We start from the raw sequence: 71,549 nt of genomic DNA on the forward strand, positions 1-71,549 counted from the left end.
AATGAGCAACAAGTGGAAATTTGGTTATTTTGCCTTAATCCTGTTTTTATCAAGGAAGAAATTTCATGCTAAGCAAATTATTGTGCTTAGCAGCTCGATGAAACTGGGCCTTGTTCCTTGCTCTATGCACCATGTCACAACTGAATGATGCTCGTCTTTCGAAATGTAAAATCAATTTTTGAGGGGTTTGCCACCGAGGTGTTGAACTAATCTTTGTAAAAAAAGATTGCGTTGTTTCGAAACCTTTAGAGCTTTCTCCCTAGATATAATCCCCTCCCAGTTCCAAAGTTTCCAACGCCCCGCCCCTTTCTTTGATCTTCTAGACATGACCAACTGACTTTATCGATCTGGGGAATTTTGGAAGTTATTGCGTAATGGTCGGCAGATAATGGTCCCGAAATTCCTGAGCTCTTAGGAGAGGTCTGTTTTCAAGCGTTCATAATCTTTCTGGAATTCTAAGCCTTTTGAATGACATGCTTGTTTTGTCTTCAAGGCAGTGGACACTATTGGTAGTTACTCAAAATAATTATTGTCATAAAATGTCTTGGTAACGAGCAATGAGGAGCTATTGTTAGAAACGGCTCCCTCTGAAGTAACATAGTTTTTGAGAAAGAGGTAATTTCTCACTCAAATATTTTGAATTAAGCTCAAATTTTTAATTAAGCTCAAATTTTCACAGGTTTGTTATTTTATGCATATATTGAGATACACCAAATGCGAATAATATTCTTTGATAATTCTTTGACAAAAATAGTATAATTCAAACAACCGACGCAGATCCAACACATTTATTTCCTGACACAACAAACTGCAGAGCTGGAATCCGTGCCAAAAAGTTATTTTCTCCCACGGACTCTGCAAAAAAGCGATAACGGCACAAGATAGGATAAAAATAAAACCGCACACCGCAAAGACAAAGCGACTTGGCAATTATTTTTTTATTATAACCAAACATAACGAAAGCCGCAAAAAACTATTTTTAATTGTGTTTATTGCCCAAGCGTAGAGGCGATTATTTGTAAAGCACGTTTTTGTTTTCATAGAAAACAGTAAGTCTCGAAGTCAAGCATCGGAAAGCACAAAACTTGTGCGACAAGGGATTTTGTTTTTGTTCCATTATTCTCTCGCACTTTTTGACGACCAATTGAGCTCAAATTTGTACAGGGTTGCTATTTGATGCACATTTTGAGGTACACCAGGTGCATGGGACGACTGATCTTTGACAATTACCAATAGTGTCCAGTGTCTTTAAAAGTTTATTAAAAAGCAAGTCCGCGCTACACCTGGTAAAGTCAGTGGCTAATGCGCATGAGCAAAAGACGAACAAAGAATACCGTAAACTAACCTCAAAGAATAGAAACCGGGGGGAAGTTTGGGGAATCCCCTTTTTAAAATCAATCATGCGCATTCTATTGAGTCCCTTTATATATGTACGCAGGAAGTTTGAACTTTTGAATCTAGTGCACAACTGAAAACTGTATACGTATTGAATTTCAAAAGGTTATTGTTGTATATAATAGATGTTAAATTTGCATCGGGGATAAAGAATATTCAGGTTTTTTTTTACCCATACACCGATATGTGTTAGCATTGTATACTCTTTCCCGAGTCATGTAAAGAAAAAAAATCACAAGCATTATTGTGTACGTCTGTGGTATGTTATTTATTTTAAAAATGTATTTTTTCCTTTCAGTGCTTTCGCGGCCAATTTTAACCAAACTATCGACTCGTTGTTGACACCGGGTCATTCCACCCGTTTGAAAATGACTGCTTTGAATCAGCATACAACAGTCAAAGGGAGTTATTCGTTCTTACAAGTTTAGGTAACACGTTGCCTTGGATCGGACGAGTTGGTCTCTGAAAAGCGTATGTAACCGTTTGTTATAAAATGCATATGTTGGAAAGATGTTTTAAAAGTAAAATACAATGATCCACACAAATTTGCCTCGAAATTGCGTAGTTTTCCTTTATTTTGCGAACTTATAACCCGGTCGGCCATTTATGGGAGTCAAAAACTTGACTACCATAATGACCGACCGTGTTAGTCGACGAGGTAAAAGGGAACCCGTGCAATTTCGAGGCATGTTTGTGTGGCTCATTATATTCTACTTTTACAACATCCTTCTACCCATATGCATTTTTCTTTTCAGATGCCGTTTTCACTAGACTCTAGTTTCTGTAATAGATCATTGGTCCATTTCCTTAACGTTTTAGTGGCAATAAAGAGCGCCACCACAGGCCCAAAATAAGTTAGTCTATACGGCTGAATAATGAAAGATAAAACACCCTTGTTGCACAAGTTTTCAGTGTGCTGTCAGCGGCCTACAGATGCTTTAGGTCTGAGTTTCAAATAATTTGAGTGAGAGATAACCTCTCTCGCAAAATTTGTGGACAAAGACTTCTTTCTCAAAAACTACCTTACTTCATAGGGAGTCGTATGTTTTATACTACCAACCCATTGTTCGTACCAAGTAAAGTGACTGGTAGGGCTTATATTTTTTTTGAGTAACTACCAGTAATGTCCAATGCCTCCACGGGCTACGAACGATGTTTATCTTTAGTAGTAGTGGACTACGCCCCAAGTCAGTGTCTTCCGTTTTGAAGAAACGAAACAGACAAAACTGCAAGATGTCTTTTTCCGATAACAGCTAAATATTGGTCGACAAATATCTTGAGATTTCCCCCTTTTTCCACCATTTTTTTACAAAGGAAATTCAGTTTCCGTAATGGTATAATCAGAGATCCAAGTGGTTTAACAGTATAATATGCAAGTTTATGTATTAAATCGATAACATATCAAATACCCAATATTTGTTTAACCGTGCTTAAAGACAGTGGACACTATTGGTAATATTGTCAAAGACTAGCCTTCACAGTTGGTGTATCTCAACATAAGCATAAAATAACAAACTTGTGAAAATTTGAGCTCAATCGGTCATCGAACTTGCGAGATAATAATGAAAGAAAAAAACACCCTTGTCACACGAAGTTGTGTGCGTTTAGATGGTTGATTTCGAGACCTCAAGTTCTAAATCTGAGGTCTCGAAATCAAATTCGTGGAAAAATACTTCTTTCTCAAAAACTATGGCACTTCAGAGGGAGCCGCTTCTCACAATGTTTTATACCATCAACCTCTCCCCATTACTTGTCACCAACAAAGGTTTTATGCTATTAATTATTTTGAGTAATTACCAATAGTGTCCACTGCCTTTATCAGATGTATAATATGCAAGTTTATGTATTAAATCGATAACATATCAAATACCCAATATTTGTTTAACTATTTTGCCTAAGGTTATTCGGAACTATCATCAACATCTCTGTTCCCCCAATAATTACAGATTCAAGAGATATGCAAATCCAGTTTTCCCCGTGCCTTAATCTCAATGGTCACAATTTTGGGGCAGGAGGTGTGTAGCAGCAGGGAGTTTAAAAATGTAAAAGACTGCTGGTCAAAACTTGAACTTTCTGTTTCATTTATTTATTTATATTTATTTTTCCACATCAAAGAGCGCAAGCGCCAATAACATGACGGTGAATAGGAAACGAGAAGATATTATCAGTTGTAGATGCGGGAGGAAAACCCCAATAATGGGGAAGCCCCTATGTAAATGCAATCGGGTCCCAATTTCAAAGAGCTGCTAAGCACAACAAATTTGCTTAGCATAAAATGTATGATAAAAACAGGATTACCAATCAAATTCATTTGTTGCATATTGCTAGTTACTGGTATTCGGCTGTTGTTTTGCTTATCCTGAAAATCACGTGGAATTTAGGTTGTTAATCCTGTTTTATAAAGGCAAAAATGTCATGCTAAGCAAAAATGTGTACTTAGCAGCTCTATGAAATTGGGCCCTCTAGTACTTTGGGACAACCCAATCAACATTCAAGGCTCCGATGTTATGGCTCTGCTTACCGTAAGCAAAGAATCGGTGCTTACGGAAGCAGTGAATTCCTTGCTTCAGAGGGTGAAGTGAATTCCGAGGTTCAGAGGGGTGAAAAACAGGTAAGAAACCACTGAGAGAACTTTGATGCACATCAACTTAATTACTAAACAGAGAATCAAACGCAGGTACAAGACTAACAAAACAGGGGTGGATTTCACGAAGAGTATACGACTAGCCTTATCTCGAGTTAGGACGAGTAACTCCCTAACTTTAAGGACTAGCCTTGAGGCAGTGGACACTATTGGTTATTACTCAAAAATAATTATTATAGCATTAAACCTTTCTTGGTAACGAGTAATGGGGAGAGGTTGGTAATATAAAACATTGTGAGAAACGGCTCCCTCTGAAGTGGAGTAGTTTTCGAGAAAGAAGTAATTTTCCACGAATTTGATTTCGAGACCTCAGATTTAGAATTTGAGGTCCCGAAATCAACCATCTAAACGCACACAACTTCGTGTGACAAGGGCGTTTATTTTCTTTCATTATTATCTTGCAACTCCGTCGACCAATCGAGCTCAAATTTTCACAGGTTTGTTATTTTGTGCATTAATTGAAATAACCAGGTGAGAAGACTTGTCTTTGACAATTACCAATAGTGTCCACTGTCTTTAAGTTGGTATCAACCGGCCTCGGACAAGTCCTAAGTTTGGACCCACCTTTGTGAAATCGACCCCATGTGACTTGTATACAATGTGACAAAAAGAGGGGGTGACGAAGGGTCAGAATTCGGTGACTGATGGCACGCCCTCCCCAATAATTATTGCTTTTCTGTGAGATTATTAGAGCCCGATACAAAAACCAGTTAACGTTTAAGTTGTATACCGCCCTCTGTTGGTACAACAAAACTTTAACAAAACAGGGGAAAAATATTGAGGTAGATTGTACAGCGCCCTCGTATAGACTTTTCACGCCTCGCATTACGTAATCTTTGAACGTCAAAGTGGGTGATTTCGTTTTCTTTTTAAAAGTTAAAAGAACACGTTGCCTTGGATCGGTCGAGTTGGTCTTTGAAAAGCGTTTGTAACCGTTTGTTATAAAATGCATATGGTTAGAAAGATGTTGTAAAAGTAGAATACAATGATCCACACAAACATGCCTCGAAGTTGCACGGTTTTCTTTTTACCTCTTGCAAAGTATAAGGAAAACCACGCAATTTCGAGGCAAACTTGTGTGGATCATTATATTATTCTACTTTTGAAACATCTTTCCAGCCATATGCATTTTATAACAAACGGTTATAAACGCTTTTTATAGACCAACTCGTCCGATCCAAGGCAACGTGTTCCTTTAAGGTGATTTATGTGGGAATGTTTGATTACGGTCTATAGATCTACGCCGGATTCCCGAATGCACATGACGTTATTTTGTGGGGGCGCCCTCAGCTACAGGCCATAACAAGGTTGCGTATTGGCCGATGCTGTGCGTTTTACATGTTTTCAAGATAGCGGCGCAATGACGTCACTGCACATGCTCCATAGCACCTCATTTGTTCAGATAAATCACTCTTCCTATTTCTTCCCTTTCACCAGCAAAGAGTAAACTCTTTCAGTTACTGTGTGAACAGACATTCACTAGAATAAACTTTCAAATAATCGTCAAGTTTTCAGCCTTGTCTCTTCAAAACGACCAGACAGAAAATAATGTTGTGGTGTGTTGTGGCTGCGAGCGGTCAAGCACACTGGACTCAAGCTCTGGTGTTTCTGATCAGCAGAGTGTGGGTTCGAGTCCTGGTCTTGACATGGTGTGTTGTGGCCGAGCGGTTTAGCACACTGGACTCAAGCTCTAAAGTTTCTGATCAGCAGAGTGTGGGTTCGAGTCCTGGTCTTGACATGGTGTGTTGTGGCTAAGCGGTTCAGAGCACCGGACTCAAGCTTTGGTGTGTCTGATCAGCAGAGTGTGATCCAGAATATTTCTCCCCCACCCCCCCCCCCCCCCCCTGGATGAAAAACTAAGCTGTATGTCCCATGTATACTATGACTGGTAGTAGGGGGAGGCCTACACGTAAAATGGACCCATAACACGTATGTGGAAGAGAGGGTCCACACTGCAAGCACCCTTGCGAAGTTTCCTCAGGCTTGCAAACTATACAGTAAAAATTTCATTTATGAGGTATCCTTGTCCATTATTTCATAAGGCTGTACACAGAAAATACTGCTTGACTAAGGAAAACTAAGGAAAACATGAGTGGGGCACCGCAGCCACAACAATGCAAACTTAAGGTAATTTTGGCTTGTAGCCTGTTTCTGCTAAGCAATACTCGCTTGCGCTTAGCAGATTTTGTGATTACAGGAGTTATGAAAATGGGCCCTGGTTTAACATAACCAGTAGCTGTATTGCAATAATATTAATATAAAACTCCTTTTTTGGACTTGTGTGTGTATATACTGAACACTCCGCTTCAATAAACTGCTAGGCCTACAATTGAATTGTCAACATGTTACATGATTTATCGGCACCAACTTCCGTAATGTAGGCGTTACGTGCACAATCAGCACTCGCAAAGTTTGTTCCTGCTCTTTTGTGTCCCAAGTCTTTTGTTGTCGATTTTAATTCAAAGCACATTGCGACAAGGTATTTCCTTTTCCATGCCCTTATTTGGCAGTGGGGGCTGAGATGGGAGATATGGCTATGGATCGATGCCAAGGATAAATTCAATGAAGACAAACTTAACAACAAATCATAACAGTTTCTCTCGCTCGGCAAAGTTCATAAAACAGATCAGAAATGGTATGGTTTGCGGAAGTTCGTGAGTATTGGGCAGTGCAACTGTAATTGACTTCCACACCGAGCCCTATTTTTATTATGCTATAACATCAGTGGCTTATTTAAAAAGGTGGCTATACTGGGTGCGTTCGTTTACCTTCCCTGGGTCGACCCCAGTCTGCCCCGGTACGTTCGAATAGCTTTGACGGGGCTCACCCGGGTCAGCCCCCAGTGCCCTGCTTGTGGAGTGGGTCACTTGGGGTGACCTGAGGTGCATGCCGTCACCACGAGAGGGCGAGTGTGATCGTTCGATTAGCTCTTGTCAGGGGCTCACCCGACCGAGTGAGCACCGCAGGGTAGACCCAGGGAAGCTAAACGAACGCACCCATAAGCAAGCACCAAAGGTGAACCAGTGGTTTTTAAAAAGGGATGGGCAAAAAGGGGCACGATTGGCTTGTGCCAAAAGCGCTCTCCTCTCACCCCCGTGACCCTGGTTCGATCCTCGGCTAAGGCCGTGAGTACAGTGTGCGTTTGTTCTTTTCTTATGCCACAAGGGTTTTGCACCGGGTTCCCTCCCTCCAGAAAAATGAAACACGTTCTATTTCAGGCTGTGCTTCGTGTCATGGGTTGGTGTGGCTGGCTACCACAGACCACTGTTTCAGACCAACCTAGACTTGTGGACAAGTCGTTAATGGTCCCACGCGGTGAGATAGTCGAGTTGTCACTGCTCTCACGCGAACTGCTGGTTGCCGACTTCTACTCCTCAAAGTAGTTGGGCAGTGCAGTAGTCGCGCAACCAGCAGTTCGCGCGGAGAGCACCGCTGCAACTCGACTTACTCACCGCGTGGGACCATAAACGACTTGTCCACAAGTCTAGACCAACCTGGTATCCAAGTCAAGTCCAAAACACACGACGAGTACAGGCGACATAACATTTCACCAGGTGTATTGATTTTATTCTCATTTTGACCAGTGTGGTTTCTTGACTGCCCAGAACACCATGAAGTTACAAATTGTCTGTTTTTTTTAACATCTCAAAAAAAGTCAGCAAGTCACACACATAAACCTGTGCTTCCGATATGAAATTCCACGTGTGGTTTCGCACGTGCTTGCTCACCATCATTTTTATAACTAAACTGTGAGGTTAAAGGCAGTGGACACTATTGGTAATTGTCAAAGACTAGCCTTCACAGTTGGTGTATCTCAACATATGCATAAAATAACAAACCTGTGAAAATTTGAGCTCAATCGGTCATCGAACTTGCGAGATAATATTGAAAGAAAAAACACCCTTGTCACACGAAGTTGTGTGCGTTTAGCTTAGATGGTTGATTTCGAGACCTCAAGTTCTAAGTCTGAGGTCTTGAAATCAAATTCATGGAAAATAACTTCTTTTTCTAAAACTATGGCGCTTCAGAGAGAGCCGTTTCTCACAATGTTTTATACCATCAACCTCTCCCCATTACTCGTCACCAAGTAAGGTTTTATGCTAATAATCATTTTGAGTAAATTACCAATAGTGTCCACTGCCTTTAACTTTTACAATAACCATTGTCCTCAGTTTGAATTGGGAAATACCTACAAGGGATTTCCCGTTTTCGCTATGCCACAAAGTCTTGTGTTCACGGTATGTTAGGTCTCACAACAAAAGGCTCACCAAAATAATAATTTGCATTTCTATACAATAGCAGTTTCTAAATACGCTGCCATATTTAGTAATGCTCACATGATATTGGCTGTGTGCTAACCAGTGACCATAAATGGTGTAGTTCGAGTAAGTGGGAAGTTAATTCCAAGTTCGCTGAATTTTGAGTCCGTTTTTTTTTCAAGAAGGTCCGGACCCTGGAGGTCCCTGGATTACTTGAGAATGTCATGGGGCAGAGAAAGCCGAGAGACGGGGGATATTCCTGGGTTGAAGTTGGACGAGAAAGGTGCGTTATTGAGAGTCTCTCGTGTTTGGGCTGCAGAAGTGTTCACCAGATCAACGTGGAATAGCAGGTAATATTAATTTGCAAAGTATATTAAGAGCTCTTTGCATTTTTAAATAGGCGTTAATTTAATGGTTATGAACTTGCAGTAAGTTAAATTACTTTAATTTCACCCATGTTTGACACCCAAACAAAAATTAATTGGAGCTCATGCGGTCATTTCCACCTTATGCAGAAGCATCCATCTATGCACCCGAGGGCCCAATCTCTTAGAGCTGCATGCTCAAGCAGAACTGTTTTAACCATTTTCTGCTAAGCAGGAATGAGCAGGATACCAGTCATAGATTGTACATGTGACATACCAGTTTGGATGGTAACCCTATTCTGGTAAGCAAAAATGTTGTTGTGCTTAGCTACGTGTAGTGCTTTTAAAAACAGCTCTGTGAATATGGGTCCAGGGGAGACTTCAAAAAGCTGCCTCAGCACAAAAAGTTCAGCCAAACTGCTTAGCACCCTGCTTATATTTCCTTAGCAGATTTTTTCCAAGTAATATTTTGTGCCTCATAAGCAGCCTTGTTGGAATTTGGCACAGATGCTGTTCAAGTTTCAATAAAAACTCATTTATAAACAATTTTGTTTAATCGTCTCCAATTATTTTCAAATAACTTGTTAAATTGCTCAGGGAAAAAACCTCAAAAGGTTTCGGTGGTGAAGTAAACCCTTGTGAAATTTTATTACCAGGGCCTAATTAAATAGAGCTGCTTAAGCGACAATGTTTTGCTTAGCAGAAGTGAGCAGAATACCATGCAGTCGCAAATTGTGTACGAGACATGTATAATTTGGCTGGTAAACCTAGTCCAGTGAGCATATTTTGTTGTGCTTAGCTACTTTTTTGTGCTTAAGCAGCACTATGGAATTGTGCCCTACGTGAAGAAGAAGAAATCAAATGATTGCAAAAAGATTCAATGCAAATATAATATGTTGCGAAAGATTAAGTTATTGCGCGAATAATAATGCAAAAGCAAATATATAGGCAACGTAGTTCGCTGACAAGTAGAGCTGTTTTCATATAAAATTATTATTACTGCATATTATCGTCATGCAAAAGATATCATTGTATTAAAAGCCGTGGACACTATTGGTAATTATCAAAGACTAGCCTCCACAGTTGGTATATTTCAACAAATGCATAACATAATGAACCTGTGAAAATTTGAGCTCAATCGGTCATCGAACTTGCGAGATATGAATGAAAGAAAAAACACCCTTGTCACACGAAGGTGTGTGCGTTCAGATGGTTGATTTCGAGACCTCAAGTTCTAAATCTGAGGTCTCGAAATCAAATTCGTGGAAAATTACTTCTTTCTCGAAAACTATGGCACTTCAGAGGGAGCCTTCAGAGGGAGCCGTTTCTCACAATGTTTTATACCATCAACCTCTCCCTATTACTCGTTACCAAGTAACGTTTTATGCTAATAATTATTTTGAGTAATTACCAATAGTGTCCACTGTCTTTAAGATGTACCTTTAAAAAATACATTGAGCTCAGCTCAACCGTCTTGAAATGTACTTTTTTGCAGTTTTGTCAATTTTGAAAATGAAGTTATGCAATATTGTTCAGAATGCCATCAGAAGTAGTTTTCAAATTATTCGGGTATAATTTTCTCTCACTGTGTTTTGTGTATAAGTCGACACAAGTGCAAGGCACCGGTCTAGCACCCAGACGAATTAGCTTGAGTTACCTTGCATAAGCATGCTTATGCTTAGTCTCCCCCTGTCCCAGGGTAGTGTTTCTTGTTTTGGTTTTGTTAAGCGTGTTGGTGGTGTGCACAGTATTACAATAGGCCATTTTCGAAACCACTGCTTCGAATTTGGATTCGGCTTTGTGTACGCGCTCATGGAGAACGGAGCCTGAAGACGAAACCGTGGTTTCGAAAAGGGCCATAGCTGTGCACACAAACTTACTAAGCACAACAAATATTGTCTACACAGAATTGGTTGAGCCCTTATCCTTTAAAGCCATTATTCACTTTCAGAACAGAACACAGAAAAAAAGTTAACAGATTTACAGGGTTTACTTCGGTAATGAGAAAAGACTTCTCTTGAAATATTATTTCAAGAAATGCTTTACTTTTTGAGAAAACATTAAAATAATCATCAATTCTCGACATCGAGAATTACGGATTTATAGTAAACACATGTCATGACACGGCGAAACGTGTGGAAACAAAAGTGGGTTTTCCCATTATTTTCTCCCGACTCCGATGACCGATTAAGCCTAAATTTTCACAGGTTTGATATTTTATATATAAGTTGTGATACACGAAGTGTGGGCCTTGGACAATACTGTTAACCGAAAGTGTCCACTGGCTTACTCATTTTTTTCTTAAAGGCAGTGGACACTATTGGTAATTACTCAAAATATTTATTAGCATAAAACCTTACTTGGTAACGAGTAATGGGGAGAGGTTGATAGTATAAAACACTGTGAGAAACGGCTCCCTCTGAAGTGGAGTAGTTTTCGAGAAAGAAGTAATTTTCCACAAATTTGATTTCGAGACCTCAGAATTAGATGAGGTCTCGAAATCAACTTGCATCTGAAAGCACACAACTTCGTGTGACAAGGTTGTTTTTGCTTTCATTATTATCTCGCAACTTCGATGACCAATTGAGCTCAAATTTTCACAGGTTTGTTATTTTATGTATATGTTGAGATACACCAAGTGAGAAGACTAGTCTTTGACAATTACCAATAGTGTCCACTGCCTTTAACAGTTTTATGAATTTGGACACCGGACGCCACTTCAGAAAGCTCAGATCGATTAGTACGCCTATTGTTCCAGGGATCTGTTACTGACTGTGCAGTTGAAGTACGACCCGCAAAGTGCAGGTGTCAGTTTCTTAAATCCGGCTGAGATAAAAGTACATTCGGTCACCATTTTCCTCGTAAAATGAAATAAATCCGCGTATCTTAAAGGTAGACTTCATCGCAAATATAGGCAGTGAACACTAATGGTAATTGTCAAAAACCAGTCTTCTCACTTGGTGTATCTCAACATATGCATAAAATAACAAACCTGTGAAAATTTGAGCCCAATCGGTCGTCAAAGTTGCGAGATAATAATAAAAGAAAAAACACCCTTGTCCGTAGAAGTTCTGTGGTTTTAGATGGTTGATTTCGAGACCTCAAATTCTAAATCTGGGGTTTCAAAATCAAATTCGTGGAAAATTCCTTCTTTCTCGAAAATTATGTCACTTCAGAGGGAGCCGTTTCTCACAATATCATCAACCTCTCCCCATTACTCGTTACCAAGTAAGTTGTTATATGCTAATAATTATTTTGAGTAATTATCTATTAGTGTCCACTGCCTTTAAAAGTCGACTTCTTCGCAATTAATCCACAAAACAAAATACCCTATACTAATCCTAGGAATTAAAGTTTCAGTATTAATTGCTGCCACAATAATGTGTACCGACCAAAAACATCTCAGACCTTTGTCAGTAAGAAATTGTTTATAAATTCGAGAAGACTGTTTTCGAGCCTTGTCCTGAAGACATCAGAGCAAACTGATCGAAACGTCGTCGATTTGTAACGCCATAACGCTTTTCTTTTCAGAAAGACCACAAATATGTATACTCCTTGCTTTGACACACTTGCTCCGGAATTATTGGCAATCTCAAAAACCCGACAATTTAACTTTCAGATGTTAGTTTTATTGTAAAAAAAAAAAGAGGTAAACTTTGCCTTTAAAGGCAGTGGACACTATTTGTAAATACTCAAAATAATTATTACTTGGTAACGAGTAATGGGGAGAGGTTGATAGTATAACACATTGTGAGAAACGGCTCCCTCTGAAGTGACGTAGTTTTCGAGAAAGAAGTAACTTCACACGAATTTGATTCCAAGACCTCAGATTTTTAGTTCTCGAAATCAAGCATCTAAAAGCACACAACTTCGTGTGGCAAGTGGTGTTTTTTTTCTTCATAGTTTTCTCGCAACTTCGACGACCAATTGAGCTCAAGTTTTCACAGGTTTAATGCATGTTGAGATACACCAAGTGGGAAGACTGGTCTTTGACAATTACCAATTAAGTCCGGTGCCTTTAAACTGTCGGAATCGATCTTGGAAGATGCATTGGTATGCGGAAGTAATCTATAAAATATTGAGACCAAGGAAGATTAAAGTCAGCAAGCAGTGGTTGTTTGCACGCCTGGCATTTCGACCGTGTTCATATAATAAGACAAATAACATGATCCATTGAGGATGTAATTGTTCCCTTGTGGTTATCTTAAATTTTAAAAACATACAATCCAAACCGTCGTTGTTGGATGTGCTTCACTTCACTTTTGCTCTTCTGTCTTGTCAACATATTTTGAGTGGCACCAGAAAGATTTCATGACTTAAAGGCAGTGGCCCTATACAAACTGTATTTTTGATTGTAAACATCCAATTTTAAGAAGTCTTTACTGCACAACGATAATTGCGTCTTCGAGAAGGTTGTTTCTCCATCTTTAGTTTTGTTAAATCAAACAATTGTTTTCATCTTTTTTTTTTAGAAACGCGCTATCGATGTCACCTTGAATCGCAGTTTGTTTTCGTCACAGGAACTTGACGGACATTTCTGAGAAGACTGTCGACCACCAAACCACCGGAGACACCCGTTGACTTCGAGTCGCTGTACACAATGAGGTTTGTTTATAGCTCCAAAGAGTGGTTCGAAAAATGTCAAAATAATAAGCTTTGTGATTCACTTATTTTCCAATTGATAGATTTCTTATGAAAGTGGGGAAATACAATAATACACGTCTCAAAACCGCACGTTAAAATGGTCAAAAAAAATAATGAAAACTTTTACCCCATCGTTTGAATAAAACATATTATATTGACTGGCATAATTTGGTAACTAGTAAACGTCTATTCCCCCTCGGGCCTGTGAGTGACCAGAAGAAGAGCCCATTTCCCCTCGGCCTTCGGCCTCGGGAAATAGGTCCCTCTTCTGGTCACTCAAAGTCCCTCCGGGGAATAGACGTACACTAGTTACCTCATTGCCAGTCAATATGTGTATAATACATCAAGTGAAGATACAGCAGCCGATTTCACGAAACGCTAGGGTTAATCCTATCTCGAGTTTTAGTACGAGTAACCCGTCCTAACTTAGGATGGGTTAAATGTGCCATAACGTCTTAGGATACGGAACTTAACTCGTCCTAAGTCCTAAGATAAATCCTAAGTTATGAAGCGATTGGTGAAATCGACGGCTGGTCTTTGAAAATTACCAAAAGCTTACCCTGGTTTTACAAATAAGACACAAATTTGGTAATGATAAAACCGATTCCCTGAATGGTTTCCCTTGTTCAACTGTCTCCAAACCCACCAATCAGTGAGAATGGCCTACCGAAGCCTAGTGGGAACGGACGGCATTCAGTTCTGCACGAGCACCCTCTGGGGAAAGCTCTGGATCTGAGCACAAACCAACAGAGTCATCGAAGGCAAGCGGCTTTGACTTCTGGAGATGAACTGCAAGGCCCGAGTACAGGTCAGTTTCTAAATCTCTTTTAAAAGACAATGGACACTATTGGTAATTGTCAAAGACAAGTTTTCTTACTTGGTGTATCTCAACATATGCAAAAAATAACAAACCTGTGAAATTTGAGCTCAATTGGTCATCGAAGTTGCGAGATAATAATGAAAGAAAAAACACCCTTGTCACACGAAGTTGTGTGCTTTCAGATGCTTGGTTTCGAGACCTCAAATTCTAAACTTGAGGTCTCGAAATCAAATTCGTGGAAAATTAATTCTTTCTCGTAAACTACGTCACTTCGGAGGGGGCCGTTTCTCACAATATTTTATACTATCAACCTCTCCCCATTACTCATTACCAAGTAAGGTTTTATGCTGATAATTATTTTGCGTAATTACCAATAGTGTCCTCTGCCTTTAAAAATACTGTGACGAGAAGGGGGCGACAAAACAGACACGGGTGCGACAGTGGCAGGAACATTTGTGTTTCTATCAATGTTAGGCCGTATCCGAATTGGCGGCTACGGCTACGGCCGGATTGCCGCGTCATCATGCATTGAAGTATAGAACGCCTTAGCAACACCCCTGGCAACGGTCGTAGCCGCAGCCGTAGCCACCATTTCGGACACGGCCTTAGAACCCTTTTGTCAAGCCGGTCATAATCATAATCGTCATACATGGGGGGGGGGGGGCAGACAACCATGTTTTCCCCGCTCGATGAGAAGTGGCAACATGGCTGCCCATTGGCATCAGTTTAATTAATGTTCTAGAGAAAGAATTGTCTTGTGGTAGCATGTTGCCAGTTCTCAGAGTGACAGTATTATGGCTTCCTCATTGGCTTACACGATAGCTTGAGTATAACTGCTTAAATGCCGAGGCTTGAATTTGGTTTGGGTTTGCGAGCGGGAAGGCAGTTCTTACTCCACTTTGGTAATTGCAAATATGGCTGCCAAAAATGGTTTCAAAATGCAACGACGCATTTACACACCCAAAGTTAAATCATTCACAATGGAGTCGCTATCCTCCTATTCACACTAAATCCACGTCATTTCTCGCAGACCCACGTTTATGGAAACGATCTGACGTCAGCGACTGGTTGCTCTGGGCCGTCATGTTTTATCAAGTGGACCAAGTTGACACGTCCAAGTTCGCCATGAATGGCCGAGGTCTTTGCCTGCTGACCAGGAGTGGGTTTATGAGCAGGGCGCCCTCTTGCGGCGACATCCTGCACAGTGACTTTCAGAGGCGATACGCGGTAGCAGTTGTACGCACGGAGCGGGAGAGACGGACCAATCGGAGACGACTTCTTCAAGTTTGTTCTGAAGTAGACTCCACTGGGGAAACAAAGAGACCAAAGCTTGCCGAAGATAAATGATACATAACTTCAGAGATTAAATTAAGATGTTCACTACAAAATGAGTCTTTAGTGCGGGTTGAAACAATCATTGTTCTTAGAGGTACTTTGGATTGGTAATTGTCAAAGACTAGTCTTCACAGTTGGTTTATCTCAACATATGCATAAAATAACAAACCTGTGAAAATTTGAGCTCAATCGGTCGTCGAAGTTGTGAGATATTCAATTTAAGAAAAAGAAAAAAAAACTTTTCACACCATGGTCACACTAAGTTGTGTGCTTTTAGATGCTTGATTTCGAGACCTCAAGTTTCAAATCTGAGGTCTCGAAATCAAATTCGTTGAAAATTACTTCTTTCTCGAGAACTACGTAACTTCAGAGGGAGCTGTGTCTCACAATGTTTTATACTATCAACCTCTCCACGTTACTCGTAAATCAAGAAAGGTTTTATGATAATAATTATTTTTAGTTATTACCAAAAGTGTCCATTGCCTTTTAACTATAATAAGAAAACTTTACAAAAACTAATTTTCTATTGTTACAACAAAAATTATGGTATTGTGTAAGGCTTAAAAATATGTTCTAGTTTGTTCACTATATTTCTCCTGACACAACAATTTCATATCTGTCAGAAATGCTTGCTTGCTGCTTAGCGAAAAATAAGCAGGACCAGCCACAGATTGTTTAGGTGACATGGTATTTGGCTGTAAACCTTACTCCGGTAAGCATAATACTTGTTGAGCTTGTGGCTGCTCCTTTTTGTGCTCATAAAGCAGCAAAGACATTTGGCACATGACCCAAAACTACATTCCCAGCCTGCACGTTCCCAATGGGAGACTTTGGAACGCTAGGTGGCAGCAGACTTACCAGGTAATTGTCCATTGTTTACGTAGTTCTGAGCGTACGCGCATTACCGAGAACAATAGACCTTTTCGCAAATACTGGGGCGCGCGCGTAAAGCTTGGAATTAGGTGCATTGTGGTCTAGCTGGTATCCAAATTTTATCCATATCTATCCCACAATGCACCTCATTCAACAGTCTGCGCTTGCGCATTGGTATTTGCGATAAGGTGTATGGATTCTACCTGGTAAATCTGCTGCCACCAAGCGTCCCGAAAGTCCCCCATTGGCGTGGTTTTTAGCTTCGGCCGGCTATTGACGATATCGCTAGAAACTCATATTCTCCAGCGTTGCAGCAACAGCTCTGCAACCGATAGTCATATAGACGTAGCCCATTTGCTCAGTTCAAAAATAGACTTTGACATAATAACTGTAATCAGCGGCTGTGGCTATACGACTAGACCACCATTTTAACATGCTTTAAATCACAAGCAGCCCTTAGTAACAGCCATAGCCGTACAGCTGCCGATTCGGACACGGTCAACAAGCCCACCCCAGTCTGTCCTCCAAATACTTTCCAGTAAAATTGAACGGTAACCTAAATAACCGGTATACTATTCAAATAATGGAGAACATTATTCGTTGAAATTGTACATAAAGTTTGCAATAAGTTGATTTTATTTTGTATAAAAGTAATGTTTAAGTAAACAAAGCTATGGTAACTTAAGACTCATATTGGAATATTCAGAAGTAAGTGGACCAAATTAATTATTAATTGTTAAAATTAAGCAGACGGAAACAGTAAATTAAAATTGTGGGGTAGCCATGATTTAGCATTAATTTTACATTAATCTGTTGCTCTGTCTTGGGTCTGGAATAGTCTGTGTGTGGCATGCAGGAGATTTTGTCCCCCATACGGGGAAACAATAATTATTGTTCAATACCGTTGCTGCAGTTAATACTTTCGACATCTGGTATTATATTGTATTCTTGAAACCAGAGTAAATTAAATGCGCAGTGGTGGTATGAGAATAAAGATTGTTGTATGTTTGCATTCTGGTGAGCACTAACTAGGATCAGATCGGGAGAGATCCTACCAAAGGAAAAGGCAGTGTTACTCAACAAGTTAATTAACATAATTCACATACAAACTTACCGACTGCAACGCTTTGACGTTTTAAGACATAATCAAATGCGAGACTCCTTTGAAGAAGTGGAGTTTTAAAGACATTGGACACTATTGGTAATAATTGTCAAACAACCAGTCTTCCCACTTGGTGTATCTCAACATCTGCATAAAGTAACAAACCTGTACAAATTTGAGCTAAATTGGTCGTCGAAGTTGCGAGATAGCTATGAAAGAAAAAAACACTATTGTCACTTGACGAAGTGCTTTCAGATGCTTGATTTCGAGACCTTGAAATTCTAAATCTGAGGTCTCGAAATCAAGTTCGTGGAAATTTACTTTCTTTCTCAAAAACTACGTCACTTCAGAGGGAGCCATGTCTCACACCAACCTCTCCCCATTACTCATCACCAAGTAAGGTTTTATGCTAATAATTATTTTGAGTAATTACCATTAGTGTAAAAAGAAAGAGGTAATTTCACCCCAAATAGATCGGGCATGAAGTCTCTCTCAGGTAGACAAATCTATTAACAAAGCTTTTTTTTTTTTTTTTTTTTTTATTATTCCTTCGCAACCTTGGATGAACAATGGCGCTGAAAGTTGCACCGGTTTGTTATTATGTACAAATTGTGATACGTCAAGTGAAGATACGTACATGTCAGTGCCACCATCGCACGATGGAGAAAGGCGATGTTATTTACCCCCACCCCCTAAGTTGAGTTTTTGGACGCCAACAGAGATATCGTACACTTTATGCCTTAATCTTTGATAAAATAATAAAGTTATATTTATAGGGCAATAAATATTTAGATTTGGTGCTCTGACTTGAAAATAAACACCGGTACTGATGGATGCTTTTGTTTGGAAGGAGCTTTGATTTAAGAAAGAAAAAAGAGAAATAGACCTAATAATTATAACTTGCGGCGGGCCCTGGGAAACACCATATCAAATTGAACAGCGATGTTCAAGTGGCAAACGAAATAATTTCCCCTTTGCTGTGAAAAGTTCAGAGTTTTTAAATTTTTAGCACCGTATGCTACGGGAGTTTCATTTCTTGTTTTATTAAACAAGAGGTGGCTGGCCTCCACGTAAATGATTTTGAGCGCCCTCAATGTCCCTGAAATGTAAAAAAAAAAAATAGACTTGCTCCAACTGTTGCAAAGAACAAAAAAATAGTTTACGGTTAACTCTTGAGTACAAAACTGGTTGCACGTAGGACTAGGCAAGTTTATGTGTGGCATCAGGCTAGGTAGGTGTCACGCAAAATAAACTTGCTCCAAATGTTTCAACTCTTTGCGCGTTTTAAACAAAGAAAAAATAACCAGTTTACCGTTAACTAAAGTACAAAACAGGTTGCACGTAGGACTAGGCAAGTTTATGTGTGGGCTCGGTCACTATTCAAACACGTGATAATGAGAAAACAATAGAAAACGATCTGCCATAATAAAGTGGTGCCAAAGTGCCATCCAACAAATCTCGTGACTATTTCTTTCGTAAACTCTAAAGTCTCTCCATCTCACGGCAACGTCTTTGCAAACATGGCAGAAGAATTTCTCCCAAAGTTGTTCAGGTGAGTAGAAGCATGGAGCAATAAACTAGTTTATTGCTCCATGGTAGAAGAAGTTTCGCCCCTCTTTTTCTTGGTCAACTTCCAGCTTGTGTGACTGTGTGCGTGAATGTGAGAGTTTTAACTTAAAAAAATTTGAATCACTGTCTCCGCCGCTGTGCAACACCTACATGTAGCCTGTTTCCGGTGTACTACATAGTGTTTATGTGTGTTGTACGAATGCTGGTCATCTCGCCACCTGACAAGCTCGCCCTCAATAAAGTCGCCCCCTGCAAAGTCGCCCCCTACCCGGCTCGCCCCGGGTTGAAACAAAGTCGCCCCCTGGCAATGTCGCCCCCAAACAATGTCGCCCCCTTCTAGCAAAGTCGCCCCTGACAATGTCGCCCCCAGCCAATGTCGCCCCCTAGCAAAGTCCCCCCAGATGTTCGGAAAATAATTAAGGCTACAATAATTATGATAAAAAAATATAAAACATTTTCAGAAAAAATTCCGTATGAAGTAATGTGCTTGTGGAAGGTCTAACCCTAACCCTAACCCTAACCCTATCCCTAACCCTAACCCTAACCCTAACCCTTAACTATTTTCTGGGGGCGACTTTGCTGGGGCGACATTGGCTGGGGGCGACATTGTCAGGGGGCGACTTTGCTAGGGGGCGACATTGTTTGGGGGCGACATTGTCAGGGGGCGATTTTGTAACAACTCGGGGTGAGCCGGTTAGGGGGGCGACTTTGCAGGGGGCGACTTTGTTGGTGGCGAGCTTGCTAGGTGGCGAGATGACCAGCCTCCGAAATGTACCATACCATTCCATTTACATTGTGTTCTGTGTTTAGCTCCGTGATACTGTGGTTATAAATGTTGGTCTACACTGTAAGTAGTCTTTCCACGCCCGTTGTCATTGATGTCGATCGACCTTGCTTGATTTGAGCTACTATAGTACTACTGTACTGTAGCTATATAAAAAATAAGCTGGAAAAGTTTCCGTATGGCGCCACCACTTTTTCATTCGATATTAAATAATATAGTGTCTAATTAACCTCAATGAGATATCCCTTTTTGTAAAAATGAGTGAAAAGGTGGTGGCGCCATACGGAAAGTTATCCAATAAGCTCCAAATCCAAGAGTCTAACTGACTCCATCCAGATTCCATGCCATGTTGGATGGTCTGATCAGTCTGACTTACTTCGACTTCTTAGACTAGGCCCATTAATCGGTCCAATCCACTCCGTATCCTATAAAATATAATCCTTGGCACCCAGCAGTCAGCACCATTGATGTAAAAATCTTTCGCTTTTTTCCCCGGGTTTCCCTTATAATATTTTAAAAACTTACATGTATCAATTATGGTGCGATCAATAAGGTTTATCGCGAATAGCAAAATATCAAGAGAGGGCGCTGTTGAACCCACACAAAGGTATAGGCGTTGCGTGCGCGAATCGTAGAAACTGCATAGAAACCGCCCCCCATTCCATCCCACAATGCATTGTGTTTCTGAATCGCGATAAACCTTATTGCTACATACACAATTGAAGGAACCCGACTAATTATGATATCGTGTGTGTGCGCTTTTAAACCGAGAAAGTTGTCAAGATCTTTGACAAAATTCACACTCAAAATTAATTTGATTTTTACCCAAAAAGAGCCTCATTCATAGTTCTAGGACTATGACTAGGGCTCGAAGTAAGCAGCAGGTACTGCAACGTTCTAAATGCTAAAAATAGATTTCAATTTTGCATAGGGATAAACAATGACATTTTTTTTTTGTACTTCTTCTGTTGTTCAAATTGCTGTATAGTTACATTGATGCACATCAAGATGAATACGTGGAGCGCCTTGCAACCGCTGTAGCCATTCAGAGCGTATCTGCATGGCCAGAGAAGAGATCCGAGATCAAGCGGATGATTGAAGTTGTTGCTAAGGTACGACAGTTTTCTCCCCAGGGGTCGATTTCACACAGAGTTAGGATTAGTCCTATATATTAAAACCGAATGGCTATAGTCCTTTAAGTTTAACTCCAATTTAGACTAAAATATAGGCCCAATATACAATTTGCTTTTTTTAAAATTATTTTTAGAGGGGGGCTTGAGATCAATTTCACAAAAATCATTTCGATGACATCATTTAGAATGAATTTCACAAAAATCATTTAATGACATCATTTAGAATGTCCCTTAATGACAATTTTGGCTTTTTTTAAGTTAGAACTCTTTTTAAAACAGAGGACCTTGTTTCGTTATATAGTGTGCTTCTAATGCAAAAATACCCCCCCCCCCCCCTCCTAAACCTGAACCGATCCGGCCTGTCAATCAAACTGTGCGCGTTCACCCCTTTGACCAATCACAGCAATGATTGTGGTCGGACAAACTCGGTCATGCGTGCGCGTATATTTGGCACGCGCGGCAGAATCGTGCAGAATGTCATTGGGAGTGCTCGTACACGTGTCTTGCTCACGTGTGCGGTGGGTGGAGCTTAGTGGAAAGCCAGAACGGTCGATTTCTATGCCTTAGCAGCAACTGCCACCGTTTTGTCTTGTTCCCAGTGTCCATTAAGCAATTTTAAATACTGCTGGGGTGGATTTCACAAAGAGTTAAGACCAGTCTTACCTGGATTTAGGACGAGTTACTCGTTCTAACTTAGGACTAGCCTTTTTTGATATCTCCTTGGACTAGTCTAGGTTAGGACTAGCCCCAACTTCTTTTTGAAATCTTGAAGGACACTAAGGGATCACTCTAATTTACCTGTTTAAGAAATGCAGCTGCATGATTGACCGTTTTTCTCCTCCATATAGGACCTTCGTGAGCCGTCTGTTGGAGCGACGATCGAGCTCATCGATGTCGGAACTCAAGAGATGGAGGATGGACAGGTCATCCCACTGCCACCCATCCTACTGGGTCACCTTGGCAACGACCCCAAGAAGAAGACTGTCTGTATCTACGGTCATCTGGACGTTCAGCCTGCTAAAAAGGTATTACTTTATTTAGGTTTTCACAGTTTTCACAGTTTGTCTGTTTGTGTTGACGGTGCTTAGTAATGGATGGGAGACCTTGGGCCATTCTCTAACTTCGGCTTGGGCTCTGGCTCTTGTGTTTTTGAGAAATACCATTTGTTTAATTTAAATTGATAAATCGGTATCTTATTGAAGTATTGAAGTATTACCCATAAGAGAAAAGAGACAAATCTTCGCTAAGTGTATGCAATTTGCACAACACAATTTCATTATTTAGGACCTACCATTTTAACTTTGATATTTTCAACCTTGTTCTCAATCTCCATCATACTCTACCTCATTCTCAGGAAGATGGGTGGGATACCGATCCTTTCGTCCTGACCGAAATCAAAGGGAAGATGTACGGACGAGGCTCGACCGACGACAAAGGACCAGTGCTGGCGTGGCTGAACGTCATCGAAGCCTACCGGGCATTAGGGCAGGATATTCCCATCAACATCAAGGTAAGAGTTATAATAGATGTTAAATTTGCATCGGGGATAAAGAATATTAATTTTGGTTTTTACCCATACACCGATGTGTGTTAGCACTGTATACTCAGTACTTTTCCGAGTCCTGTGAAAAAATTTCACAGGCATGTTACTCGGGTGGGACTCGAACCCACGACCCTTGCAATTCTAGAGCAGTGTCTTACCAACTAGACTACCGAGGTTGCCCGGTAGCTAAAGGCAGTTCGAATCCTATGTTTTGGCAGCGAAATTATATCGTTGCGGTACCCGCTGCCAAAACATAGGATTCGAACTGCCTTTAGCTACCGGGCAACCTCGGTAGTCTAGTTGGTAAGACACTGCTCTAGAATTGCAAGGGTCGTGGGTTCGAACCCCACCCGAGTAACATGCCTGACTCGGGAGAGTATACAGTGCTAACACACATCGGTGTATGGGTAAAAACCAAAATTAATAAAGGTAAGAGTTAGACAAGTAAACTGAGAGAAAAATTTCAAAGATATTTTTGGTGGATGAAATAGGCTGGTATTCCTCCTGCTTTAGTCTGATTTTCAGTATCATGCCTCATAAAATTTGTTGGTATCATGCCTCATAAAATGATATCTTCCCGGCCAATTTCAGCAAAAACATTATTCAATTTCATCCTGGGTGGCACGGTTGGCTTGTGCGTAAAGCGCTCGCCTCTCACCAAGGTGACCCCGGTTCAATTCCCGGCCAGGGCCACATGTGAGTTGAGCTGTGCGTTGGTTCCCTGCTGTGCCACGAGGGTTTTCCAGACCATCTGGTTTTCTCCCTCGGGTAAAAATCAAACACTTTCCATCTTGGCTGTGCTCCGTGGTCATAATGGGTTGATCTGGCTTGCAGCCAAAGGCGCCCTTTTCCAACACGTTGTAGATGCGTCCTTCGCATATCAGCTCTTAGCTGCGAGTAAGGATGATTATAGCCCCCCAAATTATTACAAATTACCAAATTTTTATTATGCATCAAATTCACACATTTTCCCCTTTTATACTTTGACCATTCTTAAGTTGTGTTTCTTATACCTATTTATACTTCATGAAGTTGAATGGCTGACCAGCTCTTGTTGCTGGCTTCTTCCATTCTTCGAAATTGAACAATAGGGTGTCATTGACCACAAGCTCTGGTGCTTCTGATCAGCAGAATGTGGGTTCGAATCCCGGTCATGACACCTGTGTCCCTGAGCAAGACACTTTACTGTAATTGCTTCTCTTATATATATTTTTTTTTTCTAGTTTTGTTTCGAAGGAATGGAGGAGTCCGGTTCCGAAGGGCTGGATGAGTTGATCGAATCCAAGAAAGACACATTCTTTAAGGTAAGAGCAGATCGTCTGGGTTTTCATTTAATTTAATTGTTTAATTCTGGTTGTGAAGTCACGGACTCTCAGTAAAACGAAATTGATCACTGTACTCTAGTCAAGAACCCAATGGAGAGAAGACGAGGAAGGAAGTATCGGTTTTAAATGAGGGAGGAAAACCCCAGAGAATTGATCCAGGGAAAAACCTCAACAGTCAAGTAGGGACTGAAAACTGAGCTATGAAGCACAGCGGTATACTCCCTCCGGTTCGCCTAAGAATCACATTTGTTTAACCTTGGCACTGAAAAACTTTTACTGTTAGCCAAGACATACCATTGTGTGGTCTCACTTGTGATATTTCGAGACGGACAATCCCAAGTTCACCTGCAATTGTTGTCAAATCCCTCTCGTTTTTTAATTTATGCGTTGGAATTCCTTTACACGGGCTTGATTTATGATCTTCTTTTCTCCTAGGATGTTGACTACGTGTGCATCTCTGACAACTACTGGCTGGGAAAGAACAAGCCTTGTATTACATACGGCCTAAGGTACGCTAAACAAATTTTATGAAAATGTTGAAGAGGGTTTCAATGGTCAAATTAAGTTTTGTGGTGTACCCTTTAAGCTTGGGCGATATCGATTTATTTTATTCACGATATATCGCCAACAATATATCGCGATATTCGATAAAATCGCGATTAATTAAATTTGACATCATCAGTCTTCAAACTCCAAGTGAAAGTTGTAGAAGAGACAGTAATGGCATAAGAGAGGTGTTCTAATGACCTATTCTTTTGGTTTTACTCGAAACCTATGGGGTGCAAGATGTCTCAGCTAGCAATTACATCACGATATTTAATCGATATCGCGATATATCACGATATATTACGATATATCGCGATATATCGATATTTCGATTAAAACCAAATCCATCCGATATCGAAATCGTTTCCAAATTAATATCGCGATACTCGATAATATCGTGATATCGCCCAAGCTTAGTAACCTTTTCCGAATACATATAGATAGGGTCCTTGTGAAAGCGGGGAAAAAAAAATTTCAAGTATCTAATCTCACGTTAAAATAGTGTAAAATGTCCGCTTATTTGATAATCATTTAAAGGCACTGGACACTGTTTCAGTGAACTGTAGACAATCGTGATAGTGCCCTCAAGAGTTTATCCCAACATATGCATAAAATAACACACGTGTGAAAATTTGGACTAGATTGGTCATCAAAGTTGCAAGAGAATAATAAAAGAGAAAACACCCTTATTGCACACATTGTGTGCTTTCAGATTCATAATAAAAGGCTGCAGTTAAAGTCTTTCAATGTTTGAGTGAGAAATTTACCTCTTTTACATAATACTTCAGAGGGAGCCGTTTTGAAAAACGTTTTGTACCTTCAACAGCTCTCCGTTGCTTGTTACCAAGTAATTTTTTATACTTTTATTTTGAGTAGTTACCCATAGTGTCAAGTGCCATTAAAGCCATTGGACACTTTCTGAACATAAAAAAAATTCACAGATTTACAAATAACTTACAGGGTTTACAGAAGGTAATGGTGAAAGACTTCCCTTGAAATATTATTTCATGAAATGCTTTACTTTTTGAGAAAACATTAAAACAGCTATCAATTTTCGATTTAAACACATGTCATGACACGGCGAAACGTGCGGAAACAAGGGTGGGTTTTCTCGTAATTTTCTCCCGACTCCGATGACCGATTGAGCCTAAAGTTTCACAGGTGTGTTATTTTATATATAAGTTGTGATACACGAAGTGTGGGCCTTTGGACAATACTTGTTACCGATGATGTGCGATTGCTTTAATGTGCTTTCTTTTGGGTCCCTTCCGCAGGGGGATTGCTTACTTCTTCATTGAGGTGGAATGTGCGAGGAAAGATCTTCACTCTGGGGTCTATGGTGGATCTGTGTGAGTATTAAGCTTGGGCGGTTCCAGAAATTTGGGGCTCGGTTCCGGTTCCGAAAAAAAGCTCGGTTCTGAGACATACCCGGTTCCAATTCAATATAAAACATAAGCCGCCCGTCCCGAGCTCACACACACACAATTGAGCCGATCTATTTTAACTGAAAATAACCAAGTCAATCAGACATCGGTCCCGAGCTCACACACACACAATTGTAGCCGATCTATTTTTAACGAAAATACCAGAATACCCAACCCAAGTCAATCAGACATCGTGCCACCGAGCACCTATTCGCCCTGCATTTAAACAAGTCTTTGATTTAGACGGCAGTACGTCCGTTGTGTAGCAGTACGTCCGTAGTGCAGTACGTCCGTAGTGCAGTACGTCCGTAGTGCATGCAGTGTGTTGTCTCTGTACATACAAGTACATGCCTGTACATGCATACAGTACTGTGTGTTTTGTGCATGGGGCAAGCTTTTATGAATATGAATATATCGGCAGCCAATCACAACGTGCTGTCTATTTGGACTTTGGACTCTGTACATGTACATGTATATGCATGAGATATACATGTATAGATGCCTATGCATTGGAGGGGGCTGTGCACTGTGTATGCAGCCACACGTGATAGTTGATACTCATGTCGGCTTGAAGCCTTTGCACACTGTATCTGCGGTCACCGCTTTCAACATCAAGCCTCAATTTCTAGAGCCGGTTCGTCGCAGGACCAGCTCCACAGAGCCTTTTATAGTTGGGACTCGGTCTTTTAAAATCGGATATGACTGTTAATTTTCACTCTTGCTTGTGGCTGATATGATAGTACACAGGTATTGACTGCTTCGAGTGCTAGGGTTAAAACTACGACTCCCGAGGTGATCCCCAGCGCCGAGGGAAAATGGAACGGTCCGGGGATCACCGAGGCAGTCGGAGTTTTAACCATAGCACGAGTTAAAGCAGTCAGTATTTGTTTTATAACACCCCAACAGACTATTTATCATCTTCGTACATGTGACGTTCGTACGCGCGTTTCAGATACACAGATGCACAACTGATAGTGTTCGAGGTGGGTAAAAATACGTCTGGGTACTGCACGCCGTGTGATAGTCGTCGGACTATCACACGGCAAATGATGCACTATCACACGGCCGCCGTCTAGTAAAACTAAGAAATATCATGTGACTCGCTCTAAACCAATGAAAAGGCAGAATATTTGTAAGGGGTGTTATGATAAGCAGCTTTCATGTTGTCAGAAGAATCAAGACGTGGGAGTGTCGTGGCCGAGCGGTTAAGAGCACCGAATTCAAACTCTGGTGTTTCTGATCAGCAGAGTGTGGGTTCGAATCCCCAGACACTTGTGTCCTTAAGCAAGACACATAACCATTGCTTCGTCCTTCGGATGGGACGTAAAGCCGTTGGTCCCATGTGTTGTGTAAACGCATGTAAAAGAACCCAGTGCACTTATCGAAAAGAGAAGGGGTTCGCCCCGGGGTGTTCCTGGCTGGTCTGGCAGCATATTGCACCATAGCACCTTGTAAACCATTACATGGTGCTTAAGGATTAGGTCTTATATCTCAAAATTCGCCCCACTCCTTGCAGTAATAATACCTGGCGCTTTGTATCCTTTGGCAAAATGCGCGTTATAAATACGGTTATTATTATTATTATTATTAAGAATATTCAGAGTCTGCTTCTCTATTTGAGTCCATGCAAACTCATACTTCAGACTTTATTCTCCTGAAGACAATCAGAGCATACTGATCGAAATGTTGAGTTGTTAACCACTGGTTCTCAGCAGAGATTTACACATAGTTGTTATTTTGTTGTGCTTAGCTGGGTTGTTTTGGTGCTGAGGCAGCTCCATGAAACTGGTCCCAGTTTAAAGACAGTGGACACTATTGGTAATTGTCAAAGACTAGTCTTCACAGTCCGTTTATCTCAACATATGCATAAAATAACAAACCTGTGAAAATTTGAGCTCAATCGGTCGCCAAAGTTGCCTGATAATAATGAAAGAAAAAACATGATTTCGAGACTTTAAATTCTAAAATTGAGGTCTCAAAATCAAATTCGTGGAAAATTACCTCTTTCTCAAAACCTACGTCACTTCAGAGGGAGCTGTTTCTCACAATGTTTTATACTATCAACCTCTTCCCATTACTTGTCATCAAGAAAGGTTTTATGATTATAATTATTTTGAGTAATTACCAATAGTGTCCACTGCCTTTAAATCCTGTAAATAACTTTAATTTCTACAGGCATGAAGCCATGACGGACCTTATAGCTTTGTTAGATAGTTTGGTTGACGTCAATGGTCATATCAAGGTTCCTGGTGTGTATGATAAAGTGGACAAACTCTCAGCGGAAGAGGCCAAGCTATATGACAACATTGACTTTGACTTGGTAAGTGATGGCCCAACTGATGATTTATGCCCAACTGATGATTTATGCCCAACTGATGATTTATGCCCAACTGATGATTTATGCCCAACTGATGATTTATGCCCAACTGATGGTTTATGCCCAGCTGATGATTTATGCCCAACTGATGATTTATGCCCAACTGATGATTTATGCCCAACTGATGATTTATGCCCAACTGATGATTTATGCCCAACTGATGATTTATGCCCAACTGATGATTTATGCCCAACTGAGGGTTTATGCCCAACTGATGATCTATGCCCAACTGATGATCTATGCCCAACTGATGATTTATGGCCAACTTAAGATGTCTCTAAAAGCATGCAAAGGTTGAGAAACATGCCATGGCCTAAGTTGCCCTGGTCTTGGCCTTGGTTGTTGGTGCCCCTTCAGACACAGACTTTAACAATGGAAGTACCCATTGCATAATGAAAATCGCCTTGCCCTCAAACATGAAATGCTTTGCCTGTAGTTGCACAGAGACGATGAGGTCTGTTGCCCTTGGTCTTCTTCTTGGTGCCACATCAAAAATTTCCCACAGACTTGAAAGATTTTCCAATGGATGTGCCCTTTGCAAAATGAAAATGGTCTTGCCCTCTCAAACATGAAATTCTAGGCCTGTAGTTACACGGAGCTTGCTCTGGTCTTGGCCTTGGTGCCCCATAGACTGTTGTATTAAATCAATGTTTAAACATTTTGATCTTTTGTCGTTTGTTGTTTTGACCTATTGCATTAAACATGTAGTTGTATTTTACCCATGATATGTAAATAGTATTCTTTATCCCCAATGCGAATTGTACATATGTGTTTTTAATTGTTGTGTGTGTTTGAAGATAATGTTTGAAATATGTGCAATATAAAATATTTTGTTGTTATTTGAAGATTTTTTGTAATTGTTTGAATCAATCACTAGGCTTAAATTAATGCCATACACAAAGTTCTCCCCAAATGTTTTCGAAACTAGGGGGCATTCTGGTTTTCAGGTGTTGCCTGATCAGGCTAAATTCTTTTCTTTTCTGTAAATCGTAATTTTTATTCTTGCCTATTGTTGTTACCTTTACTTGTCTGTATTCTCCTTATACACAGGGAAGACAAATTTCATGTTATTTTTTCAATGACAATAAATATATATATTTGATTTGCGATAACACCATGTGTGTATCTACTTGCCATGTAGAGCGAGACCAGTTCAAGAACTGACTCGGCGGTAGTACAGTTAATCACGATCCTATAAGCTAAAGTAGTAGTCCCAGCCTATTTTCTATACCATCCGCCCTGGGTAATAGTTTTAAAAAAGCAGGACAGTTCTTTTCAGAACTGAGAAGTCTCCCGAACTCCTGAACGTCTACTCCGCGGTAGTAGAATAAAGCAAGACAGTTCTCTAAAGAACAAACTTTACCTGGCAAGTAGATACACACATGGCGTTACCGCAAATCAAATATATTTTGATACCTTACTATGCAATGCCTCAAATCCTACAGACAATAAATATGTTTTATCTTTGAACAGGGCCCAATTTCATAGAGCTGCTTAAGCACAAAATTTTGCTTAAGCAAAAAAAAACCTTGCTTAGTAAAATCAGATTACCAGCCAAGACTCCACTCAATTGTTATGCTAAGTAAACAACAGCTAAATACCAGTCAGAAGCAATGTGTATAGCATAAAATGTTGGCCAGTAACATGTGTAAAATAAGCGAGCTATTTTCGTGCTTAAGCAACTTTTTTGCTTAAGCAGCTCTATGAAATTGGCCCCTGAAGCCCTCGGAATATTATGCATTTGGTGTACGATTGACCCGAACTCCCCTCTGATTTGCAGGAGGAGTATCGGCAGGAAATCGGTACTGAACGACTCTTACACGACACCAAGCAGAAGATACTGCAACATCGTTGGAGAAACCCTTGCTTGTCAATCCACGGTAAGGAAAGTTCGATTAGTTTTGTTTTGTTTGTTTTGTTTTTTGTTTTTTTGCAAGTCGCCAGACACACAAGGCCTGAAGGCCACTTCAAGGTGTGGGCTACAATATTGTTTTTCCAGAGTTGCCACCTACTCCTAGGGCTGAAACAGGGTTACCCCCTTTACAGTCAATACGGATGTAGGCTTGGGTATTATCAGTCCATAGCCTGGCCGGTAGAGCAGAAAGCACTACCTCCCCAAGATAAGAAGTTTATGGCATCAGTGTTTGTAGCCATGGCGGGCGGTGCTGGTCGGGCCTGCACTGCAGCGGATTTCATGAAACGTAAGGATTAATCCTATCTCGAGTATAACTCGTCCTAACTTAGGATGGGTTCAATGCGTTCTACATTTGTTGGATACAGAACTTAACTCATCATGAGTACTCAGAATAATCCTAAGTTCATGAAGTTAGGACGAGTTTGGTGAAATCGACGACAGGACTCACAAGTTTTTCCCAGCACTCTGAGCAAAACACAATGTGCCGCCCAGCACAGATTTCAAAATATTGTCCACTGTGCATTGATCAAATTTAATGATAAGGAGTACGCCTGTAAACACAGTCAAAAGGTTGTTCAACTGATTGCAAGACCCCATAACAAGAACAGTTTGGATACCTGGCCACACTTCAGCAATAATAGCCCAATAATCAAACATTTTGTTGAAATCATTTGGCCTAGGTAAGACCATTGCCTGTCTTGTTCCTAATGCATAAAGACAGGGGAGCATTCAGCGCACATCCACGCTTTTTGTTCGCTCTAATAAGAGCATTGAGAATAAATATTCAGATCCAGCTGCGAGTTAAAGGAACACGTTGCTTTGGATCGGTTGAGTTAGTCTTTGAAAAGCGTTTGTAACCGTTTGTTATAAAATGCATGTGGTTAGAAAGATGTTTTAAAAGTAGAATACAATGATCCACACAAAGTTGCCTCGAAATTGTGTGGTTTTCCTTTTATTATGCGAACTAATATTTATGGGAGTCAAAAATTTGACTCCCATGAATGGCAGACTATGTAAGTCAACGAGGTAAAAGGAAAACCACACAATTTCGAGTGATACGTGTGTGGATCATTATATTCTACTTTTAAAATGTCTTTCTAATCATATGCATTTTATAACAAACGGTTACAACGCTTTTCAAAGACCAACTTGTCCGATCCAAGGCAACCTGTGCCTTTAAGATGATTAGCCTCCCAAATTATTATCATTCTTACCCGTAAACTAACAAGAACAATTTGAATCCATTTTCAGGCATCCAGGGAGCCTTCGATGGTGCAGGTTCCAAGACGGTCATTCCTCGCAAAGTCATCGGCAAATTCTCCATCCGTCTGGTTCCCCACCAATGCCCTTCAGAAATTGACCAGCTGGTCATCAAGTACCTGACTGAAATACACGCCAAACGCGGCTCACCGAACAAAGTAACGTAAGTATGGTTTGAATATTTGAGTGGGGAGACTGTCTGGAAGTTTTTCGTTTGTGGTCGCATCATGTTTATTTCTCTTAACTTTGTAATAGTAACGGAACACGTTGGATCAGACGAGTTGGTCTTTGAAAGGCGTTAGAATACGTTTGTTATAGAATGCATAATGGGTAGAAAGATGTTTTAAAAGTAGAATAAAATGATCCACACAAATTTGCCTCGAAATTCCTTTTACTTTGCGAGCTAACACGGTCGGCCATTTATGGGAGTAAAAAATTTGACTCCCATAAATGGCCGACCGTGTTAGTCGACGAGGTAAAAGAAAAACCATGCAATTTCGAGTGATACTTGTGTGGATCATTTATTATATTCTACTTTTAAAACATCTTTCTAACCATATGTATTTTATAACAAACGGATTCAAACGCTTTTCAAAGACCAACTCGTCCGATTCAAGGCAACGTGTTCCTTTAATCTTATTCATAGGAGGTCTCTAGTTCAAATCCAGCGCTAATCAATTTTCTTTGTTCAACCCCAAATTGTTGAAAATTTACCTAGTCAGTTTCCCTTGAATTCCCTTGAAAGAAAGAAATCGTATTCCCTGAGGGTTATCCCCTGTCTGTCGCCTCCCGATTTGTATCATAAACTAGGGTTTGATCCCTGGCTACCTGGCAGTATAATGGTTGTGACTTTTAACTGGCACCGCACGAAAAAAGATCTTTAAAAAAATAGGGAGACTGCCAACACGGGGCTAGTCAGCTCAGTCGGTAAAACACCGTAGGTTGTTGGTTCAAATCAAACTCTAGTCAATTGTTCGTTGTTCAGCCCAAGTTATTTAAAATGTACCCAGTCAGTTTCCTTTGTGGTTTATTTATGCGCAGAGTTTCCTCCGGTCATTTGGGAGAAAGTTGGTTGAGTGACTTTGACCATCCTCACTACATGGCTGGACGCAGGGCCATCAAGACAGGTAAGTCCATCAAGTCAATTTGTCCTATGTACCCCACAAGGCATCCCAGCCGATTGCTATTGATATATTGCTATTACTCTTGCTATTTCTATTGCATTTGCTATTGATATATTGCTATTATAGGGCCACTGATTTTCCGCGATCGCGGAAAACGGACGGAATTCGCGGAATCCGCCCTTTGAAACGGAAAACGGGATTTCAGAAAAATTTTTTTTTTTTTTTTTTCTTGACGCCAAAACTATTGAAATTGCATTTTTTATTAAGATTCTTTTTGTTAAACTAAAAAGGCATCAGAAATCAGACCATTAAAAAGTACGAGATCGTAACCGTGGATCATTCTGTTCTACTTCACACCATCCTCAATGTTTACACACATGATGTACACACGTTGTTAACATGGTTAAGCGAAGGGCATTATTCGCGGCACGTTTTAAACATTTTTTGTTCACCCAAATTGCATTTTCTCCCTCTCTTTTACCAACAATAATACACAAACTAGCTTACCTATGATCTATAAGAACACATACAATGTTTTTTCATCTCGGAAAGGTCTAAAATAAAACCGTAAACTGTCAACATTCTGTCGCCAAAGCGAAAACAAAATGGCTGACATTTTGTTTGTGGATGGAGAATGGTCACGTCCATAGACTTGTTCCCAAGTCTTTGATCATGCTGAAACAGCGCCCTCTTGTGGATACACTCCTGTCATTAGCCTACAATGTGGCTAATGCAGAGAATCAACTGCAGTTTTAGACTTGGAATCAAGTCTATCACATCATGTGCATTGATACTGCAGTCACAGTGCAACCTTTTTAGAACAGCAGTATACAAAATAATCCACAATTATAAAAAAAAGTATTTTTTTGAAATTTGTCAGTTCAAATGAACATTTTACGAAGTCAACAGTGCAACTTATCTCAAATTGATTTTTATAAGTGTGTCCCTGGGTATTAAACAACCTTTTATCTAATTAAAAAAACATGGAACGGAATTTTTTGTGCCTGAAACGGAATTCATGTTTTTGCCAAACGGAATTTGCACTTTTCTGAAACGGAAAATCAGTGGCCCTACTATTACTCTTGCTATTTCTACTGCATTTGTTATTGATATATTGCTATTACTCTTGCTATTTCTATTGCATTTGCTATTGATATATTGCTATTACTCTTGCTATTTCTACTGCATTTGTTATTGATATATTGCTATTACTCTTGCTATTTCTATTCCATTTGTTATTGATATATTGCTATTACTCTTGCTATTTCTATTGCATTTGTTATTGATATATTGCTATTACTCTTGCTATTTCTATTGCATTTGTTATTGATATATTGCTATTACTCTTGCTATTTCTATTGCATTTGTTATTGATATATTGCTATTACTCTTGCTATTTCTACTGCATTTGTTATTGATATATTGCTATTACTCTTGCTATTTCTATTGCATTTGTTATTGATGTATTGCTATTACTCTTGCTATTTCTATTGCATTTGTTATTGATGTATTGCTATTACTCTTGCTATTTCTACTGCATTTGCTATTGATATATTGCTATTACTCTTGCTATTTCTATTGCATTTGTTATCGATATATTGCTATTACTCTTGCTATTTCTATTGCATTTGTTATTGATATATTGCTATTACTCTTGCTATTTCTATTCCATTTGTTATTGATATATTGCTATTACTCTTGCTATTTCTACTGCATTTGTTATTGATATATTGCTATTACTCTTGCTATTTCTATTGCATTTGTTATTGATGTATTGCTATTACTCTTGCTATTTCTATTGCATTTGTTATTGATGTATTGCTATTACTCTTGCTATTTCTACTGCATTTGCTATTGATATATTGCTATTACTCTTGCTATTTCTACTGCATTTGTTATTGATATATTGCTATTACTCTTGCTATTTCTATTCCATTTGTTATTGATATATTGCTATTACTCTTGCTATTTCTATTGCATTTGTTATTGATATATTGCTATTACTCTTGCTATTTCTATTGCATTTGTTATTGATATATTGCTATTACTCTTGCTATTTCTATTCCATTTGTTATTGATATATTGCTATTACTCTTGCTATTTCTATTGCATTTGTTATTGATATATTGCTATTACTCTTGCTATTTCTATTGCATTTGTTATTGATATATTGCTATTACTCTTGCTATTTCTATTCCATTTGTTATTGATATATTGCTATTACTCTTGCTATTTCTACTGCATTTGTTATTGATATATTGCTATTACTCTTGCTATTTCTATTCCATTTGTTATTGATATTGCTATTACTCTTGCTATTTCTATTGCATTTGCTATTGATGTATTGCTTTTACTCTTGCTATTTCTACTGCATTTGCTATTACTCTTGGTATTTCTGTTGCATTTCCTATTGACAGTGCTATTGCTACTACTCTTACCAAACTGTTTCTATTACTACAATACAACCATTATAACTACTTTAAGTTGTCTGCATTGCTATACAATACAACCCCTCCCCATTATTGGTTCTTTTATTTTAGTAGTTGTTTCTGTAACTAGTTATACATGTATACCATTTAATGTATTTATTGTCTATGACTTAAAGATACTCTTATTTTACAACCGTGTACAATTCATCTACTATTTGAGGAAACAATGCTTATGGTAGACTCTTATGTAAATCGCAGAGCAAATTATTGTTCTAATACTAGCTTTGAGAGGTTTAGATTGTATTCAAATTTGTGGCTACGGCTGTTGCTAAGGGTGTTATTAAGAACTTACTGTACTTCAAGGCATGTAGAAATCTAGGTGTAGCCGTAGCTATAGCAACTGATTCGTACATGACCCGAGATTTAATTTTAAAAGGCGGCCATTTTTTTGTTGTTGCAGTTTTTGGCATGGAGCCCGATATGACACGAGAAGGGGGCAGTATACCGGTCACTCTGACGCTTCAAAACGCCACGCAGAAGAACGTGATGCTACTGCCAATGGGAGCCTGCGACGACAGCGCGCACTCCCAGAACGAGAAAATGGATCGGTCCAACTACATCAATGGGGTAAGTGCAACGTAGTCTTGCACCAAGACTTCTTATTATCCCATTTTTAGACCATTTTTTTTTAATTTGTTTTTCTCTTCATATGCTGCATACGATGCATGCTGTACACAAATTTTAAAGGGTGATAAAACTGCACAATCAGTGCTATTAATTATTGCTTAAGAAACATAAGTTTTAAGGAAAACTGAAATGCATTATTTAATTCCTATAAAATTTTGTTTTTTCTATTTTCATTTCCAGGCCAAGCTCATTGGAGCCTACTTTGAAGAAGTCGCTAAACTGGATTAAACATCTTCATAAACGGTTTTAAAAGATCATTAAGTTGGATTGAAAGCTAAATTCTTTTGGGAGATAACCTTGAAGAGTTCGCTAAACTGGATAAAAGTTCTCGTTAAACAGGTGCAGCAGATCACTAACTTGGATTGATAAACCTGGACTACAAACTTCAACACGGATCGAAAGTTACATTAAACTTGCCTGCAATTAACAATTATCACTTATAACCTTTGCTAACTGGATTGATAAGTTTTGAAAGAACTAGCCTGTTAAACCAAGTAGCAAAATAAAGAAGTTGGATTGGTAGATATTACCAGTTTTGTTGCCCCATTAAAGGCACTGTGCACGTTTGGTAATTGTCAAAGACCAGTGTTCTCACTTGGTGTATCCCATCATAAGCATAAAATAACAAACCTGTTCAAATTTGGGCTCAATTGGTCATCAAAGTTGCGAGAAAATGATGAAAGAAAAAACACCCTTGTTGGACGAATTGATGTGCTTTCAGTTAGGAATAAAAGACTTCTAGCTAGAAGTCTTTTATTATTTTAGTGAGAAATTACCTCTTTCTCAAAAACTACGTTACTTCAGAGGGAGTCGTTTCCCACAATGTTTTATACTATCAACAGCTATCGTTACCAAGTCAGTTATTAAGTTAATATTTGTTTTGAGTTATTACCAAACGTGTACCTTCCCTTTAAGTGGTAAACTGTGCATGGTTTGATAGGGTTTAAAAGAAGATAACTAACTTGCTTTCAAAAAGTAATTCTATCAATTTCTTGGTTTATAAACCACTATCAAGCACTTTGTTTTTATATTTCTGCTTCCTTTCACAGTAAAACTGTTACAATTTATTTGTACAATTTTGATCTGTAAATCAAATTTATTTGAAAATACACATAATGGTTTAAAAATTGTCTGTTTTACACTTCCTTGCCCACCATCAATTTTTAGGAATACTCAGATTTTGGCAAAGTTTTATTGTTCATAAATGATGGACCAATGGTCTCTCTTTTTTGTTTGTTCTTTATATTTTATTTCCTATTGACCCATTTCACCTGAGGTCATCATCAGAAAAATCTTGAATGCGGCTTACTGGTGGGCAATTTCACTGTGCGTTTTCATATAACTATATGCATAGAGTATGCTGTGCGTTATGCAGTGAAGTGCGCATTTTAGGACGCGGCGTTAATACACGTAAACCTTACTGCCCACCAATATGATGAGCGTGGCATCAGTCGCCGCGTGTGACACGCGTGTCAGGGGTCAATTCTTTTGAGTAAGAAAAATATTTTACAGGAATACCATGTTTTCCCACTCTTAGTAATTTCTTCCTCCAATCGTGCCTTTTTTAAAGGATTCTGTACATTCCAGATAAAAAAAACTTTTTATTGTGAAATGTTATCAAAAAAGATGATTTGTTTTGCCGAATCAACAAATTGTTTGTGCTTACTGTAGCAGAAAAATGTGCGTAAGCATAAACGTGTTTCACCACGATTTCTCAAGTTAGCCGAAATATTGTAGGTGCGCATGCACGTTCACATGTACTCACTCGTTTGCACTAACCACTGGTTACCAGGATTTACCCTTGCTAAGGGATGCTCCATGAGCATGAAACGGGCTGCTAAAAAGTTTTATGAAATTGGGCCTTTGTAGGATGTGATGTCATCTATCCACCTCCTGTCTGTCGTTTACGGAGTGTTTATATTTACCAATTTATAACAATAAGCCACTTCGGAATGTCAGTGGCGCATGTCTGTTACTGCTGACAACGGACTTTGTCTATCTCCCGTAACCTTTTGACAATACCCGCCGGTATTGTCAAAAGGTCAAGGGAGATAGACAGAGTCCGTTGTCAGCAGTAACAGACATGCGCAGCTGGAACTCCGAAGTGGCTTATAATGATCATGCATTAAAATTGAATAAAATTTTGCTGACTGAATTATCAACTCTGGATTTCAGGTGTGAGATTGGGTTTTTTTATGAGTCTTGAGTTTATCGCTTTGAGATTACAAAGTGCCGTCACGTGAATAAAGTAATTTAGCTCTTATATGTGTCTGGTTCACGACTCCAAAATGATGAATTAAGCTTTTATTGTTCATTTGTTGTATTATCTGCATTGCTATTGTTCGTTTAAAGCGCTGTGGTCTAAGTTGGTAAGACACTGCTCTAAAACTGCAAGGGTCGTGGGTACGAATCCCACCCCAGTAACATGCCTGTGATATTTTTTCACAGGACTCGGGGGGAAGTACTGAGTATACAGTGCTAACACACATCGGTGTATGGGTAAAAAAAACAAAAAAATAATATTCTTTATCCCCGATGCAATATTAACATCTATTATAGCTAAAACCAGAGTTTGGTTTACATTCCAGGACTCCAGTTCACAAACCAAGGCATGATCAAATATTGATGTGAATCTAACAAATATCCGCCTACAAGTAAAATTTTGAAAACCTTAAAGGCAGTGGACAGTATTGGTAATTACTCAAAACAATTATTATCGTAAAACCTTTCTTGGTTACGAGTAATGGGGAGAGGTTGATGGTATAAAACATTGTGAGAAACGGCTCCCTCTGAAGTGCCATAATTTTCGAGACAGAAGTAATTTTCCACGAACTTGATTTCAAGACCTCAGGTTTAGAACTTGAGGTCTCGAAATCAACCATCTAAACGCACACAACTTCGTGTGACAAGGTTTTTTTCTTCTTTCATTATTATCTCGCAAGTTCAATGACTGATTGAGCTCAAATTTTCACAGGTTTGTTATTTTATGCATATGTTGACATACACCAACTGCGAAGGCTAGTCTTTGACAATTACCAATAGTGTCCAATGTCTTTAACCGATATATCTTTCTTAAAGTGCCTTAAAGACTCTGGACACCTTTGGTAATTGTCAAAGATCAGTATTCTCAATTGGTGCATCTCATGCGCAAAATAACAAACCGGTAAAAGTTTGCACTCAATTGGTCATCGAAGTTGCAAGAGAATAATGGAAGAAAAAACTCCCTCGTTGCACAAAACTTTGTGTGCTTTAAGATGCATAACAAAATTTCAAAAGACTTCGGGCATGAACCCGTTGATATTATGAGTGAGAAATTACCTCTTTCTTCAAAACTATGTTACTTCAAAGGGAGCTGTTTCTCACAATTTTGTATACTATCAGCAGCTCTCCATTGCTCACTACTTAGCAAGTTTTTATGCTTATAGTTAATTGAGTAACTACCAATAGTGTCCAGTGCCTTTAATTTAAAAACAAACACAAATATTTTGTGCTAGAAAACATGACTCGGGTAATATCTGACCAACTTAAGTACAAACAAATTCTTGCACAATTTTCCAGCATCTTTTATAACTCTTTTTTTGTCAACTCAATACACACCCTGAATTACATAAAATGAATAAATTTAAATGAATTAACTTGAGATACCATACAGAGAAAAACAATGATTTAAAAATATTAAAATCACAATGAAATATTCATGAGGTACAGAGACAAAGTTAACCAACCGCAAGAAAAATAACAACTGTAAACCGGTCACACTGCAGCAAAACGAAAACGATAACGATCACGACGCAAAAAGAACACACTCTATTGGTTGAATTGCTCCACGCAGAATACGCACGTTCTCATTCACGTGCTCATTAATGAAGAAATCTGAGAGAGAATAATGCACTTATGTTATTTCTTTTCCTAAAAAAAGTTTTCGAAACCATATTTTTCAGGAATCCATTCTAACAGCTGTAGTACTTTTTGTATGGTTTGTTTTTATGGTTTTTTTAAACGCATATTTTACTCATCTGTGACCCAACAATTCCCAACCTACTCCAAACAATTCACCAACATTCTAGAAATATTTCTGGTCCAGTGGAAATTCTGAGTATTATCTCCTGTTTAGATAAGATCTTCTTAAAGCCATTGGACACTTTCGGTACAAATTCTTCTTTTTTTAAGTTAACAGATTTACAAATAACTTACAGGGTTTACAGAAGGTAATGGTGAAAGACTTCTCTTGAAATCTTATTCCATGAAATGCTTTATTTTTTGAGAAAACATTAAAAGAATATCAATTCTCGATCTCTACGAATTTATTTTAAACACATGTCAAGACACAGCGAAAAGTGCGAATACAAGGGTGGGTTTTCCCGTTGTTTTCTCCCGACTCCGATTGAGCCTAAATTTCCACAGGTTTGTTATTTTGTATAGAAGTTGTGATACATGAAGTGTGGGCCTTGGACCTGTTGGACAATACTGTTTACCGAAAGTGTCAAATGGCTTTAAAACTCAGGCCCCGTCATCACTTTATTGTGCCTTTTCAATTTCCGGTTTTGAGTATGACAGAAAAACCACTACCATTTTGTTTTTACTTTTTGCCTTATCTTCAAATATATCTGGAATACGAGTGAATCTTTTAAATACTTCAATATCTTTATTGGACTAAAATGTCACCTGCGAACAAAATAAATTGTGTAAACAAAACATTTTAACAAAATGAAGCGGTGTATAATCATGGTATATGCACTGTGAAAATATTTGTAAAACTCCATTAAACAAAAAACACTAAACAAACTGCCTGCAAAGGAGTGTGATTTAGACAAAAATGCCCCCAAATTGTATACGTTTCGGACATCTTATTTCATACTTAAAGGAACGTTACAGAATAGGTAAGAAACAAAAATCGTGAAGATCACAGATTTACATAAAACTTACACGGTCAAAAGATGATGATAGTTGAAAACATCTCTTGAAATCTGTCTGAAATGTCATATTTGGTGAGAAATAAATAATCTAATTTCGCATTTGGAGTTTATCGCTCAGTGAGCGTTTTATTCATTTTTGTTTTGGCATCGATGCGATGCAAAATTTGTAATCGTTTTTTTCACTACTCTCTCATGACCAAGATGCCCGATCGATCTCAAACTTCTACAGGTTTGTCAGTTTATGTATATGGTGGTTTACATAAAGTGCTTACACTGCCAGCAACCTTTTTGCTAGCAAAACCAATTCTGTAATGCTCCTTTAAACTTAATTATCTTGCTTACACATATGCTTGTGCGAATCTTTAGCTTTTCTTTGTGCATTTGAACACAAGTAATTTAAATGCTGTTTCAGTATCTATTAACCATGCAGTGTAATAGACCGTATCAAACATGACATTCCCATTCAAATACATGGCATCTTTAAGCGTGTACATATGCGCGCATGTTCCATAAAAATAACTTGGGAAAGCTGCATGCTTTATTGATGTACGCGTTTACACGCACAGATGGCCTGCCCTACAAGATGACGACTTTCATAGTAACAAACATGTTATTCGATACGGTCTATTGATCAGGATATGTCAAAGCGTAGTATAATCTGTTACCAGCCAAATATAAATGTAATGCTGTGTTTTAAACTGGTTCCCAGCAAAAACTCTCCGCAGCAAAGATGCATTTTCTTAAGTGTAGACTTTTCTGAATACAGGGGCCCTTGTAAACTATGTACACAGAAATGCTATTCATCTGCTATTGCATGGGCAGGTTCGGTTACCAGCCAAAATGTGAACTATAACGTCACTGTGAACTAAAATGTTTTTATGCATGGTCAACTGGAACTTGTGTTCCGGATCATAAACCGTTAAGCCTGATAACTACGAATTACCAGCTAACTTGTGAAGCAGTACTATTTGCTTAAAAACACAGGACACTATTGGTAATTGTCAAAGACCAGTCTTCTCACTTGGTGTATCTCAACATATGCATAAAATAACAAACCTGTGAAAATTTGAGCCCAACTGGTCGTCGAAGTTGCGAGATAATAATGAAAGAAAAAACACCCTTGTCACACGAGGTTGTGTGCTTTCAGATTCTTGATTTCGAGACCTCTAATTCTAAATCTGAGGTCTCAAAATCAAGTTCGTGGAAAATTACTTCTTTCTTGAAAACTACGTCACTTCAGAGGGAGCTGTTTCTCACAATGTTTTATACTATCAACCTCTCCCCATTACTCGTAACCAAGTAAGGTTTGATGCTAAAAATTATTTTGAGTAATTACCAATAGTGTCCACTGCCTTTAACAGCTTTATAAGCCCCCTTAAAAACTTTAAGAACAAGATTTTTTAACCGGCTCAGTCCGAGTCATCACTCCCTCTTGATCGCTGTTGTTTGTTGCCATTCCGCTCACCGCTGCGACTTCGGGCGGGGCTGTTTGAGCGGCTTTTGGTGCGACTGCGTCGCGGGGTAGCGCTACGGCTGCGACGTGGTGTGCGACTATGCCTCGGTGATTTGCTGTTGTGCGGTGATCTGCTACGGCGGGGGCTGCGACTGCGTTTCGGGCTGTTCGAACGACTGTGACTCCTTCTGTAATTACAAAGTCATAAACAAATATTAAAACAATGATTTGGAATAGCAAAGTGTTAGATATATTTGGTCGACGCTGCGCTTGTCATAATGTGTACTACATGAAGTTTAAAGTAAATTACAGAATGTTTGCCTTTTCAAATACAGTCAACCATCCTTATAAAGAGCACAGTTATAAAAAGTTTATGCTTATCAAGAGCACTGAATTCAAACTCTGGTGTTTCTGATCAGCAGAGTGTGGGTTCGAATCCCCAGCTGTGACACTTGTGTCCTTAAGCAAGACACTTAACCATTGCTTCATCTTTCAAATGGGAGGTAAAAGCTGTTGGTCCCATAAGTTGTGTTCATGCATGTAAAAGAACCCAGTGCACTTATTGAAAAGAGAAGGGGTTCGCCCTGGTGTTCCTGGCTGTGGCTGCTGTATGCGCCGTAGCACCTTGTAAACCCTTATAAGGTGCTAAATAATTCATCACTGAAATAACCTATCTCTGTATACACTCGGCGCCTTGAGTACCTTGTTTGGCAGATGTGTGCGCTATAAAAGATAATGTCTTTGGAAAAGAAATGTTTGAGATGGGTTCTACTTATCAAGAATACATTCTGAAGTCTCAAGTCTCATGTCCATAACATCACTCCTGTTTTTTTTTAAACAGAGGTAATTTGGCCAGTTCCAGTTGGTCTCGTTATGACGAGTTGACAGTACAAAACTTTTAAAAGGAATGCTCTGGGATCAACTTCTATGAAATACTGGGTTGTATTCAGTTCCAATTCCATCATTTACCGTTTTCCTTTGATGTTACGATCACGGCTCCGGCTGCGTCGGCTCACGGGGCTACGGCTACGCCTACGGGGCGGACTGCGGCTACGTCTCCGCGGGGGGCTGCGACTCCGCCTCCTGACTGGACTGCGACTTCTTGAGCGGTAGTTACTACGTCGCCTAGGAAACACAGCAAATAATAACAGACATGAAATAGCTGTTGCTTCCCCCTTCTTATATACAACATGATCCTGTGGCTGTTCTATGTGCTGAAAAAAAAGATGTAAACTCGTCATGTACATGTCGGGCTATTCCAGTTGAATTTTTCCAACATTTTCAACTAAGGTGGAGGTGTTTTAGTTTGCCTAAGTGGTAATACTTCTCGGCTTGCAGTCCAATGGTTGTGGGTTCGAATCCCATGCCAGGAATAGTTCTAATGTCTTTTGTTACAGGAATACATTTTCTTGTTTGTTTTTTTGTGGTAGTGGAAGTTCGCTACCTAGATATTTGTCGGTTTGAAGCAAACTCAAACTGTTGTCAGCAAACTGGACCTTATCTTTGGCATCCGAGTGTGTCTTCACACACCTTTCTTTTATATTTTGTTACATAAACCTTTTCTTGTAAACAAGCAGTTTCTAGAAGATTTTCAGCTACCAAAAAAAAGTTTCTTCAAACATATTAAAACTTGTTACCTCCGATCTCTGGAACGAGAACGTGATCTCGAACGATATCTGCGGAAAAGAAAATTAAACAACCCGTGACACAGAATCCTCTAATGAAAATCATCTCTCCCCTTCCACCCTTTCATAAATAATAATAAAACAATAACAATAAGTAAAACTTAATTTGTCCAACTGCCTTTCAAAAAGCCCCAAAAACTCATTTAACTTTTCCTTAAAGACAGTGGACACTATTGGTAATTGTCAAAGACCAGTCTTCTCACTTGGTGTATCTCACCATATGCCTAAAATAACAAACCTGTGAAAATTTGTGCTCAATTGGTCATCAAAGTTGGGAGATAATAATGAAAGAAAAAACATCCTTGTCACACTGAGTTGTGGGCTTTCAGATGCTTGATTTTGAGATCTCTGAGGTCTCGAAATCAAATTCGTGGAAAATTACTTCTTTCTCGAAAACTACGTTACTTCAGAGGGAGCAGTTTCTCACAATGTTTTATACTATCAACCTCTCCCCATTACTTGTTACCAAGTAAGGTTTTGTGCTAATAATAATTTTGACAAGATTTAGACCAGAGTATTTTCTAGACTTCTTACCTTGAACGACCATATCCCCCAAATCCGCCACCTGGTGGGAAATAACAAACATAAAAGTTTAACTTTAGTGAATGTTCGAAAACAAAATCAAACCGAAGACGAAAAGGAAAGAGACTCATACGCTATTTTACATAATGCCTTTTCAACATCACCCACTGTACTGTACGGCTGGCGTATTGCGTTTTTGCTCAAAACCACAGTGAATGATATTAGTAGGAGGGTTGACTGTGTACTGTGTAGATGCATTCACCCTATGAAATGTTCATGTTGCAGGCTGGTATAGTTTGTATATGGCAGACAGTAGGAGGGTTGACTGTGCTGAAGGTGCATTCACCACATGATTGCATATTGCAGGCTGTCGTGGGTTATCATTGAAAGTCACTGTGGATATTAAATGGTCAGACAGTAGGAGGGTTGACTGTGCTGTAGGTGCATTCACCACATGATTGCATATTGCAGGCTGTCGTGGGTTATCATTGAAAGTCACTGTGGATATTAAAATAATGGTCAAACAGTAGGAGGGTTGACTGGGTTGTAGGTGCATTCACCACATGATTGCATATTGCAGGCTGTCGTGGGTTATCATTGAAAGTCACTGTGGATATTAAATGGTCAAACAGTAGGAGGGTTGACTATGTGCATTCACCACATGATATCATGCTACAGGCAGCTGGACAAGTTCATAATTAAAAGTCACAGTGGGTGGATGATATTGAATGGTCAGACAGTAGGAGGGTTTATTTCTGTTTGACTGTTTTGATGCATAATCAAGAAGATGGACTTGACTTACGGTAACCTCTGGTATCGCTGCGACAAGCTCGGGCAAAGTGGCCTATCCCACCACACTTATAACACTCATCATCGCTCTGTGTGGTCAAAAGCAACAACAAAACAAATAAACAAACAAATTAACAAACAACTATTAAAATAGAGTTTAAAATTATGGTGTTTTTTGGTGATTTGCAGTAATTTCTAAAAGAGGGCAAAACTGTAATTTGTTTGTCGAACATGTTTAGTCCTTGGAAAACGTAGAAACATTTTATGGAGTACAAGGGCGGACATACATATCGTCGTTGTTTTTACTAAGTGACAAATGAAACAAAAACCTTAACATTTAGCCATCAGGGTTGTGTAAAGTATTAATGTATTCAATGCTGTTGACATTTTCACAAAGTTTCACAACCGATACACAATAATACGTAGTGAAATTACACTACACTATGCCGTTAATATTTTCACGTTTCAGAACCTAATGCCTAATAATTTGTACTTAAAATTACACCGCTTACAATAACAACCACTACTATATTTTTCATTCGTTGTTTTTACAAAGTGACAAATCAAAAATCGCCACTGAAGTCCATTGTAATATTTGAAAGTACACAACACTCCAGACTTACCACCCCTCGCTTTGGCCCTCTCGCCCACTCAACCACGATGCTCTGCCCACAAATCTCCTGACGATCTTCAAACTTCTGGGCGTCCTGTCACATGCGTAAAATACAAGAAATTGTATATAAACACACACAAATGTTCCTAGAAATAAGGAAAACAGACTAAATTTTTTCCGATTATCCTTTAATAAACTTGTTCATGTTAACTTTAAAGAAAATCTTAAATTAATTCATGATTCATTTAGTTTTTTATATTTTAAATTTTTGGTTTGTTTTGGGGAGCACTCAAGTTGCAACATACTGAATAAACTTACACAGTGACCAAGCACCCAAAAGCATGTCAAATTTTGAAGAATTTAAAAGGGGTTTAAGTTGAAATTCTTAAAGAAGACACTTTAATAAACCAAAGGAAACAAAAAATCTACCTAAGAAGGAGTTATTCCTCCAAAAACAAGAAAAATGTCACACACTAAACTATCGCCAAATCAAATAATAACCAAGATAAATTCTAACTTCAAATTTCACTGGGAACTGGGGATGACCTAAAAAGCAAGTCAGAGAAAATATCACTTAAAAATGTTCCTTTGTCTTAGGACCAGGCAGTATTTCAGGGGTTTTTTTGTGGGGGGGGGGGGGGGGTGAGGGATGGTTTACCCGCAACACTGATGTGTATACAGTGTATTCTTTCACAGTCCTTTGAATAAAATTGTGTTTCAACCATTAGCCTACACTGTAAATCTACACGTATCAGTCAATTCTTTTGATTTCAACTTTTGTCATAAACTTTTGCTAGAATTTTAGCCGCCCATTCATCTCAACTCTTAAAGACAGTGGACACTATTGGTAATTGTCACAGACCAGTCTCCTCACTTGGTGTATCTCAACATTTGCATAAAACAACAAACCTGTGAAAATTTGAGCTCAATCGGTCATCGAACTTGCGAGATAATAATGAAAGAAAAAAACCTTTGTCACACGAAGTTGTGTGCGTTCGAGACCTCAAGTTCTAAATCTGAGGTCTCAAAATCAAATTCGTGGAAAATTACTTCTTTCTGGAAAACTACGTCACTTCAAAGGGAGCCGTTTCTCACAATGTTTTACACTATCAACCTCTCCCAATTTCTCTTTACCAAGTAAGGTTTTATGCTAATAATTATTTTGACTAATTACCAAAACTGTCCACTGCCTTTAAGTACACAGTTTAGCCTGTTGTTAATTTGTTTTATTTTTTTTTCTGGTAGGGGAGGGAAGGCGGTCAGGGGGGTGGGGGGCCGTTAGAAGTTATCTTGGCTATTGTATGTAAGGCATTCACTTCTCATTACGTACTCTAAAGAACAATATGTGCCGTCAATATGTGCTGAAAAGGAGGTGGTCGGGTAGACATGAAAAGCCGCCCATGGTAGGACCCGGTTTCATTAGGCTCTGCAGCGGTCAGCGCTAGTGTTTCAATTCACACTAGCAAGTCACATGGCTTTATGATGGAGCTACTATATTTTGGTAGAGCGCCCTCTTGCAACCAGACATGTGGTTTGGTAGCTTGTCTTCGCCGCACGTCTGCTTTTGGTAGTGATTTGAGATCTTTGATTTCAAAGTGTAAAGCGCCCTCTTGTGGCCTGGATATGGGGTATCTAGGACCTCCGAAAACTCGTCTAGCGCCCTCTTGTGGCCCGGATATGGGGTTTCTAGAGCCTCCGAGAACTCGTCTTTGAGTGGTCAGGAGGGGATTGTGGTTGACGGTAGGCTGAGGTGGGTTGGTAGCGACCCCCCGGCTAGGCTTCAATCTCTGGCGGTTATGGTAGTGTTTAAATGCTCTAAGGTAGTGACAACCAACCAACGTCATTCATTCGGACTTGGTAGTGACCGACAACTTTTTGGGTAGGCAAAGGAACTCTGTGTAAAATGCAATCATTCAAGAATTAAGTGTCAACAAGTAAATCAACAAAAAAGCATCCAAAAGTAAAAATTGAAAAAATAAACTGAGAGCAGAAGTAAATTCGATTCAGGAATGAAGGTTCTGTTTTTTCAAACTGCATTTTAAAGACACTGGACACTTTTGGTAATTGTCAAAGACCAGTCTTCTCAATTGGTGTATTTCAACATATGCATGAAATAAAAAACCTGTGAACATTTGAGGTCAGTTAATATATAGTTATAATAGTGAAAGAAAAAACACCCTTGTCACACAAAGTTGTGTGCTGTCAGATGCTTGATTTCGAGACCTCAAATTCTAAATCTGAGGTCTCGAAATCAAATTCGTGGAAAATTACTTCTTTCTCAAACACAACGTCAGTTCAGAGGGAGATTCTCCACTATGCTTTATACTGTCAACCTCTCCCCATTACTTGTTACCAAGTGAGGTTTTATGCTTTATAGTTATTTTGATGAATTACCAATAGTGTCCACTGCCTTTAATCAATATTTACTTCAATTTGTCATAAGAAGTGAACACTCCCAAACCTAACTATGTAAAAACCCATGGCCCAATTTCATGGAGCTACTTCATGGAGACACAAATTACCTAAGCTCCAAACAATTATGCTAACCAGAATAAGGTTACCGGCCATAGTACCATGTCACATGTAGAATTTATGACCGGTGTCTTGCTCCTTTTTGGTAAGCAGAAAATTGTTAAGCAATAATTCCTGCTTTAAAGCAGCTTGATGAAATTATATTCTTGCCAAGAATTCTTGCCAACAATCAAAACCTTCAATCGAACTAATGTTTTAATTTGTTTTTGTTATCAGAATTATCATCGCAATTAAATTATGAAAATTATATCAAATGGTCAAGTACAGCTCATGTTAATTTGTTTAGTTTCTGCTGTATTTCTTGTGAAAAGAACAGGGGTCGATTTCACAAAGAGTTAAGACTAGTCTTATCTCGAGTTGGGAAGAGTTACTCCGAGTCCTAACTTAGGACTAGCTATACGTTTTTGATATTAACTCATTGTGAAAATTGACCCCGGACTGTTTTTGCTGTTTTCTAAGCAAGTACTGTACATGTAGATACTGTTTTCAGACTTTCACAGGTAACTTTTCTTGGTATGACCCTACCTAAAAGAAGTGAGTCGTTTTGAAGACCAATATTGCGTTAAATTTCAGACAAGTTACTCAAAGATGGTTCTCACTGGAATTGCAGAATTGGATAAAAATGACGTTATGTCTAATGCGTGTGAACCAACGCAGTACTTAACCCTACTAATACTTTTATCATTCATTATTTTATTATAAATATTTAGAGTCTTGGTTAATTTGCGGCTTTACTCACCTCCGCATCCCGGGGGTCTTCATAATCAATGAAGGCATAGGCTGTTAACAAACATATGAATGAATTAGTTAATGAAATAGTTGACAAAAGAAGATTTGTTAACACCATTAGTAGTTATTATGACCAGTATTTTACTTGATGAATCCCAAAATCGGTGAAAATTTTGACTCAATTGGTCATCTAGTTTGCAATAGATTGAAGGGAATAATTACAGAAAAAACACCCTTGTTGCACACAGTGCTTTCAGGCATAAAAGGATTCAGCTCTTCAGGGTCTGAAGTCTTTTAATATTTGAGTGAGAAACTACCTCTTTCACAAAAAACTGTCACTTCTGATGTTTTCTCACAATGTTTTATACTATCAACAGCTCCCCAATTACCAAGTAAGTTTTTATGCTAGTGTTCAGTGCCTTTAAATTTTGTCAGAACTTGGAGGTCTTTGAACTTTTCGCAACTATAACTTACTTAAGGTTAGCAAAGCAATGGAAGGGTCAAAATGAAAACCGCATTTGAAGAAATGGACAAACATTTATAATTACTCACCCATTCCAGTCCCTGAAGTTAAAACATCAGGATCCAAATCATTATTTCATCCAGGACCAAGAATCCAAGAGAGAAAAAGAAAAAGGACAAACAGGAAACACATATCGTATTATAAGATTGATTCTAATTATTGTACCTTAAAAAAATGAGATATACATGTACCTTTTTGGGGGTGAAAATATTAAGGGAAAAAGTGGTGGAAAGGGAAACATTTATGTTAGTCTGTTAGTACTTTAGTATGTCGCTCAAAGTCAAATGTAAAATGTTGTGAATTTCACTGAAATTGAAAGGTGGCACTCACTGCCACTGGTGATAATGATATGCAATTCTTTCCCGTTTCATTTTGAAAGTACAAAGTGACATCGTAATAAACAGAGTAGTAATTTTGATATTATAAATCGTAATTTAGTTACAAATTTACACCAACATTACAAATAAAATAGTTAATGTTTTAAATAATTATGTACAAGTAACTACTACTGTACTTGTACTAGTACTACTCTAGGCCTAATTAAAATATTATTTTCCTTTTTGATAGTTTTGTAAAATAATTTTGTAAAATAATTTTTGTAAAATTATAAAAATTTAAATCTTTATTTTGTAAAAATAGTTAGGCCTCATAGTCATATAGGCTATTATGAATATTAATAATATTGTTACTAATAATAGTAACTAATAGTATACTAATTTGTCCCTCCCATCCCAGCTGCCTGGCCCTGATGATAATTGTCAATAAAATTAAAATAGCAAATAGGGCCATAAATATAGGCCTTTGGATGGGAAGCCGGCCTTATTCTGGTGTGGTTAATAAACCGTGTAAACATTTTCGGAACAAATTTCAAGATCTCCCTTTTTAAAACAAATTGTATGAAGGTCGAGTAGTCTAAAAATAGAAAACCAGGGGCTTTTTAAAAGGTCGACTCGTCTCAAAACACGAAAGAAGAAAAAGCTTAATACCGTATTTCAGTTCGCATCTCTGCATCGGTCCGTACTTCATAAACACATCTTCGACATCTCTTTGTCGAGTCTGCTTACTCAACCTTCCAATGAAGAGCTGAGCAGACATTTTGGCAATCAACAAGAAATTAATTTGGCAATATTCTCTCGATTTTACTTCCCCGTTGTTTGTTGTGCGGCGATCGTGTGTGACGTGTGTACAACAACAGTGTGCGTTGCTTCGTGTTCAAATTGTAATCTTTCGCTCGTCCCCTAATACGCTTTACTCACTGATGATAACCCTGCGGACGAGGTGATCAAAACTTAGTCAGCAGTGTTTATTATTTCTTACCAAAACATGTATTGGCGACTGGGTACCAGACTTTAATTTTCCCCAAAAATGTTTTGTCTTTCCCCGCAATTAATTTGATTAAAAGTAACTACTGGGTTGAATTTCAACAAAATTAACCATACTGCTTTGAAATTCGGTTCGATTATACCCATGCAACGATTTGTACCCAATATTTTGGATTAATGACTGTGTAAGACGAGTTTTAGTTTGCAAAGTTAATAAATAGTACAGTACAGTAGTTGGTGTTGCCAGGCTGTTCTTTTACCGGACCTTATAATTTCGAGAAAAAAAAGTAATGAATTAAATTTTGTTTTTTTGAAAGATGATAAAATTACAATAAAAAATAATTCGCCAAGCAAGGTGAACTGTAATTTCTTAAAGCTTTTTTTGTATAATTCCTTGGTAATTTTCACTTTTAGATTTGTTTACTTACGTTGTTTGTATTTTTTTAGTTTGAAATAATACTTGTATTTTATGTATTATATTCCGGTTATAAATAGTTTACTTGTTTATTTATTTTATTCGAAATTTTACTTTGTATTTTTTAATAAAACTTTTTATTTTAGCATAGAGCAAGGAACAGAACTTGCTCTATGATTTGTATGTGTTTTTTGATTATTGTTTATTTTTCAAACATTTATCATCTAAATTTCTTGTCATATCATGTATTATATTTTATTTACGTGTTTTCTGCTTAATTTTTCTTCCAAAAATGTTTTTACTTCAATTGTTAACTATATACATACATATAGGAGTGCTTTTCGAAAAATATGTATCAGTTTCCTAATATTGGTCAAAAGTATTTTATTAAGTATTTTTTTCAAAACATCTGGGAAAAGAACGGCAAAGCAATAGCCTTTGTCATGAAATACACGTTGGCAAAGAATAATATCTAGTGCATGACGTCATCGTTTAGCTGACACGTTGGATTTGAGCATAATGTATGCATATCATGTATAGTACGAACATGATTAGATGTACAGTGTGTACGGATTCTATGTGTACATTGCACAAGAATGACAACTTCTGCAACAACGAAAGGAACTTTTAACGTCAATGGCACGAAATTTACCTTAAAGTGTTGATATTTTGCTTATTTTTTTAGTACATTGGAAAAGTTGAAACCTGCTAGATCTGGTGTTTCCATCGAGACAGTATTTATTAAAAATGGGTAAGTTTTTCAGAGCAGACAGAGATTTTTGCAACTGTCCGTAAATTGGGCAAAACTCCACTTTCGCCGGTGTCTGCTCCAAAAATAAACAAGTACCGTTTAGTAGTCCGCCCCAAACCAAATGCATAAACCAGGCATACAGCTTTCCAGTTGATCAGCTGATTTCCTTGTACCTGGGCCCAATTTCATAGAGCTGCTAAGCACAAAAATTTGCTAAGCGTGAAATTTCTTTCTTGATAAAAACAGGATTACCAACCAAATTTCCACTGGATTTTCGGGATAAGCAAACAACAGATGAATACCAGTTAAACAAGCAATATGCAACAAAAAGAAATCGCTTTGCAAACGCTTTATTTTGTTGTTGGACTAAACCATTCTGTGAAAGGGGTGTTACAATGTTGCAGTGCTGCAGCGCATGCGCGCCATGGCATGATGAGTGAACGGCGGGCAATGTAAACGGACAGCGCGCCCGCACTGCCTTGAAACACCCCTTTCACAGAATGGTTAAGTCCAACATCAAAATAAAGCGTTTGCAACAAGTTCAAAATATCCTGGGAATTCGCTCCGGGATCTGGTAAGTTTTTGTCCTTTTTCTTCAAAAATATTTTCTCAATGGTGTTTTGAGTGTTCATTAGACATTGAGGATTAAGTTCTTGCCCTTAGAATTTTTGTCATGATTTTTGAAAGTGGTAAAAATGGGGCAAATCTGGTGACTAGCTGTCAAAATTATACGTCATCTTTAAGTCATCTTTATAATAAGATTCAGATAAAATAGCGTTGTTACATTTATTTTCTTGTTTTTATTGTACTTGTATCCTAGCCAATCCTTTAAGCTTATTTGTGTTTAATTAACTCCAAAACTCTTTAATTTTTTAGGGGGATTTTTTACTAGAATGTTCTCCGGCTTGTTTGGCTCCAAAGAGCTAAGAATTCTAATCCTTGGCCTGGACGGTGCTGGCAAAACAACAATACTCTACCGCCTTCATGTTGGCGAAGTAGTTACCACGATACCAAGTAAGTAGAAACAAGTACCTGGGTTTTTTTTTCTTTTCATTTCACTGATTTTATAACTTCTTTAAAGGCAGTGGACACTATTGGTAACTACTCAAAATAGTTGTTATCATAAAAACTTACTTGGTAACGAGCAATATCAATGGAGAGCTGTTGATAGTATAAAACATTGTGAGAAACGACTCCCTCTGAAGTAATGTAGTTTTTGAGAAAGTTTTCTCACTAAAATATTTGAATTTGATTTTGAGACCTCAGAATTTGATTTTGAGTTCTTGAAATCAAGCATCTGATGAAAGCACACAACTGTTTTTCTTCAATTATTCTCTCGCAACTTTGACGACTAATTGAGCTCAAATGTTCCCAGGTTTGTTATTTTGAGATGCACCAAGTGGTCTTTTGACAATAACCAAAGGTGTCCAGTGTCTTTAAGTCAAAAGTGAAGCTTTCTCAGCCATTTCCAATCTAGCTGAGAACAAGCTACAATCTCAGCACTGAGCTCTCAATAATAAGCCAGCTTGATACTAATTTTGTATCATATTATTTGTTTTCCTTCCTCTTCTTTTTCTCACAGCCATTGGTTTTAATGTAGAAACTGTCAAATATGGCAATATCAAATTTCAAGTATGGGATCTTGGTGGACAGACCAGCATAAGGTAAGCATACCCCTCCCCCTTTAAATAAAAGCATATCTAAAATGTTTTGAAAATGAAAGATAAATGCTATCCCTCAAACCTTCCCAAACCCATCAAAATCCACATTTTGTTTGATTCTGTTGAACTGAGGACTGCACACAAAAATTTATTATGCTTTACCACCATAATCAGAGTCCAGCAGTTTGGGTGTTGAGTTACTGTATGGTGTTTGACTGAGGACTGCACAAGTAAACTGATCATGCTTTACATGGGATCAGGCATACTACAATAATCAGAGTCCAACAGTTTGGGTGGTGAGTTACTGAATGGTGTTTGACTGAGGACTACACTAGTAAACTGATCATGCTTTACATGGGATCAGGCATACCACCATAATCAGAGTGCAACAGTTTGGGTGTTGAGTTACTGTATGGTGTTAGACTGAGGACTGCACTAGTTAACTGATCATGCTTTACATGGGATCAGGCATACCACAATAATCAGAATCCAACAGTTTGGGTGTTGAGTTACTGAATGGTGTTGGACTGAGGACTGCACTAGTAAACTGATCATGCTTTACATGGGATCAGGCATACCACAATAATCAGAGCGCAACAGTTTGGGTGTTGAGTTACTGTATGGTGTTTGACTGAGGACTGCACAAGTAAACTGATCATGCTTTACATGGGATCAGGCATACCACCATAATCAGAGTCCAACAGTTTGAGTGTTGAGTTACTGTATGGTGTTTGACTGAGGACTGCACAAGTAAACTGATCATGCTTTACATGGGATCAGGCATACCACCATAATCAGAGTCCAACAGTTTGAGTGTTGAGTTACTGTATGGTGTTTGACTGAGGACTGCACAAGTAAACTGATCATGCTTTACATGGGATCAGGCATACCACCATAATCAGAGCGCAACAGTTTGGGTGGTGAGTTACTGAATGGTGTTTGACTGAGGACTGCACTAGTTAACTGATCATGCTTTACATGGGATCAGGCATACCACAATAATCAGAGCGCAACAGTTTGGGTGTTGAGTTACTGTATGGTGTTTGACTGAGGACTGCACAAGTAAACTGATCATGCTTTACATGGGATCAGGCATACCACCATAATCAGAGTCCAACAGTTTGAGTGTTGAGTTACTGTATGGTGTTTGACTGAGGACTGCACAAGTAAACTGATCATGCTTTACATGGGATCAGGCATACCACCATAATCAGAGTCCAACAGTTTGAGTGTTGAGTTACTGTATGGTGTTTGACTGAGGACTGCACAAGTAAACTGATCATGCTTTACATGGGATCAGGCATACCACCATAATCAGAGTGCAACAGTTTGGGTGTTGAGTTACTGTATGGTGTTTGACTGAGGACTGCACAAGTAAACTGATCATGCTTTACATGGGATCAGGCATACCACCATAATCAGAGTCCAGCAGTTTGGGTGTTGAGTTACTGTATGGTGTTAGACTGAGGACTGCACTAGTTAACTGATCATGCTTTACATGGGATCAGGCATACCACAATAATCAGAGCGCAACAGTTTGGGTGTTGAGTTACTGTATGGTGTTTGACTGAGGACTGCACAAGTAAACCGATCATGCTTTACATGGGATCAGGCATACCACAATAATCAGAGCGCAACAGTTTGGGTGTTGAGTTACTGTATGGTGTTTGACTGAGGACTGCACAAGTAAACTGATCATGCTTTACATGGGATCAGGCATACCACCATAATCAGAGTCCAACAGTTTGGGTGTTGAGTTACTGAATGGTGTTTGACTGAGGACTGCACAAGTAAACTGATCATGCTTTACATGGGATCAGGCATACCACCATAATAAGATTCCAATAGTTTGGGTGATGGTGTTGAGGTAATTTATCACTCGAGTAATGAAACTTTTTATTAGGCATCTGAAAGCACACACAGTAATACAACAGGGTGGTTTTTTTCTTTCATTATTCTCTTGCAAATTTGATGACCAGTATTTAGCCCAAAATGTTACAGGTTAGTTAATTTATGCATATGTTGGGATATACCAAGTGAGAATACTGGTCCTTGACAATTATGTACCAATGTCCCGTACCTTTAACTGGTGTTCATTTATTTTAATTTGTTTAAAGGCAGTGGACACTATTGGTAATTGTCAAAGACTAGCCTTCACAGTTAATGTATCTCAACATATGCATAAAATAACAAACCTGTGAAAATTTGAGCTCAATCAGTCATCGAACTTGCGAGATAATAATGAAAGAAAAAAACCACCCTTGTCACACGAAGTTGTGTGCGTTTAGATGGTTGATTTTGAGACCTCAAATTCTAAATTCTACATTCTTTCTTTTTGTTGACAGACCTTATTGGAGGTGTTACTACTCCAACACTGATGCCATTATTTACGTTGTAGATAGCTCGGATAAAGAAAGGATGGGAATCTCAAAATCAGAACTTGTAGCAATGTTAGAAGTGAGTCAAAGTTTCTTCTTTTTAACAATAATAATAATACTAATAACCAGTTTTTATACAGCGCTTTTCACACCCCAGGGCTTCTAAAAGCGCTTCCGACATAATTACCCTGGTCACTGGACCTTAAATCATTCCTTAAACTATCTCAACTCCCTGGGGAATATACAGCCTGTGCGACTCGACCAAACCAATCGCAAGAACCTTCTCTGTCCTCACAGGTACCCATTTACCCCTGGGTGGAGAGAAGCAATTATAGTTAAGTGTCATGCTCAGGGACACAAGTGTCACGACCGGGAATCGATCCCACACTCTGCTCAACAGAAGCACCATACATTGTAACTTGAGTTTGGTGCTCTTATCCACTCGGCCACAACACCCCTTTTCAGCCAAAAACTCAACTAGCCTTCCCTGGTTTGTGCCTGATTTTGATAAATTCAAAACAACACAGCCAAACCAATCATTGAATAAAGCCCGGCGAACCTATCATATCAGAGTCTGACAGCCCAGATACTTCCCGGTGGCAACAAAGGCGATTGCCTCCATGCCCCCTGGCCATTGCCTTGGTGCCCTTGAAATGCTCCAGTAGAAACTTACAGTTTGCCTTGGTGCCCTTGCCCTTTCAATAACGAAGCATACAGGCTTGTTACCTTCCATGGTTTAGCCTGTTTTTGATAGATCAAATACTGGACAGCCAAAACAACCATGCTTAGCATTATTCCAGGCAAATCAATCTAATCATAGTCTAAGTTTGATAGATTCAGTACTGTACAACCAAACCAACCACGCTTAGCATAATTCCAGGCATATCAATCTTATCAGAGTCTGTGTTTGATGGATTCAGTACTGTACAATGATTTATGACCTTTGATCTTTTCAGGAAGAGGAATTAAAGAATGCCATGTTACTCGTTATGGCCAACAAGCAAGACATGGAAAACGCTCTCACGAAAGCGCAAGTAGCGACGGAACTCGGCCTGGCCGCCCTGAGGCACCGAAAGTACCAAATCTTCAAGACATCCGCCATCAAAGGGGAGGGCCTCGAGGAGGCGATGCAATGGTAAGGACTGTCTAGTTCCCTGTATGTCATATCAGCCATGTACATTGATTCTTAGTAAGCATTGGAGGGACCAGACTAAATTACCCTTCCGGCCTCATTATGATTATCATGTTCTGAGATGGAGACCAGCAAAATGGCAGCAGTGTAAATTAGAGCAGGCCTTGAACTTTCCTCTTGAACGGGCACAGCAACTTTTCTCTGGTAGGGGGGCACTTCTATGGGGGGGCAGGGGACTCCGTAAGTTTGTGTTGGAACTTTGAAGAGGGCACCACAGCAAAGTGCAGGACATCAAAGCAATAGGAGACTTTCCAACGCTAGGTGGCAGCAGACATACTGGGTAAATTTCCATTGTTTACATAGTTCTGAGAACAATGGATTTACCCGGTAAGTCTGCTGCCCTCTATTGTCCCAGAAAGTCTCCCATTGCTGTGAGTGTCGTGGGTTAACTCAAGGCCTACATGAATGCATTAAAGACATTGGACACTATTTGTAATTGTCAAAGACCAGTCTTCTCACTTCGTGTATCTCAACATATGCATAAAATAACAAACCTGTGAAAATTTGAGCTCGATTGGTCGTCTGAGTTGCGAGATAACTATGAAAGAAAAAAACACCCTTGTCACACGAAGTTGTGTGCTTTCAGATGCTTGATTTCGAGACCTCAAATTCAAAACTTGAGGTCTAAAAATCAAATTCGTGGAAAATTACTTCTTTCTCGAAAACTATGGCACTTCAGAGGCAGCTGTTTTTTACAATGTTTTATACCATCAATCTCTCCCCATTACTCGTCACCAAGTAAGGTTTTATGCTAATTTAATTATTTTGAGTAATTACCAATAGTCTCTGAACTTAATTTTATTTCATGTTTCTTTCTTTCTCATTAGGCTGGTGAGTGAACTCAAAACGTCGCAGTAATGGAGAGACGTGTGTAAATTCTTCCTTCATATTTCGTACAAAATCAATCGATATCATCAAACTGTTGGGGGCAGTGGATGTTTCTGACAACAGAGGGCGCTACATACGCATTGCCGCTTTGGGACTGCATGCATCGGTGATCGTCATCGGGTTTGTTGGTAATCCAATAGGTTTTTGGACCCCCGTAAAAATGATGAGAAGTTGGGATTGCTTTGAGGTGTTGCTTTGAGAGATGGTCCACACTCTTGCAAAAGAAGGTCATGAATGGTGAAGGGGGCGATGCTTTTGGAGGGGGCGGGCCATAGCAGCCCCTAAGGGAGGCTGCAGGTGGTAGTCATTAAATGATTGATCCATTAAAACCCACCCGCTTTTAATAATGTTTCTTGCATTGGTTGACAGATGCGCCACCATTCCTGGAATATCAAGCAACCCACAAAAATACATGATGTGGCACTTTGAATTTAATTGATAGGGTGATTCTTTTTACTTGTTAAATTTTTGGGCCTATGTACGCACAGTGATATGATAGGTCATTGAGGAGATTGGAATTCTTAAAAAGTTTGTGACAGTAAAACATTTGTAAATCTATTGTATCAGACTTCTGTGACATTCCACATCATTTTGGACAGGAATCAGGTTGATCAAGCTGTTAAAGGCAGTGGACACTATTGGTAATTGTCAAAGACTAGCCTTCACAGTTGTTGTATCTCAACATATGCATAAAATAACAAACCTGTGAAAATTTGAGCTCAACCGGTCATGGAACTTGTGAGATAATAATGAAAGAAAAAACACCCTTGTCACACGAAGTTGTGTACGTTAAGATGGTTGATTTCGAGACCTCAAGTTCTAAATCTGAGGTCTCGAAATCAAATTTGTGGAAAATTTCTTCTTTCTCGAAAACTATGGCACTTCAGAGGGAGCCGTTTATCACAATGTTTTATACCATCAACCTCTCCCCATTACTCGTCACCAAGAAAGGATTTGTGCAAATAATTTGTTTGAGCAATTACCAATAGTGTCCACTGCCTTTAAGAAATACAAAATCTTGCTTGAAAAAAAATATAACTGGGTACCAGTCACAAGGCCTTGAACTTTGTTCTTGTGAGGGTGCAGCAATGTTCCTGTAGTGCAAGAGGGCCTTTTTGAGGACAATTTGGGCAAAAACACAGACCCCACGGCAGTTACTGTGGGTGCCGTATGTTATTTAGAGGCCTTAGTAAAAAATAAAATGAACGACATGGCAGACCTGTATGCTTCCTTAGGAAAGGGCATCAAGGCATTTTCTCCTTGGTTAAAAGCAACCCTATAAGGAAATAGTAACTTTCTACTGGAGCATTTTGTGGGCACCAAGGCAATGACCGAGGGGGCATGGAGGCTGGAGGCAATCTTCTTCATTGCCTCCACGAATTATCAGTCCTGGGTTGGATTTCACACAGAGTTAAGACTAGTCTTATCTCGATTTAGGACGAGTTACTCGTCTTAACTCGGGACTAGCCATACATTTTCAATAACTCCTAGCCTAACTCTTTGTGAAATCGACCCAAGACTTGTTTTTTTGGCTTGTGTCATTGTTTTATAAAGCAAAGGTGTTTTTAAGTGATAGCCCTTAACCAGCTTGATGAAGTTGCTGTGTGGTCACAATGATTTCAGATTTTCTATTGTTTTCCACTGTGATGATCTACAGAACAAAATATTTCATAAAATTTAATGTCCTTGTTTCTGTTTCTTGTTCTGTCTGCTGTCACAACTTTAATTCTACAACTCACGTGGCTTTACTTCACAAAGAGCCAATAATCTCTTCTGAGGTAGACTTGATTCAAGTCCCATTCTCGTGTGAGAGGTCCCTATTGTTAAAACAACGCGTAGCATACACAGTACAGTGCGCGCTCGCCGTCAAAATGTGGTCCCGAGAATGGGACTTGACGAGGTCGTTTCTTACTCTGCACGTTGTTATTGGAAAATCTCCCCGTGTACAAAACCAATGGGAGAGTTGAAGCGCTGCCCCGCCGGTAAAATGTTCGCTATACTCTCAGGAATGATGCAGAGTAGTTTTTCACGGATGACACAGGATTGGGACTTGAGTCAAGTCTACACCTGACGCTATTGGCATAGCTCTCAACCCTAAAATTATGGGGGGTTTTCTTTGGTGGAGTCTAAAAACCAATTGTTAAATAATTGTTTGTCGGTGCTTAGTGGTTGTGGGAGAACTGTACATAAATTTGGGTGTATGGGGATCTTAAGAAAGAGTCGTTTCATTTTTTTCAATGGCAATGTAGTCCACGGGGTTCGTTTATATGAAAGATGAAATTCTCGGCTTGTAATTCTTAACAAAGATTCTTTGTATAACTTATACGGTAATATTAAACAGGATTCTATGCTAATCGTTCAGTTTTCCCAAATCAAAAGTGGTTTCCAATGGGAAGGAGCTACTTTTTAGCCTTTTTGTGACGAATTGGCTCAAGGGCTCAATTTAAAACAATTTTTCCCAGTTTAAAAACAATTGCCCAATTGATGAGCTAATTTGTGTCAATTGTCGTTCTTTTGCCCATTTGAGAACCAACTGCCCAATTGACACTTCTATTTTATGTTCATAAGCAACTGTTGCTTTGGTCCATTTTAGAATTAGCTGCCCAAATGATGATGTACTTTGTGGACTTTTTGTCCCTTTTGCATGTATGTATTCTGTTGAGTAGGGAGTAGGAAAATGCCAGTGCGTTGGCTTTACTGACTAAACTTTAACTCCTTAAGAATATAACTGAGAAATGAACCCCTAATTTTAATGTAAATTTTGTTACTACACTTCATTGAGGAGAATGATTGCTTAAAAGTGGATTAATAATTTTGTTTAATTTCTTTGTATTTTGATTCATCTTTTTATTTATGTATTATAGGCTTACATTATAGACATGGATGAGAGGGGGAAAAAAGTAAAGAAGTTTTGTAGTTTGATTCCAGAGTCAGTTTGTCAATTTATTGTGTTTGTAGTCATGTTAATATGGGAGGGGAGGACACTGTCATTTTGCAACCAAGTCTTAAAGGCAGTGGACACTACTGGTAGTTACTCAAAATAAATATTAGCATAAAAACTTTCTTGGTATGGAGCAATGGAGAGCTGTTGATAGTATAAAATTTGTTTTAAACGTCTCCCTCTGCAGAAATGCTACTCGGATTAAAATTTTGGTGCATAGGATGCGGCGAGCCTATATCTTTTTACGCACCCCATTACTTCGAAATGAGTCATAGAAAGCTGCTGTGAGACTTCACCTAAAGTTTGGAAAATAATGAATGTTGATATGTCCCTAAATCATTTGAAGCATGTGAGACTTCCTCTTTTCATGCTCTTTTCAGCTGATTTTCTCTTTTGGGTTATTGATTTTCCCTTTTGGTCCCTTCACTTTCTGTGTACAAAAGTAAAGGAATATTATATTGTCTTTTTTTGCTGAACCAGTTTTCTCTTTTCCTCCTTTTTTGTCAACGATAGTTACTTACATGATGCCTGTTGAAGGGAAATATCCTTGAAAAGGGGGGAAAGGAAAAGAAAGGATCATTTTAGAAAGAAAGAAAAAACAAATGAAGAGTAGGGGGCCAACAAATAATGTGGAAAAGACAATGAAATAATTAACATAAACCAAAATAGAACACAAGATAGAAATACTGCACAAAATTATCAAGGATAGCCCCCAAAAGCCAATATTATTATCTTAGACTAACCATTGGGGTCCTTACAAAAACGGCATAAACGTAAAAAAATAAAAAAGTTTCAAAACAGCGAAGAACCATCACCAAAAATGATGCGTCATGAAAAAAAAAAAAAAAAGATAACACACAACACATAAATAGATAAATAAATAATTCAAATATTAATTAGATTAAATCAGTACAATAAATGTTAAAAGATAGAGCAATGGCCGGCATATCACAGTTGCAAGAGCCTCCCCTTTTGTCACATTTTTGTGCCCGCCCCCCACGTGGTCGGTAAAGAGTTCAAGTTTGGATGCGCGCTCACACACTAACAAACTCTTGGCACTTGGTGGCGCTATGTGTTATTTATTTATCATTTTTCATAAACACAATGAGCGAGGTTATTTATTTTCTTCACATGCAGAAGTGATTTTCTTTCGTCCTTTTTTGAGGAAATTATTCAGCTTTATGGACACACGTCTCACAAAATGTCCACTCAAGGTAACTTCAATGTCCGGTCCTCTTTGGAATTATTATTTGCGTACTTTGTAGCTGTTTTATGAGCATCTCAATTCTCAATAAAAATCGTTTTGTTTTGTTTTTCCTTCTGGTGATGGGCCCAGTTTCCGGACATTGTATAATAACATTGAAATTCATTAATAATTATGATGATATTCCCATGTCGCACTTTAATTTAAAAACAATCCTACGACAAGTTATGACGCCTTGATATCTATATAGCATATAAGTTAACCATCATCCCATTTTTATCCAAATTATCCTTAATAATTTTAAAACAATCTACTGTATTCTACTGAACTGAACTGAACATTCTTTTTTGTTAAATGTTTGGGGTAACTTTCCGTACGGCGCCACCACTTTTTTAGTTTTACCCTTTTTTTACAAAAAGGGATATCTCATTGAGGTAAATTAGATACTATATTATTTCATATCGAATGAAAAAGTGGTGGCGCCATACGGAAACTTTCCCAATGTTTGTTAGATAGACTTAGACTATTAGAGTGCTCTAAATTAGACCCTTGGTTGAATGGTCTGCTCTGATTCTGAAGGCGCCTTATCAACAGTTTCTCTCAACTCAAATAAGGTCTCTCGGCGGTTCGCCATAGAATAAGGACAGTGATTACTAAAAAATGTCTTTGTTTACATTCCAACAGATCGTAATCCTTCGCCTCCAGCGGATGACATAAATGAAGAAATTCTACACGCAGACAGCATTGGAGATACTCTATTCAGCAAACGATGGGTGTTCTCGACACTCATGAAACTACTCAAGGTAATTTCTCTGGTCTAACTGACTTGAAAGCCAGAAATAAACCAGAATTGCTCTAGCTGCGAAGACGGATATTCTTCCTTAGCCAGCGTTCTCCCTGAAGAGGAAAAAAAAGTCCCAAACCTTTTCCACCCTCAGTTATAAACAGATACTGAAATCTTTTGTGTTTGTTCCCATTTTTACGATTTCATGTTTTTATTTATTTCTCATTTGCTTGATTTTGTTTTTCCCATGAAGGAAGTCGAACAGGAGGCTGCTGGTAAAACAGCAGAGGAGCTTATAGCTGCAAAGGCTCATGGGATTGATATCGACGAGGAGCTAGAAACTGATATTTGTAAACTGTGGGACATGACCGCCAACCAGGTACGGGACTAATGGGTCAATTGTAAGAGTATCCATAAAAACTGCCCTGGGGCCAATTTCATAGAGCTGCATAAGCAAAAAATTTGCTTAAGCACAAAAATAGCTCGCCTAGTTTACACATGTTACTGGCCAAAATTTCATGCCATATACATTGCTTATGACTAGTATTTAGCTGTTATTTACTTAGCATAACAATTAAGTGGAGTCTTGGCCGGTAATCTGATTTTACTAAGCAATGAATTGTTTGCTGAAGCAAAATTTTGTGCTTAAGCAGCTCTATGAAATTGGGGCCTGGATAGTTGCAAAAATTATAAAGTTGACAATTAAAAACACATTACAATTAGTTTTAATCAATGTTTTTTTTTTTTAATGGAAGGTTAAAAGATTTGGGTGTTTTGTGTAACGCAAAACACAATGTCCTTAGATTTACGATGTACATTAAATTTACACCGTTTGAAGATGATGATAGTGGAAAGCTTACTGTAAAACATTACTAGCTGAGGTGATGTAGTTTAAAAAAATAATAAGTAAAACAATAATAAGTAACAAAAATACATAGTAGGCCTACATGCTAAAATAATTTGTGTCTCTAGAGACGAATATTATTTTTGTCACTTGTTTACACATTTCTAAAAAACTACAGCACCTCGGCTAAAGGGAAGCTTTATACCATAATTATCTTTAAACTATGTAAATCTATAATTATCTTTAAACTATTTAAACTATGTAATTGTATTGTATATTGTATTATCTTTGAACAATTGTGTTTTGTGTCCTACAAAAAGTACCCAGACCCTTTAAAGGCACTGGACATGTTTTGTTTTGTGTGTATGGCTTTTATTCTTAAAGGGAAGGTACACGTTTGGTAATTACTCAAAACAAATATTAACTTAAAAAATGACTTGGTAATGAGCATTGGAGAGCTGTTGACATTGTGGGAAACGAATCCCTCTGAAGTAACGTACGTAGCGTAGTTTTTGAGAAAGAGGTAACTATTCACTGAAACAATAAAAGACTTCTAGCTAGAAGTCTTTTATTCTTAAATCTGAAAGCACACAATGTATTCCAGCAAGGGTGTGTTTTCTGTCATAATTTTCTCGCAACTTCGATGACCGATTGAGCCCAAATTTTCACAGGCTTGTTATTTTATGCTTATGATGGGATACACCAAGTGAGAAAACTGGTCTTTAACAAATACCAAACGTGTCCACTGCCTTTAAATCCTTGTACATCATTTCTTGTGCAATATTTGTGTTGCCTGTATGTAACTATTTTAACCTTTTTTTGTGGTGCTTCTAAACTTGTACGAGCAATGTAATTTCTTGTTTTTGTTTAGTAATAAAGTTTCTTATTTCTTCCAGGATGTCTCAAACTTCCTGCATGAGTGGAAATCTCTTGACATACTCATCAGCGTCGTTGAGCAAACAACTGCTCCGAGATTAACGGTGAGTTTTTTTACTCCTACCGTTAGAGTCCAATTAAAGGCATTTGATGTATGCTTTTACCCGTTAATTGTTTATTTCTATTTTCTTAACTATGCTTTTGTTTGTGCATTTGATGAATGCTTTTATCCTTTAATTATTAATTTATATTTTCTTAACTATGCTTTTGTTTGTGTGTATTTGATGTATGCTTTTACCCGTTAATTGTTTATTTCTATTTTCTTAACTATGCTTTTGTTTGTGCATTTGATGAATGCTTTTATCCTTTAATTATTAATTTATATTTTCTTAACTATGCTTTTGTTTGTGTGTATTTGATGTATGCTTTTACCCGTTAATTGTTTATTTCTATTTTCTTAACTATGCTTTTGTTTGTGCATTTGATGAATGCTTTTATCCTTTAATTATTAATTTATATTTTCTTAACTATGCTTTTGTTTGTGTGTATTTGATGTGTGCTTTTACCCATTGACAATCAATTTCCATTTTCTTAATTATGCTTTTGTGTATATGTATTTTATGCATGCTTTTATCCTTTAATTGATAATTTCTATTTTATTACTTTGCTTGTGTGTGTTTGGTATTTGATATTTTCTTAACTATGCTTTTGTGTATGTGCATTTTGATGTATGTGCATTTGATGTATGCTTTTACCCTGTAAATTGTTTATTTCTATTTTCCTAACTAATGATTTTGTTTGTGTGCATTTGATGTATGCTTTTACCCATTGATTACTAATTTCCATTACTCTTAACTTCGCTTTTGTGTGTATTTTATGCATGCATTTACCCTTTAATTGTTAATTTCTATTTTCTTGACTATGCTTTTGTTTGTGTGCATTTAATGAAAGATTTTACCCTTTAGATTTGGAATTTTTACTTTTTTTTTACTACGCTTTTGTTTGTGTGTATTTGATGTATGCTTTTACCCTTTATTGTTAATTTATATTTTTTTAACTATGCTTTTGTGTATGTGCATTTAATGGTCATGCTTTTACCAATTGATTATTAATTTCCATTTTCTTAACTATGCTTTTGTGTATGTGTATTTTATGCATTATTTTACCCGGGTTTATTGTTAATTTTTATCTCCTTATTTTTGTACAAACTAGTTATTATAATTATTGCCTTTGATAATTTCGCAGGAGATTTGCATGGGAATCGTAGCTAACATGGCGTGCAGTAAAGACATCACAGCGCACATCAGCAACAATCAGAGAATCAGGTGGGTCTAAAGAACCAATCAGAGAGCAGTTACTGACTCAGGGGCCAATCAGAATTGTCGGTGGTGTTTAAATATCATCAACATAAACCATAAGGGAAACTGACTGGGTAAATTTTGAAATGATTTTGGGGGTTGAACAAAGAATTGACTAGAGTGGGATTCAAACCAATGACCTCCGGATTAACAGGCCGGCGCTCAACCAACTAAGCTATCTAGCCCTATGTTGGCCATTCATGGCTTCTGACTGGCACCCCCGAACAAAGATATTGATAAAATAGGGACACTGCCAACATAGGGCTAGATAGCTCAGTTGGTAAAGCTCCGGCACGTTAATCCGGAGGTCGTTGGTTTGAATCCCACTCTAGTCAATTCTTTGTTCAACCCCAAAAAGTGTTTTTAAATATTGTGATTTTTTTTCTTCTTTGAAATGGATTGTGGATGGGTCTCTAGAAATAACTGAAAATCTAAATTCAGTTTTACTTTAAAAATGCGTATATAATATTAACAAATGTAAAAGGAAAAGACGAAATACCAAGCTTGCCGGCAAGATTGTCATCATTACTGACTACTTACTGCTTACCGCTTTAAAGGCACTGGACACCTTTGGTAATTGTCAAAGACCAGTCTTCTCACTAGGTGTATGCCAACATATTCATAAAATAACAAGTTTGTGAAAATTTTAGCTCAATTGGTTATCAAAGTTGTTGGAGAATAAGGAAGGAAAAAAACCATTGTTGCACAAATTTGTGTGCTTTCAGATGCCTAATAAAAAGCTTCAGGCCTGATTATTTGAGTGGGAAATTCTCTCTTTCTCAAAATCTTTGTTACTTCAGAGGGAGTCGTTTCTCACAATGTTTTATACTGTCAACATCTCTCTAGCCGTTTCCAAGTAAGTTTTTATGCTAACAGTTATTTATCTATTCAGTGACGACTGTCCAACATTTGGACTTGACTCAATGATTTTATTATCAATGATTAAATTTTTGTTTTACATCAGACTATTAACGCTAGAACTACTCGGTAGCAGTGATACGCAAACGCTGATCCAGACTACGAGGCTGTTATCAACATGCTTGTCATCCAAGAAAGACGAAGTCACAACGGCGTGGCTTCAACAAATCAACACAGACTTCTGCCAGAAGGTTGCGTTCATTCTTCAAAGCTCAACAAATCGTAAGTCTTTGTGTGCATGGGTTTGGTATTGAGTGGTAGGGTGTTGGAGTGTATTGGCCAAGTGGTTAAGAGCACCAAATTCTAAATCTGGTGTTTCTGATAAGCAGAGTGTGGGTTTGAATCCCGGTCCTGACACTTGTGTCCTTACGGCAAGACACTTAACCATGATGCTTCGTCCAATTGTTGATCTTGTGTGTTGTGTAACGCATGTAAAAGAACCCAGTCCACTTATTGAAAAAAGAAGGGGTTCACCCCGTTGTTCATGGTTTGATAGCAGCATATTACGCCAGCGCACCTACATATACTACTTTGTTAAAGGGAAGGTACACTATTGGTAATTGTCAAAGACCAGTGTTCTCACTTGGTGTATCTCAATATGCATAAAATAACATACCTGTGAAAGTTTGAGCTCAATTGGTCATCGGAGTTGGGAGAAAATGATGAAAGAAAAAACACCATTGTGAAATTTGTGTGCTTTCAGATAGGAAGAAAAGACTTCTGGCTAGGAGTCTTTTATTATTTTGGTGAGAAATTTCCTCTATTTCAAAATCTATGCTACTTCAGTGGGCTGTTTCTCACAACATTTTGTACTATCAACAGCTCTCCAATGCTCGTTACCAAGTCAGTATTTAAGTAAATATTTGTTTTGAGTAGTTACCAAACATGTACCTTCCCGTTAAAGGAAAGGTATACATTTGGTAATTACTCTCAAGACAGATTAGAGATATAATAGATATTAAATTTGCATCGGGATAAAGAATATTAATTTTAGTTGTACCAATACACTGATGTGTGTTATCACTGTATAATCAGTACTTTCCTGAGTCCTGTGGACAAATATCACAGGCATGTTACTCGGGTGGGATTCAAACTCACAACCTTTGCAATTCTAGAGCAGTGTCTTACCAACTAGACTACCGAGGTTGCCCGGTAGCTAGAGGCAGTGCGATTCCTATGTTTTGGCAGCGGGTACTGCTGATATAATAGCTGTTAAATTGGAGATGTCAGAATTCATCCGACTGTCGTTACGTTTTCTACAGATGAGCTGCTATACAACATGGGGTTCATTATACGAGCTTTGCTGGGATTGGACGAGGCATTGGTTCAAGACTGGACGGACACAGAGCAGATAGTCAGCCTCATTGAGGCACTTAAGCAAGTCAGGTATTGGTCTTATATGTATTCACATGTACATGTACTGATTTAACTGCGAATCTCCAGAACCATAAAAGCCATGTTAAATGATGTGAGGTCAGATGTTCAGGCAAGTGTCAAGGTTGTTTCCTCGATCCACTAAGCAAAAAAAGTAGATTTCCCACCTCCCCAGGTAGTACTTAATAAGCAGGACAGGGCCCAATTTCATGGTTCTGCTTACCGTAAGCACAGAATCGACGCTTACAGAGAACATGGAATTCTGTGCTTACGGCAAGCGTATTTCACGAGTTAGCGACGGATTTTCTTAACTTGAGGTCTCGAAATCAAATTCGTGGAAAATTACTCCTTTCTCCAAAACTAGGTCACTTCAGAGGGAGCCGTTTCTCACAATGTTTTATACCATCAACCTCTCCCCATTACTCGTTATAAAGTAAGGTTTTATGCCAATAATTATTTTGAGTAATTACCAATAGTGTCCACTGCCTTTAAGCAAGACACTTGACCATTGCGGCGTCCTTCGGATGGGACGTAAAGCCGTTGGTCCCATGTGTTGTGTAACGCATGTAAAAGAACCCAGTGCACTTATCAAAAAGAGAAGGGGTTCGCCCCGGTGTTCCTGGCTGTGGCTGCTGAATGCGCCGTAGCACCTTGTAAACCCTTTTAAGGTTCTACATAATTGGGTCTTGGAATTCAATGGATACTAAGGGCTTTGAGTACCTTGTTGGTAGATACGTGCGCTGTATAAGACTTTGATATTATTATCATTGAATCTCATCTTTCCTTGTTAGCTCCGGAGGTAAATCCACGAGGGAACAGTCTCGGACGATCTCCTTGCTGTTGAGTTGTCTGGAGATAATCATCGCTGACGACGATGGAATGGAAAACCTTGGTAACTACTCTATCAATTATTTTCAGACAATGGACCCCCTTTTATGGCAATTTCTGGCGTAGTGGCTTCTTATATAGCCCTAAGGTCCATCAAGCAGTGACCCTCATGGCGCTTCACCATTATTACTCCTGGTATGGGCCTTAAATCATTCCTTAAACCATCTCAGCTCCCTGGGGAATATACAGCCTGTGCAACAAATATGTATCGCACTAAGTCAATCAATCACAAGAACCAACTCTGCCTTCACAGGTACCCATTTACCCCTGGGTAGAGAGAAGCTTATGTTTAAGTGTCTTGCTCAGTGATACAAAAATTAATGTCATGACTGGGATTCGAACTCACACTCCCCACTCGTTTAACAACACCCGACTCCAGCTCTTGTGTTTCTGGGTGCAACTTCATGGCTCCGCTTATAAACAAAAGCAAAGAATCTGATCTTAAGTAGGGAATTCCGCGCTTTTGTCAAGTGTATTTCACGGGTTAGCAGGGAATTTCAGCTCGTGCATGTGCACACTCCACGCTACTAGGCGTTCCAAACTTACACAGCTAGCGCAGAAACTCAGCACTTGCCGTGAAAGCGGAGAATAATGAATGTAGTGATAGTGATTACAGCACCTTGTAAACCATTACATGGTCCTATGTACATGTAAAAGGAGTAGGTCTCATTATTCTATTAAAGCCATTCGACCCTTTCGGTTCAGAAAAAGAAAAAAAAGTTCACAGATTTACAAATAACTTACAGGGTTTACAGAAGGCAATGGTGACAGACTTCTCTTGAAATATTAGTCCATGAAATGCTTTACTTTTTGAGAAAACAGCAAAACAATATAAATTCTCGTTAACGAGAATTACGGATTTATTTTAAACACATGTCATGACACGGCGAAACGCGCGGAAACAAGGGTGGGTTTTTCCGTTGTTTTCTCCCGACTCCGATGACCGATTGAGCCTAAATTTTCACAGGTTTGTTATTTTGATATAGAAGTTGTGGTACACAAAGTGTGGGCCTTGGACAACACTGTTTACCGAAAGGGTCCAATGGCTTTAAAGTCTGATATACCCTACAAGAAACTATTATTGTTTACCCTACAAACTGTCCTTTAATTTTTTTTAGTGTCGGCGAGTGATACCGTCTTGCCATTGTTAGCGGATTTCCTCTGGAGTTTTTGCGTTGACGAGGTTGTGACAGTCTACGGCAGTGAGGGCAGTCTTGCATCTGCGATCTACATCATCGAGGTTGCCATGGCGAATATGGAAGGAGCCAATGATATCGTTGATACACTTTTGAAATGTAAGATTCTCGATAAATGACAACATCGTCGGGTAAAATGTAACAAGGTTGTGCGTTCGAATCCAACCCGAGTAACATGGCTGTGATTATTTTCACAGAGCTCGGGTAAGTACTGAGTATACAGTGTAAACACACATCGGTGTATGGGTAAAAACCAAAGTTAATCAAATGTATCTGGTAGGATACACAAGGTAGTTTCATCGATTGGTGTTGTCTACGGACACCAACAATCAGATACCCCACTCATTTCTTGCTTAGCAAAGGAATTTGCTGAGTGTAATTTTCTGCTTATCAGCTGCGCAGGCCTGTGGCTTAACTTGAACTTTTGAACTGTCGTCCTGTTACTGCACTTGCTTGCCACGGAAAAATGATATTTTCTCTGCTTCTCTTTGTTAAACCAGATCCTAAGCTCCTGAAAGGTGCCGTTGAAATATTCATCTCTCTATACACTGAGAAAACTTCGACAAAGAACAACGACCCCGCATCTAAACCCCAGGACCCTCCTGCAGAACAAAGCCCCTCAACGAAAAATGTAGCACCCTCATCCTTGACGTCAATATCCTCCAAGACTACTGAAAATTTGAAATCAGCGTCAACAGTCAGCGATAACAAAACTCTCACGGAATCCAATTCCGATAGCAAGATCAAACACTCGGACAATGTCCCTTCGTCGTCGTCGTCATCATCGTCCAATTCCCATAATGCGTCTGATGGGAGGCAAGATAAAGGGGGCGGGGATGAGGAGGAGGTGGAGGACCGGGAGGAGGAGTGTAAAGAACTCTCCGAGAATCTCTCGTCGTTTTTTATTTTCTTACTTCGAGAGGCAGGGGTAAGTTTTTTTTTATTTGTTACCCCCCCCTCCCTCCCCTTACGTTTTCTCAAAGGTATTTTTCAACTGACAGCAGATCTCAATGTAAACCCACAAGTCCTTGAACCTGCCACCAACAAGTTTCTCATTTCAAATTTCATGAACAATATTAATAATAATAACCAGTTTTTATATAGCGCTTTTCACATCCAAAGGGCGTCTCAAAGCGCTTCCAACATTAACCCTGGTCACTAGGCCTTAAATCATTCCTTAAACCATCTCAGCTCCCTGGGGAGTATACAACCAATGCAACAAATATGCGCTACTCGGCTAAATC

The 71,549-nt window shown here is 38.7% G+C and overlaps 5 protein-coding genes across 6 annotated transcripts in view; 4 read left to right on the forward strand and 1 right to left on the reverse strand.

Annotated features, from left to right (window-relative positions):
* Positions 1–8,520: 8,520 nt before the first annotated feature.
* Positions 8,521–15,640, forward strand: LOC117305332 (protein C-ets-2-like). The gene is made up of 4 exons (XM_033790194.1): positions 8,521–8,648; positions 13,136–13,268; positions 13,961–14,115; positions 15,158–15,640. Exons 2-4 carry the CDS (start codon positions 13,264–13,266, stop codon positions 15,472–15,474), a joined length of 477 nt encoding a protein of 158 aa, XP_033646085.1. The 5' UTR covers positions 8,521–8,648; positions 13,136–13,263; the 3' UTR covers positions 15,475–15,640.
* A 2,757-nt stretch (positions 15,641–18,397) lies between these two features.
* LOC117305311 (cytosolic non-specific dipeptidase-like) lies at positions 18,398–36,172 on the forward strand. Its single transcript, XM_033790172.1, has 13 exons — positions 18,398–18,989; positions 20,779–20,902; positions 21,772–21,948; positions 22,278–22,433; positions 23,690–23,770; positions 24,227–24,300; positions 25,612–25,686; positions 27,937–28,081; positions 29,919–30,018; positions 31,305–31,476; positions 32,355–32,440; positions 35,327–35,493; positions 35,734–36,172. The coding sequence occupies exons 1-13, from the start codon at positions 18,958–18,960 to the stop codon at positions 35,779–35,781; spliced, it is 1,437 nt and encodes a 478-aa protein (XP_033646063.1). The 5' UTR covers positions 18,398–18,957; the 3' UTR covers positions 35,782–36,172.
* Positions 36,173–41,763: 5,591 nt separating this feature from the next.
* LOC117305346 (serine/arginine-rich splicing factor 6-like) lies at positions 41,764–50,503 on the reverse strand. 2 transcript variants are annotated; one of them, XM_033790211.1, is made up of 9 exons: positions 50,302–50,503; positions 49,345–49,356; positions 48,803–48,843; positions 45,542–45,625; positions 44,932–45,007; positions 44,142–44,172; positions 43,560–43,598; positions 42,892–43,047; positions 41,764–42,110 (listed from the first exon to the last, which is right to left on the reverse strand). In XM_033790211.1, the coding sequence occupies exons 1-9, from the start codon at positions 50,408–50,410 to the stop codon at positions 41,879–41,881; spliced, it is 780 nt and encodes a 259-aa protein (XP_033646102.1). In that variant the 5' UTR covers positions 50,411–50,503; the 3' UTR covers positions 41,764–41,878. The 2 variants fall into 2 exon arrangements, with proteins under 2 accessions (XP_033646102.1, XP_033646103.1); XM_033790212.1 differs by lacking the exon at positions 43,560–43,598.
* A 1,097-nt stretch (positions 50,504–51,600) lies between these two features.
* Positions 51,601–58,612, forward strand: LOC117305468 (ADP-ribosylation factor-like protein 1). Its single transcript, XM_033790336.1, has 6 exons — positions 51,601–51,803; positions 52,680–52,817; positions 53,386–53,467; positions 55,810–55,921; positions 56,799–56,977; positions 57,862–58,612. Exons 1-6 carry the CDS (start codon positions 51,800–51,802, stop codon positions 57,890–57,892), a joined length of 546 nt encoding a protein of 181 aa, XP_033646227.1. The 5' UTR covers positions 51,601–51,799; the 3' UTR covers positions 57,893–58,612.
* A 3,359-nt stretch (positions 58,613–61,971) lies between these two features.
* Positions 61,972–71,549, forward strand: part of LOC117305465 (protein SAAL1-like) — an 11,028-nt gene continuing 1,450 nt past the window's right edge. Inside the window, exons 1-10 of the mRNA XM_033790334.1 lie at positions 61,972–62,077; positions 62,752–62,870; positions 63,105–63,230; positions 64,592–64,675; positions 65,817–65,896; positions 66,894–67,069; positions 68,110–68,233; positions 69,013–69,113; positions 70,228–70,404; positions 70,806–71,233. Coding sequence (XP_033646225.1) covers positions 62,065–62,077; positions 62,752–62,870; positions 63,105–63,230; positions 64,592–64,675; positions 65,817–65,896; positions 66,894–67,069; positions 68,110–68,233; positions 69,013–69,113; positions 70,228–70,404; positions 70,806–71,233 — 1,428 coding nt within the window. The 5' untranslated portion in view covers positions 61,972–62,064. The remainder of the gene's footprint in view (positions 62,078–62,751; positions 62,871–63,104; positions 63,231–64,591; positions 64,676–65,816; positions 65,897–66,893; positions 67,070–68,109; positions 68,234–69,012; positions 69,114–70,227; positions 70,405–70,805; positions 71,234–71,549) is intronic.

This window comes from Asterias rubens, chromosome 22 (assembly GCF_902459465.1).
Source record: "Asterias rubens chromosome 22, eAstRub1.3, whole genome shotgun sequence".
Taxonomy (NCBI): domain Eukaryota; kingdom Metazoa; phylum Echinodermata; class Asteroidea; order Forcipulatida; family Asteriidae; genus Asterias; species Asterias rubens.

Coding starts and splice junctions, on each gene's coding strand:
- LOC117305311 (XM_033790172.1), top strand. CDS start 18,958: ATGGCAGAAGAATTTCTCCCAAAGTTGTTCAG. Junction 30,019..31,304: donor CCCTTGCTTGTCAATCCACG/GTAAGGAAAGTT, acceptor ATCCATTTTCAG/GCATCCAGGGAGCCTTCGAT. Junction 35,494..35,733: donor GGTCCAACTACATCAATGGG/GTAAGTGCAACG, acceptor TTTCATTTCCAG/GCCAAGCTCATTGGAGCCTA.
- LOC117305332 (XM_033790194.1), top strand. Junction 14,116..15,157: donor ACTGCAAGGCCCGAGTACAG/GTCAGTTTCTAA, acceptor CATTTCTCGCAG/ACCCACGTTTATGGAAACGA.
- LOC117305468 (XM_033790336.1), top strand. Junction 52,818..53,385: donor AGTAGTTACCACGATACCAA/GTAAGTAGAAAC, acceptor TTTTTCTCACAG/CCATTGGTTTTAATGTAGAA. Junction 53,468..55,809: donor GGTGGACAGACCAGCATAAG/GTAAGCATACCC, acceptor TTTTGTTGACAG/ACCTTATTGGAGGTGTTACT.
- LOC117305346 (XM_033790211.1), bottom strand. CDS start 50,410: ATGTCTGCTCAGCTCTTCATTGGAAGGTTGAGTAAGCAGACTCGACAA. Junction 43,048..43,559: donor TCTCGTTCCAGAGATCGGAG/GTAACAAGTTTT, acceptor TGTGTTTCCTAG/GCGACGTAGTAACTACCGCT. Junction 42,111..42,891: donor CGTAACATCAAAGGAAAACG/GTAAATGATGGA, acceptor TTGTAATTACAG/AAGGAGTCACAGTCGTTCGA.